The sequence below is a fragment of the Lactuca sativa genome, chromosome 6 (genome assembly GCF_002870075.4).
Source record: "Lactuca sativa cultivar Salinas chromosome 6, Lsat_Salinas_v11, whole genome shotgun sequence".
NCBI lineage: Eukaryota > Viridiplantae > Streptophyta > Magnoliopsida > Asterales > Asteraceae > Lactuca > Lactuca sativa.
Genome location: NC_056628.2, coordinates 78,451,131 through 78,523,219, shown reverse-complemented (window position 1 = coordinate 78,523,219; position 72,089 = coordinate 78,451,131). Strand labels below are relative to the sequence as shown.

At 38.7% G+C, this 72,089-nt stretch overlaps 3 protein-coding genes across 3 annotated transcripts; 2 read left to right on the top strand and 1 right to left on the bottom strand.

Annotated features, from left to right (window-relative positions):
• Window positions 1–30,815: 30,815 nt before the first annotated feature.
• On the top strand, window positions 30,816–33,881 carry LOC111903324 (probable serine/threonine-protein kinase PBL3). The gene is made up of 6 exons (XM_023899096.3): window positions 30,816–30,971; window positions 31,067–31,374; window positions 31,481–31,616; window positions 31,724–31,860; window positions 31,957–32,080; window positions 33,268–33,881. The coding sequence occupies exons 1-6, from the start codon at window positions 30,911–30,913 to the stop codon at window positions 33,630–33,632; spliced, it is 1,131 nt and encodes a 376-aa protein (XP_023754864.1). The 5' UTR covers window positions 30,816–30,910; the 3' UTR covers window positions 33,633–33,881.
• Window positions 33,882–44,492: 10,611 nt separating this feature from the next.
• On the top strand, window positions 44,493–44,951 carry LOC111903358 (uncharacterized). The gene has a single exon (XM_023899136.2). The coding sequence runs from the start codon at window positions 44,493–44,495 to the stop codon at window positions 44,949–44,951; it is 459 nt and encodes a 152-aa protein (XP_023754904.2).
• Window positions 44,952–51,666: 6,715 nt separating this feature from the next.
• Window positions 51,667–53,241, bottom strand: LOC128126816 (probable serine/threonine protein kinase IREH1). The gene is made up of 8 exons (XM_052764947.1): window positions 53,206–53,241; window positions 52,919–53,101; window positions 52,561–52,632; window positions 52,197–52,428; window positions 52,020–52,093; window positions 51,847–51,935; window positions 51,726–51,777; window positions 51,667–51,678 (listed from the first exon to the last, which is right to left on the bottom strand). Exons 1-8 carry the CDS (start codon window positions 53,239–53,241, stop codon window positions 51,667–51,669), a joined length of 750 nt encoding a protein of 249 aa, XP_052620907.1.
• Window positions 53,242–72,089: the final 18,848 nt, after the last annotated feature.

The window sequence follows — 72,089 nt, the reverse complement described above, 5'->3', positions numbered from 1 at the left end:
AGGCTTGGGAGCCTGGTGAGCATATAGGGTTTTCAACCCACAATAAATAAGTTATATTTAATTTCACCAACCAAACACTATCCCGATTACCCATTCCCGTTATCCTCACTTTACGTCCCTAAAACAACTATCTCAAGGGACCTAATCTAGGATTTTCATCGGGACGGACATCACTGCGAAGGGGTTTCCTCAACAATAGATATCCTAAAGGCAACCATGAGGGGGATAGAGTACACCGGTGAACACATCGTTCACAACACCTACAGGTTATGAACCTGCTAGCGTTCCACTGGACTGTCTAGAAAGAGTCCGTGGTCGTTATCCATACTCCGCTGAATAACTAGATCAACAACAACAACAACATCGAGGCCTCTCATCTGTTTATTACACACCAACTATCTACCCATGTTCTACCCAACATATTAGTAGATAAAAAATATACATTTGTATACATAGTTTAAAGAAAACCTGTATAGCATGCTTGAATCAACACATATATCACATAACAGATGAGGCACACACACACATAACACATATCTCATAAAGAAATAAGCAGATCTATAAGATAGAAGAGAGTGAATACTCATTCACACATAACACAACCAAATATATACACATAGCACGTATTTTTTATATAAAATACTTCGTATTATTGTATTAGAAGAAATAACTACACACTCACTTGATCAGAAGATGATCGGACAGCACTACGGCTTATAGAAGTAGTAATCCACAGCAGATCTGGAAGATCTCCTCGAAAATCGAACTTCTCGCGGGCAGAGCTTCGACTCGGGAACCGCGCTTCTCGGGATCTTCGGGATCTCGGGACTTGCCTCGGGGCTAGAGTATGATACCGGGGCTTCGGGGTAGCTTCGGCACGAAAAACGATGCAAAAGACTAGAGAGAAGAGAAGAAATTGAACAACAAATGAGGCTGCCTTCGGATCCTTTATATAGAGGCTGGAGCCTCGGAGTACGCGGGGCGTACAGGCGTACGCAGCGCGTACGCGTCCGAAATCGTCATTGCATGCGTCATCCGAAGTGTCGACACTATCGGAGTTACGCGATAGCGTAACCTCGTACGCGGGGCGTACTCCGGATTACACCGGTGACACGGCTTCGGATAATGCCTCCGATTTATAATTAAATTTAATTATTAAATGATTAATAAACTTCGGAAATTCATAACTTGTTCATACGAACTCCGTTTTCGACGTTCTTTATATCCACGCGAAGGTGAGACCATGCTCTACGACTTTCGTTTAGACTCCGTCGGCTAATTTTGACTTTATTTTTATTAATTATTTTTAATAGGCCGCGACAGAAACTTTCGTTATAAATTCATAACTTCTTCGTTTGACGTCCGTTCTCGCCTAACTTTTTATCGCTTTGATACCAACAACGAGATCTTCGATTCTCATTTAGATTGCTTCGGCTAACAACCGCTCGATCTCAATTCGAGTATTTCGGGCTGCACACCGCTAAGCCGGAACTTCGATAAATCATAACTTCCTCATACGAAGTCAGATTTGGGCGTTCTATATATATTCGGAAACCTCATTTCGACTACTACAACATTAACCAAAGATATTAAGTTTATTTTACACTTAAATTTTGACGCTTATTTTTATTCTTAATTAATCAGACCACATAATTAAGCAATTAAGCACAAAACACATAATACTCAAATAATACATTCTTATTATTTCAAAACGGGTTACAAAGGTTAACCTAGACTATTATATTGCTAAAAACGGCAAGCCCGGAAACACAGGCGTTACAACACGCAAGCCCCTTTATCAACCCCCCAACCTCAGAAAAACCCTAGAAAGTCTCATCCCTTCATTCTTGTGTGATTTTGATCTTGAGAATCCCATCTTGGTGGTTTTAAGCTTGGAAGAAGAAAGAATAAGTTGGCAAAGAAGGACTTGGGTAGCCTGAGCTCATAGATCTAGGATAGCATCATCATTTGGGACTCTTTGGAGGTATAAAGTTCACAACTTTCCTCAAGTATGCTTAGATCTAGTGTAGTGTGGTTTTGAAGTCTTTTTGGTCCCAAGTATAGAACTTTATGGTTCAAATCCGATTTCTTGACTTAGAGTTGCCACTCTCAGTTCTAAATGAGTCCCTAAGGCAAAAAGTTGCCATTTTGAATGTCTTAGTGGGATCATGCATGAGTTAAGATCATATTTATTGGAATGGAATGCTATTTTGGAGTTTGGGCTCATTAGGGCCGTGAAAAGTCACTAAGTCAGTGACTTTATGAATTAAGACTTTGAAAAGGACTTGGATCTGTGATTGTAGTTTCTGGATTGGAGTATTAAACACTTAATGGGAAAGTGACTTAATAGGGGAGTACGCTGAGCGTACATGCTGGTACGCCCAGCGTACACACCATTTAGCTTGTACGCTTAACGTACATAGGAGTACGCCCAACGTACTCATCAGATATGGGATTGGTGTGTTTTAGGCCTCAAGTTGGACCAAGCAGTGGACTTCAGGTCTTTGGGCCTTATTGGGCCATCAGTAGTCATATAATTTGGGCCAAGAATATGTTTGGGCTTAGGGTAAGGCCCATTAGAGGGATTGGGCCCAATTTAGCAGATTAGGCCATTAATGGGCTTGGGAAGCCTACCTGGTGTTGGGCCATTTTAGAGCATGGTTTGGGCCTTAGATATGGACCATGTTGGACTAAGGGGTAATATGTTCATTTTACCCTAAGAAGGATTATTATTTCGGACTAAGTGATATTTTGGTATTGGTAACTTGGGGAGCCGAAGGATCAGCAGTTCGGGGAATTGCCAGATAGCAGCCAGAGGGGTATCGGCAGGACTTCAACAGTGCAAGGTGAGTATCCTCACTGTATGCATGGGTTTAAGGCCACAATGTCATCCCATTATATTTGTGTATAGTAGGAAGACCCAGGGGTTAGCCCTAGGCACTGTATGTTCTATGTCCTGGATCACGATCCGATGTCGAGCGAGGACCGAGGAATGTTAGTATGCTAGGGGTCTTTGTGATTCTTGCATGTGTTGGTACAGTAGGTTCCGGACCAAGGTCCGACGTCGGGGCAAGCCCGAGGAAGATTTATATGTGCATGTTAGATTATACTTGTTGTCTTTGTGATGCTTGCATGTGCCTGGTAGGGAGGTGAGTGTGGGCGGGGGCCCGTATCTCACTAACAACAGGAGTGTGGACGAGTTACATAACTCATCAGTAGCAGACCAGGGGCAGGGCCCAAGATAGGAAAGGCCTTAATACAAGAGTACAATAGAGTATGTTTCTTTATGTGCTAGTATTTTTATATGATTGTATGTGTATAGTGGGCGAGGCCCATAGATAGGCGGGGCTTAAGAGAGACAGATCTATATACCGATCGGGGCTTAGTGCCAGGCGGGGCCTGATGTCGGGCGAGGCGCGATGCTAGAGCGATTCCGATGCCGGGCAAGTCCCGATGCAGCGGGCGGGGGCCCAGTTTGTGGTTACATGGATGGTATGAGGTAGTATGGGGAACTCACTAAGCTTCGTGCTTACAGTTTTCAGTTTTCGTTTCAGGTACTTCCAGTAGCGGAGGGAAGAGCTCGAGATGACGGCATGACACACACCAAGAATTTTAGCCTAAGATGTTCATTCTGATAAAATAAGCATGTTCTGAATTAATACTCTATTTTGATAAAGTAACTTATGTTTATGAAAGAAATGATTTGAAAATTATGGTTTGTTTGATGATTTGAAAATGAAATTTTTGGACCGTATTTTTTGGAATGTTTCAGTATGAGGAAGTTATAATTTTTTGAAGTTTTGATGCGTCACAATACATCATTGTGCGACACAAAAATCAAAATTTAGATCGTTTTATTGTTATCCATAACAATGTAAACGAGAGTTGAAGATCTCGTAAGTATGAATTCGTCGATATAGAGACAGTCATGAACAAAGTTTGAATGAAAGAGTTATGATTTTCGCTCGGACTTTAACATTGTAAGCTCTATAAAATATGAATTTAAAATAAAGTGAGAATTAGTTGATGATGTCTAAAGGAAAGTTGTAGTACTCAGACTTACTTACGCGTGTATATAAAGAACGTCGAAAACGAAGCTTTTATGTGAAAGTTATGGGTTTTAGAAAATTTCAAAAAAAACATGTAAAATGATGATGTGGCAGCACCAGAGTGCACCAATTGGGAGCCCCATAGGCCACATCTCAGAGAGGACGTGATCCATGAATTTAAAACACATGGGACCATAAGACGTGGACACGTGACACCAAAAATCCAATACACATGACACCCCTAAACCTAAGCGATTTTCGATGATATGGCTCCACACAACAAATATCAGCAAGGTCACGATCCACCTATGTATTAACTCGGCGTGCCTCCCTGTATCATTATATATCGATTCAAAATTCTTCATTTTTACTCACACTTCCAACCAAATTTCTCTCAAGCTTTTCCTTGCTTTTTGGTCCGACTTTTTCCTTGTTTTTGGAGTGTCTTAGCTTAGCTCTCGAGTATTAGAAAGCGAAACGAATATAAGCTTTCAGGTTGAGATTCTGCCCAGGACTTTCCGGCTTTTCACTATAAATTTATGTATGTTAAGCCGCACTTACAATGCTTTAAGGGTAACTTATATTTATATTCATAGTTGTTATTATAAATCTATAAATAAGATTTATCGATGATTCCAATCATAATACCGATTGATCTACTTATGGGAATGATGTCTAGGCTAGATTTAGTGAGGTATAAATAGTGTACTCTTTATACCAAACAGACCCTACCTCATATATGATCTTACCTGGTTGTTCCTTATTTTATATATCTAGGTATATTCATTGGGATTGAAGTATGACACCAAGAAATATAATGTAACGTCCCGAATCTTGCAGGTATATCTTGAAGCCCTTCTTCCTTTTATTAGTTATCATTGTTGGTCCCTGGAGTTGGTTGTGATGGGTCACGAGAAGTATAAGGACTAAAGTTGCTTCTTTGGGACTGGAAGTAGTACGCTGATCGTACATAACGGTACGCTAAGCGTACTAGACGCACCCTAGTACGTTGGGCGTACACTCATGTACGCTGGGCGTACTTATGTCCGATGAAAACCCTAATATTTGGGGTTGAGGACTATATAATCACCATTATAGCTCATTCCTTTGCTCATCCTCAGCCTCCATACCTCAGAAAACGTCCTAAACCCTAGAGTGTGTGAAGAAGTGTGAGCTAGTGTGCATTTTGGACCTTGGAAGTGAAGACATTACTTCAAGGAGCTAGAAGAGGAGAGCAAGGCTGTAGATCTGAAGTTGTGTTGTTCCATTAAAGCTCCAAAAGGTAAAAAGATTGAAACTTTGTGCTTGCTTGTTTATAGATCTAGACATTTAACCTTATGGGGGTCTTATGGTCCTAATAATCCCAAGAAGATGCATGTGTTGTTTAGGCAAAATAAGTTGTCCTTTCAGACCTTAGGAGAGGTCCTAAGTGATAAAAATCAGTTCCCAAAGGCTAGATTTGTCCCATGCATGAAGTAAGAAGGTCTTAATGGTTTAAGACCATGAGTTAAGGAATTTCTGGACGTCCAAAGTGATAAAGTCCTAAACTTTATGGCCCCAAGGCGTATTTGGTAGATGGATCTGGGATATGGGCTTAAGTGCTTAAGCCATTAAGCACTTATTAAAATTTTAGTAAAATCCCGCGTACACTAGGTGTAAGTTCTGTACGCCCAGCGTACGGGGTCAGCTATCCCGATGGCAGTCAGCGTAGAACGGCATTACGCCCAGCGTAACCAGGGAGGTACGCCCCGCGTACGCTCTTTGATTGGGCTCTTGTCATTTGGGCTTAGGGTTTGTGGGCTAAATAGACTTGGGCCTTGTTGGACTCTGCAAAAAGCATATTTTGGGCCAGGTTATGTTAGTGGATCATGGAGATAGGCCCAATAAGGAGGTTGGGCCCAATTTGGTAAATTGGGCCAATAAAGGACATTAGTGTATGGACCATCAAGATAAAAACTTGGTGTTGGGCCTTGGCCCAACAAAAAGGAATGGAATTTATGAATAATATGGACACTTAGTCAAGGGAGTAATGTCGGGTAATAACCTAGTATTTATTATGGTGTGCCAGCTCGGGATTTCCCGTGAGGCAGCGGTTAGAAGTTCAACATTTCAGCACTACTAGTCAGGTGAGTTTTACCTCACTATACTCAAGGGTCTAAGGCACCAAGGCCGGCCCTTTGAATTGTTATTGGTTATGTTATGCTAGTATGATCTGTTAGATCAGTATCCAAGAGGGAATGATGATAGTATGTGATATGTGGTATGACCTTGTTAGGTAGATATCCTAGAGAGTAGGATAATATTATATGTTATGTGGTATATCAGTTTGTTGTCTATAGACTGTTATGTGATTATCTGTTACATGTGCACATGTTTGTTTATTGGTTGAGGCTTATCTGCTTTGTGCGAAAGCCAATAAACCTGGGCATTCCACCCGAAAGGTTAAGGGCCTGGAGTATTCCATCTGAGGATGATTAGACTCATAGTATATTGGCATTCCAACCGAAAGGTTAAGGGACTGGGGTATTCCATCCCGAGGATGATTGGAACCATAGTATATTGGCATTCCAACCGGAAGGTTAAGGACCTGGGGTATTCCAACCCGATGGTTGATTGGACACATAGTATGCTGTTTATGGATATATTTGTATTGTGTGAGTACGGGTATTTTGGGGGAACTCATTAAGCTTTCGGGCTTACAATTTCAGTTTATTGTTTCAGGTACATCAGGGGATCGCAGCAAGGCAAAGGCGTGATCGTACAACTCCTCACATTTTGTTTAGATTTCTGGGAAATTCTGATAAAGACTATTTTGAAAACAAAATTGTAATAACCCTCGGATTCAAATGTTTTGAAAAGTTTAAAATTTGGTTTAAATTTGATGGGTGTTACAAGTTGGTATCAGAGCCTTGGTTTGAGCGAATTGGAGGAACATTCGTGTGAATCCAATCTCAAATCAAGGAAAGGTTTTCAAAATAATTTCTAAAATGGTTTCCATAATAAGTAAAGGAGGATGCAGGGTGTACGACCAGCCGGAGCCAGTAAGTGACCCCAAAATACCATACAGTTACTTGATTATGTGATATGTTAGAACATCATGCTAGTGCTAGGCTAGGGTTCTTCAGGAATTGCATGATAGAATTGCTTAATTATATGATGCCTGCTAGCCTAGGCTTCCTCTATATGAGGTTGACATCATTACTGAAGTTTCTTAGTGTGTGCATCACGGCTGTACATAATTGAGATCTTATAGCCTAAGAATGTTTGGTTTGGCCTTATTTCCTGTTCTTGTTTGATGAAGGTCTTAGGGTAGGATCAGGTATTTGAAAGTCTATAGGGTCCAGCGTTATGTATGGCTAGCATACACTAGTGCTGCAGGGTTGGTGGAAGTTTCATGGATGAGTAGGTCGTGTGAGACCGGTAGGTCAGTTGTGAGGCAGTTAGCCTTCCTCTAGGTGTGAGGTTGAGCCAACACCATGTGTATGTATAGTGTTAGGGCGTTGTGATGATATTTGAGGAAAATATAGGTAGGTGTAGAAGGTAGTATTGGGCCCGTACTACTGAAAACAGAGGACCCATACATGCAACAAGGAAGTCGCAACCCCTAGGGTTTTATAGGGAGTTGGTTCCCGGGTATTTATGTGGATTGTATGATATCTCCCTGTTTATATTTCAGTATGGTGGTTACGAGGCATTTCGTGACTAGATCCGGATCGGGATCAAGACAGGGTGACCAGGAGGCCCCAGCAGCACCTGAGATTATCGGCTAGGAGGAGACAGTGATGATGGAGGATTGGATTAAGGAGATCATCCGTGAGGAGGTGGTGGAGATTTTACGGGGTTATATTCCGGAATTGTTTGGGACTATTAAGTCCGCTATAAGGGAGTACTTTGATGACAGATATGTAGCCCTTGTTAAGATGGCTGCCGCTGCAGCTACCACGGATGTAACAGCGGCAGGAGGGGGAGGAGCCAGTCGGGGCTTTGAGTACCAGGACTACGATAACACGAAGCCCCCAAACTTTGATGGTGTTTAGGATCCTATCATAGCTATGAGGTGGCTGTCTGATGTGGAGGGATGTTTCTTCACATGCTTGTGTCCTACTGACCAGAAGGTCAGGTGTGCCCTGAACCTATTGTGACCTTTGATTGGGCGGTATATGTTGCAAGGTCAAAGCCTGTCATCTTGAGATTCCATAGTTCTTGCTCCATCTTTTTGACTTCGCCCCTTGGGCAATGCTCTTTCAACATCATTTCCTTCAATTCATCCCAACTTATCGAGTTAGCCACTGTAAGCGTCAGTGACTTAACGTGGCTGTTCCACCAAGTAAGGGCCCGGCCAGAGAAAGTGTTGTTGGGTTTTGAGCAATCTAACACTTCCTAAGTGTGCATGCAACCCTAATAAACCTTGGATCTATGTTTGTCTAATACATGCAAAATAATAATTTTTCCAAGGTTCATAACCTATCTAACATGGCATGGGGAACTTTTAAACATAAAAGAGTTAGATGAGATTACATACCTTTTGATGAGATTGATTCTTTGGAGTTTGAGAGCCAAGCACCAATAATGTGAATGCCTCAAATGGAATCACAAATCACCACAAACACTTGGAAAACTTTGAGAGAGTATACACACTCTTGTATTTTTCGGCCACACACAAGCACACACACTAGTTCACTAGTTCCCATTTCATGCAATATAAGCATGCTTATATAGTGTGCATGGTTAGGGTGAAACCCTAATAACCCATGACCTTTTCGTTTCCAAGGATCCATGTGTTAAAAGCTCCATGGATCATCCATGGACTTCCATATAAGCCTAGCCCATTAACAAATGAGTATTAGCCCACACCATATAAAACCAATAGCCCACAATCTAATTAGTCTTCCTTTTAATCTCTAATTAATTCATAATTAATTTAAGACTAAGACTAATTAAATAACATGACTTCATATTAATATATTATAACTTATAATATATTAATAAACATATGTGTATAACTCTCATAAAATTATCCATAAATTGTTCGGGTGAAGTGCAACCCAAATGGACCATGCCGGGTCGGGTCAAGTATATACCAAATAAGTTATGGACTTAGACACCTTATCCAATAGACTCCCACTTGGATAAGTCTAATAACTATATTTGCCTATATTACTTCAGGAGCCAACCAGCAATCGTAGCTCTCGAAAACTCTGTTGAACTATGAAGCACCATTTTAAGACAAGTGATCATATAATCCTCTGTTCTCATGATATCAGCCGGACAAACACATGGAACTATGTCTTGCTTATTGTCTGGCAGTTGTTTCTCGATTTCTGATTTGTTTGACAAAGAACTTTACTGAACACATCAGTTTAGTTCTGACCGGGCCCGGTACATGGGTCAACACAAAATCATCGAGGGGCCCAGATATCGCTTCTATTTCTAGAAGGAACAGATAAACTTCGACTCATATGCTTGTTCTACTACTTGTTGAATTGTACACAAAGGCACGTTTTATAACATCAAGTTACTGATGCGTTTACGTGCAATCAATGCACAACCAACTCATAGGTAACAACTCATATCTCTGGGTTTGAAGACTTATACGATATTATCGTCTCACGATCACTCGAGATAAATTCCATGAAGTGATACAAGTGAGCGTGTGTTTAATCCAATACTCATAACTTATGAGTACTCATGAACGTTGCAGCAACCATTGCCATGTCTAAACACCTTTAGCCATCTACAAACCCAATTCATGACAATCTTGATTCATACCTACTTCTGACGTATGACCGATTGTGGAGGTTTGAATAAATTAATTATTCTGGAAGTAAAAACATGCAGAACTGAAACAATAGTAAATAATTGACAATGATAGTAACACTTTACTCATAAATAAATCACAAATTTTATTCATCATCAAACATCGATTACATTTTACAAGTTTCAGGAAAAACTGTCTAATCTGTAAAACTAATATCGTCCCTCAGCCCGATGCGCCTCGCATGCTGAAAATGCTTAACCCTCGTCAGTCCCTTCGTAAGGGGATCTGCAGGATTCTCATCTGACGATACCCTCTTTGCCACGAGGAGTCCTTCTTCAATCTTGTGTCTTATGAAGTGATATTTTCTGTCAATGTGTCGGGATCTACCATGATCTCTTGGTTCCTTGGCTAAGGCAACCGCACTATTGCTGTCACAGAAAATCTCGATAGGCTCCTTAATAGCTGGTACAACTCCAAGGTTTCCGATGAAGTTCTTCAGCCATATCGCCTCCTTCGCTGCTTCACTCGCTGCTATATACTCTGATTCACAAATCGAATCAGCCACCGTCTCCTGCTTGGAACTCTTCCAAGAGATTGCCCCTCCATTTAAGGTAAAGACCCAGCCCGACTGAGAGCGGAGGTTATCCCTATCAGTCTGAAAACTAGCATCACTATACCCTAATACTCTCAAGTCATCACTCCCATCAAGGGTAAGGATCCAATCCTTAGTCCTCCACAGGTACTTGAGAATGTTCTTTACCGCGGTCCAATGAGCCTTGCCAGGGTTCCCCTGATACCTGCTGACCATGCTCAAAGCAAAGGCCACATCAGGGCGGGTACAAGTCATAGCATACATGATCGAGCCAACATCGGAAGCATACGGTAATTGGCTCATCTCAGCTATCTCTGCCTCTGTACTCGGACTCTGAGTCTTACTCAGTTTGGTATTGCTTTGGATCGGTAAATCTCCTTTCTTGGAATTCTACATGTTGAACCTTTTCAACACCTTATCCAAGTAGATACTCTGACTAAGTCTAATTAGTCTTTTATTCCTTTCTCTTAATATCCTTATCCCTAGGATATAGGCAGCCTCCCCTAGGTCCTTCATAGCAAAACACTTCCCAAGCCAGGACTTAACCTCCTGCAAGGTTGGGATGTCATTTCCTATAAGTAGTATGTCATCCACATACAGTACCAAGAAGCTAACTATACTCCCACTAGCTCTGACATACACGCAGGACTCATCTTCACTTCTCGAGAAGCCAAACTCTTTGACCTTCTCGTCGAAACAAAGATTCCAGCTACGAGATGCTTGTTTTAATCCATAAATGGATTTCTCAAGCTTGCATACTCTATTAGGGTAAGGGTACTCTGCACTGACAAAACCCTCTGGCTAATTCATGTACACATCCTCAGCCAACTTTCCATTAAGGAAAGCGGTTTTGACATCCATTTGCCATATTTCATAATCATGAAATGCAGCAATGGCTAGCATAACCCTAATAGACTTAATCTTTGCTACCAGCGAGAAGGTTTCATCATAATCAATACCCTGAGTCTGAGTAAAACCCTTCGCAACCAGTCGAGCCTTATAAGTATGCACCTTTCCTTCCATGTCGGTCTTCTTCTTGAAGATCCATTTGCACCCGACTATTTTACGGCCTGGTACATTGTCAACCAAGTTCCAAACTTGATTGTCATACATGGACTGTATCTCGCTGTCCATAGCCTCCTTCCATTTAGCAGACTCCGGGCCTGCCATGGCTTCCTTAACACTGCTAGGTTCATCCAAATTTACCAGTGTACTATCACTGATAAACGTATCACCTTCCGTAGTAATATGAAAGCCATAATAAAACGAAGGTGTGTTCCTAACCCGTGTGGAACGCCTCGGAGGTACAGAATTGTCAGCTTGCTCAACAGGAGTTTCCTCCTCAGGTTGATTGCTAGTGTCTGAGGTTCTTTCACCAATTGCTTCTTGAATTTCTTCAAGATCAATTTGCCTCCCACTGTCTCCTTGGCTTATAAATTCTCTTTCACGAAAGACCCCTCTTCTTGCTACAAAGACCACATTCTCACTGGGTCTGTAGAAGAGGTAACCGAAGGATTTCTGTGGGTAGCCGATGAAAATACACCTTTCACTTCGGGGTTCGAGCTTATCATGAGTCTCTCGCCTCACGAAAGCTTCACAACCCCAAATCTTGATGTGGTCTAAATTGGGAACCTTCCCAGTCCACATCTCATGAGGTGTTTTGGTAACCTTCTTTGTAGGGACTAGATTAAGGATATGGGCGGCAGTCTCTAAGGCATACCCCCAAAAAGAGATTGGTAGCGAAGCTCGACTCATCATAGAGCGAACCATGTCTAACAAGGTTCGATTACGCCTCTCAGCTACACCATTTAACTGTGGTGTCCTGGGAGGAGTCAATTGTGAGACAATCCCACACTCCTTAAGATAGTCAAGGAACTCGGTACTAAGATACTCACCACCTCGATCGGATCGAAGCATCTTAATGTTCCTGCCCAATTGATTTTCTATTTCCTGTTTGAATTCCTTAAACCTTTCAAAGGTTTCTGACTTATGTTTGATTAAGTAGACATACCCATATCTACTAAAATCATCAATAAAAGTCACATAATACTGATTAGCATCCCTTGTGGCGGTTTTGAATGGCCCACATACATCAGTATGTATTAGGTCCAACAAACCCTCACCCCTTTCACAAGTTCCAGTGAAGGGTGATTTTGTCATCTTTCCAAGTAGACAAGATTCATAACTATCATCCGATTTAAGGTCGAATGACTCCAAGACTCCACTCTTTTGGAGTTGGCCTATGCGTTTCTTGTTTACATGTCCAAGACGACAATGCCACAATGATGCTTTATCTAGGCTAGTAGAAGCATCAATATACAACACATTATTTCCTAAGTTGTCTACAATCGACACAGTTTCATACACACCATCACAAGGTAATGCTTTAAAATAAAACACATTATTAAAGAAAGCATTAATACCACCACATTCATTATCAAACGAAAAGGTAAAACCTTGTTTGTACAAAGCATGAAAAGAAATAATATTCCTCGCCATTTCAGACGAGTACACACATTTATTCAAATCTAATTTCAACCCATTATTAAGCAACAAAGTATAAACTCCAATCTTGGAAACAGGTGAAGCCTTCCTATTCCCCATGATCAAGTTTATCTTCCCGTGCTCCACATCCTCACTTCTTCTTAGGCCCTGCAAATCAGAACATATGTGAATACCACATCCTGTATCAAGCACCCAAGAGTTAGAATATGATGAGTAATTAGACAATATAGTGTAAATACCTGCGTGGGTGGGTTTCACTTTCCCATCCTTTAGATCCTGCAAGTACTTAGGGCAGTTTCACTTCCAGTGCTCCTTGTCCAGGCAATAGTAGCAATCAACATCCTTGGGAATGGCAGAAGGAGTGACAAGACCGCTCTTGGTCTTCAATGAGGAGCCTTCAAGAGACTTTCCCTTGGTACCCTTCAAAGGGTGCTTCCTCTTCTTCCCTTTGCCTTGCCCGATAGCCAGAACAGGGGTAGATGTTGGAGTAGGAGTAGTAGAGGTAACAACCGCCTTGCCCTTAAGACCGGATTCAGCGGTCTTCAAGAGTCCTTGAAGCTTGCTGAGGGTAACTTCCTCCTTGTTCATATGATATGTCATACAAAAATGGTCATAACAAGAAGGTAAGGAGTGTAAAATGATGTCAATTGCCAACTCCTCAGGGAAGTTCACATTCAGCTTTAGCAAACGGTCCACATACCTTTGCATCTTTTGCATGTGGGCCGTGACGGATTCACCGTCCTTCATGCGGGTAGTTATGATGGAGGAGATTATTTCATACCGCTCCTGACGAGCACTCGAATGGTACCTTTCCATCAGGTCTTGGTGCATCTCAAAAGGGTAGAAATCTTCATATGACTTTTGGAGCTCAGCGGTCATCGTGGCCAACATGATGCATGCCACTTTAGTAGCATCTCTCTCATGTGTCCTGAATTCAGCGATCTCCTCAGGAGTAGCAGTAGACTCATCAAGCTCTTTTAACTCCTTATCGAGGACATATTCCTTGTCCTCATAACGAGTAACCATCTTGATGTTCCTAATCCAATCCATGAAGTTGGAACCATCAAAGATGACCCTCCCACAAAGATTCATGAGAGAGAAAGAACCAGTTGGGTTAGAGCCCGAAGCATTGGTGTTGGAAGACATCTGAAAGAAGAAAGCAAGTTTAGATTAGATATATAGAATCCTTAATAAGACACCCAAATGTAATATTAAGGCTAGGATCCAATCACAATATACTATACTTAGAAGAGGGATGCCGTAATCTAAGTAATAATATATTTGAAAGGTAGGTGAATGACGATTCACCAATTTCCACTATGAAAACAAAATGAATTATTAGGTTTAACTGGATTTGAAATTCCTAGATTCTTTTGAGATTCATTGAACTTTTCAATGGCATGTTTCAATCTCGATTGTGCCCTTCAAGTTTTGTGACTGGGATGCCGAGGATCACAAAACAAGGTGTGAATAACCATGCTAATTCACTTGGTACCCTTAATATTATCACCTAATCAATGTGCCGGTTAACCAAACACGCTCCATCGATCTATGACAAACATTAAGTCACCCTTCGTGATCCTTACTAGTCCAAGTTAATGTGCCGGTTAACCACACACGCTCCACTAACGACTTGGTAAGGTACAAAGTGTGAATTCCATGGACTAGCACCATGTTCACATTTTTCCTAAAGTAACTAAGATTGGGAATTAAAAAGAGTTTAGTTACTTTATAATAATCATTATACTTTTAATGAGGATTTAAAGTCATTGTCCTACCCGTTCGGGTAACGACCCTCCACCGATCAAGCAAGCGGTGGGTGAGAGTGGACACCCATTAAGTCGCCATTTTATAGGCAACAAGCTTATACCCACCTTATAGACCGACTTCGTGAATGAGGCCTACTAACGGTAAAACGACTTGTTCTTATACATATATATAATAATTAACCATTAATGTTATAAATAGTATAAGGGTTGAATTTTAACTATTAAAACTCTAAGGGTTGGAATTAAAGTTTATTAAAGTGTGTGAAACTTTACAAATTCCAAAACTTGAGGGCAAGTTTTGTAACTATGCAAAACTTTTCATTTCATAACTTATGAATTAAAGGTTCATAAAAATGAAGACTCTTCATTTTCATGTAACTTATGTGTTTTAAGTGTGTGTTAAATAAAAGTGACCTTTGGAAATCCATAACTTGAGGACAAATTATGGACTCCATTAAAACACATAAATGATCAAGAATTAATTCTAAACAATTCAACAAATAATTCCTATCATTTTCTAAATTCATAAGAACATGAACATGATCATCAAAATTTAAAGAATTATATGAACACATAAAATCATGGAATTTTGATATATGCTATTGTAAATGGATTAGAACAACCATTACACCAACTAAAACAAGTTTTAAAACACCAAAACAGTTTAGGGTAATGTTTCTAGTCCATTTCCAGTAGCAAAAGTCGAAATTCTGCATTCTGATCATTCTACTCGCCGAGTGCACGAACCTACTCGGCGAGTAGGATGAATTTTGCCTTGTACTCGGCGAGTCCCCCCATGGACTCGGCGAGTCCATCAGCCAGACAGCAACAATTTCAACCTTTTTCACTATTTTGCATCAAGTATCAAACAAGCAAGCCTAGGCTCTGATACCACTGTTGGGTTTTGAGCAATCTAACACTTCCTAAGTGTGCATGCAACCCTAATAAACCTTGGATCTATGTTTGTCTAATACATGCAAAATAATAATTTTTCCAAGGTTCATAACCTATCTAACATGGCATGGGGAACTTTTAAACATAAAAGAGTTAGATGAGATTACATACCTTTTGATGAGATTGATTCTTTGGAGTTTGAGAGCCAAGCACCAATAATGTGAATGCCTCAAATGGAATCACAAATCACCACAAACACTTGGAAAACTTTGAGAGAGTATACACACTCTTGTATTTTTCGGCCACACACAAGCATACACACTAGTTCACTAGTTCCCATTTCATGCAACATAAGCATGCTTATATAGTGTGCATGGTTAGGGTGAAACCCTAATAACCCATGACCTTTCCTTTTCCAAGGATCCATGGGTTAAAAGCTCCATGGATCATCCATGGACTTCCATATAAGCCTAGCCCATTAACAAATGAGTATTAGCCCACACCATATAAAACCAATAGCCCACAATCTAATTAGTCTTCCTTTTAATCTCTAAATTAATTCATAATTAATTTAAGACTAAGACTAATTAAATAACATGACTTCATATTAATATATTATAACTTATAATATATTAATAAACATATGTGTATAACTCTCATAAAATTATCCATAAATTGTTTGGGTGAAGTGCAACCCAAATGGACCATGCCGGGTCGGGTCAAGTATATACCAAATAAGTTATGGACTTAGACAACTTATCCAATAAGTGTAGGCTGCAAATTTGACCTTGCTTTCTTCAGGTCATGCACAAATTTTGAAGACCAATTTGATCTTTTCGAACCATTGCATCAATGTGATGACTCGCCTGCTTCCATTGAAAGAATCGGGTTTGCAACTAGTAAAATCCTTGTAGGAACATTCCTTCGTACGCCCTGTACTGTCTCCATGTTTGGAGTTTGTGGCACCAGATCCAACACCACCGGTACCATTTGTACCAATTTGTGACATTGCGGTAGCTGCGGCTGCGGTTATGGTAGCTTGGAACATTGTGGGAGCAAACTGTGGCGGTGGTGGCGGAGGTGGTGGTGGTGCTGCGCTGCTGGAAGGTTTGGACTTTTTCTTTGGCGGCATAATTCTGTCATAAGTTTGTAGAGAGAAACATAAGTAAGTCTACAATAGCAGTGACAATTCGGATGTTTTTGAACTAGATTTTTTTGTATTATGTCCCGACTTAAATGTATTTTGTAAGTAATTCATAATGACAGTCCATATAGATAAATTTATGAATTTAGTAGTAGTGACTCGAATGTAATCTTGTGATTTGTTCCATGCCTGATCCACTCCTAAGATCACCTGATGTATATAAGTTGTGTGTAATTAAGGTTTAATAGGTCGTTGAACTTAATGAGTCTACCCTAGGCCCACAACCAAACAAGGAACAGGACCCAAGGCGGACTCACCATTTGTAAGTCGATCGTCTCTTAATGACACCTAATCTTGAGGTATACATTAAGAATTCTTGGAGTTACCATAAGCAAATCGTTTGTAATACCAAGTTATGAAATATTTGTTAAATTCCCAATGAAATAAAATGTGTGCCAATTTCATTGATATAATCTAGTACATAGAGTTTGGGAAAAATTTGACATGATAATAGGTCTAAATTTCGTTATTGTAAGGAAAATTTTTGGAAGTGGCACGACCCCTTTGAATAGTGTAATCCCTAAATTTTACGGGTCAAATTTATGTATATGTTGGGGTAGTATTCAAGCGCACGCCAGTAGTTTTGAGCCTGTATCGATATGTCAGTAGTGTACACACTACTCGCGGCAGGTGATGTTTCGTGGGCCATAGAATGAAGGCATGAAAGTTTGCATTGACTTAACCTTTGCCCTGGCTTCTGTCATTCGATGTTCTGCTTTTACCACACATTTTCTCCAATGCTGTTTGACGTTCCCCATACCCTCTAATATCGGCTCGAGTTGCGATCACTTTCCTCTAAAAGTTTTGATGTGGTTTATGATCTTGTTCATGGCCTCTATCTAGATGACGAAGGCGAATTGCGGTGATCTTGGTGGTAGCGCCGACCTCCTTTATTCAGCTTACCGATGCTCGTGTTTGTACTCCCTTATGAGTGATGCGGCGTGCTATGACAAGGAGAGCCCTGTCTGCTAATCCTCCCTTGCTGAGGTTGTAAAAGCCTCATCCATGCCATAGGGAGGGTGTTGACCATGTTCCTAACTCCATCTCTGTAAATCTACGGCTCATTAAGGTGTTGGACCATGGAAGTCTCGTCGGGGTCTTCCTCTATTATTTCTTCAGGATCTTCTTCGATGTTCTCTCTGCTTCCAACCCCTATTTTCCTGGTTAGGAAGAATAGGGTCTCCTGGTAGTTGATCTCCCGCCATGTTGTTCGTGCGAGAAAAGGGGTAGAAGAAATGATTAATAGACGTCTAATCCTACGATTACTTATAGGGGTGATCTTCATTAGTCACCTCTATAACCACATAGTGCATACTAGCTATACATAATCTGAGATAAAATAGACCTTCGAATAAATGACTCTACTCTAAATCCACAACCAAACAAGGAACATGAAGTAGAGCAACAGTCATAAATTATGAGTCTATAATATCTTAGCGTATGCACTCAATCATTATAGACCTACTTAACAGGGATCTTTAGTTATCACATAAGTTGGTTATAGTATCACAAAATACTCATATAGTATTTTAATGTTTGTCTTATGTTCTCAATGTTTCTTTGTAGATAGAGTTGGTAAGTTTTTAGACAAGTTGCAACACCACAACCATTCCCGGGCATATGCTAATCACTTCTGAGATAGACATAGTTGATCAAGCTATGTCATTCCCTGACCTGACCATACATCCCCAAGACTACTTGTGCCATTCAACAATCACCACTTTTGTTCTGTTCTAGTATGATACTGACCTTAGTATGCATGCATGTACACTTTTAGTAAATACTTGATATATTTCAAAAATTATAACTCTTGGTCAGAGTATTTTGTCCCATTGTATTTATAGTTGTATATCTTATGTGGTTTGATATACTTAGTTCACTATAAACAATGCACTGATACCAATCTATCACACCCCCAAACCAAGGATGGCGGAAACGTCCGGGGGTGGAGGACTTCATGTATAATATCACAACGAGTATAATAGTGCTCAAAGTAAAAACAACCAACATAAATATAATAGTAAATTACACAAATGGTCCCTATGGTTTGGGGTAATTTGCATGTTTGGTCCCTAACTTATTTTTTTAACTCGGAAGATCACTATTGTTTGTTTTTGTCATGCGCTTGGTCCCTACTATTTGTTTTTGTTACGCGTTTGGTCCATGCCTTACCTAAAAAGACTATTATTTAAATAGAGAAAAATGATGGGGTATGTAAGGTAAGGTAAGAGGGATGAGGTTGATGGTGTGTTTATTTAAATAAATTAAAAAATCAATGATAAAATAGTCTTCTTAGGTAAGACAGGGACCAAACGTGTAACAAAAAAAAAACAGGTGGGACCTTCCGAGTTAAAAAAATAAGTTAGGGACCAAACGCATAATTTACCATAAACCATAGGGACCATTTGTGTAATTTACTCTAAATATAATTGAAAAAGTTACATCATAGTATGAGTTTACATATTTCTAAATGAATTACATTATGTTGACAAAAATGAAATGTTTGATGCCTTAGCGCCCCATCCAAAAGCCACTGATTTTGCTGTGTTACTAATTTCCTGAGAATACAAGTAGTTTTGAAAGAGTGTCAAAAATTAAGTTGGTGCGTTGATAAGAGTTTTATGTGATAAAGATCTCATTTTCCTTGTAAAAGTGAATGAATATGATTCCAGAAAATCAATTATTTTCTTTACAAAATGGGTAATGAAATGATGTAGTCTGTGACTATAGGAAAAGACAATTTAACTAGGCGTATTGTCAAACGCAAAGAACAGGGGCACTATCGTGTGCCTAACGACCAAGAATTGAGAAACTGATCTCGACTCTTTATTGCAAAACAAAAACGAATTCAGAATATCACACCAAAAAACCTGATGCACGTTTTTGACCCAGTACTTATAGCTAAACAATATGAAACCTAATATCACTAGAAAACCTCAACAGATAAAGACTAAATAAAAAAACAAAATAAACTAAACTTGGGCTTTACTCCTACTTGAATACAATGTCGGCCAGGGGTAAATTACGAAAAACACTATCACTATATTGCATCAACGCATCATTCTCCCCTGCTTGAAAAAGAACTCGTCCTCGAGTGATTATCAGGATACAAAGGCAGATCCGGCTGAAAAATGGTGAGGTCAGACACATTAAACGTAGGCGAAATCGACCAGCCATCCGGTAGATCAACAACATAGGCATTATCATTCACTTTCTGAATTATCTTGCAAGGGCCAATTTTCTTCATCTTGAGCTTGTTATACGTACCCACTGGGAACCGTTCTTTTCGTAAATGAACCATAACGAGATCACCCACTTCAAATACTTTCTCACGTCGATGTTTGTCACGTGATTCTTTATACTTAGCATTAGACAACGCTAGCTTTTGTTTAACCTCTTCTTGGACTGCTTCGATTTTTTTAGCCAAATTTTCAGCTGTGAAATTGTGCGCAGGCAACGCAGGTAACTGAATAAGATCTAGTGGATGTTTAGGCTGCCTTTGGTAAACAATCTGAAAAGGCGATTTACCAGTTGACCATGTTATTAAAAGCAAATTCAGCTGGAGCGATAAATTGATCCCATTGTTTAGGGCGATCTCTACAAAGACACTTTATTAAATTTCCTAAGGTTTTATTCACCACTTCAGTCTGCCCATCTGTTTGGGGATGGAAAGAGGTACTAAATTGGAGCGTGGTCTGAAATAACCTCCAAAGAGTGCGCCAAAAATGACTAAGAAACTTGGAGTCACGATCAGATGTGATTGTCAAATGAATGCCATGTAAACGAACTATTTCCCGAAAGAATAATAAGGCAATATTAGATGCATCCTCCGTTTTCTTGCAAGGGATAAAATGGGACATTTTGGAGAAACGATCAACTACCATAAACACATAATCATTTCCACTTGTTGTCTTGGGAAGACCTAAAACAAAATCCATAGAAATATCTTCCCAAGGGCCGTCAAGAATAGGCAATGGAGTATACAAACCAATATTTTGGGATTGGCCTTTGGCTTTCTGACAAATAACACATTTAGCAACAAATCGACCCACATCCCGTCGTAATTGCGGCCAAAAATAATGCTCTTCAACTAACGCAATAGTCTTATCCCTTCCAAAATGGCCTCCTAATCCGCCTCCATGGAATTCTTTGATAAGTTCTTCCCGTAAAGAAGTACTGGGAATACAGAGACGATGATCATAGAACAGATAACCATCAAGCTTAAACATTGGTGGAACTATCTTGTTGCTCCATATCTTCTTAAAATCTTCATCATCAGCGTATAACTCCTTCAAATCTTCGAAACCAAGGATTTATGTTCGTAAGGTTACTAATAACTCAGCTCGACGACTCAACGCATCAGCCACCTTGTTCTGATCACCAGATTTATGTTTTAAAACAAACGAAAAATGCTGCAGATATGAAACCCACTGCCCATGCATGCGATTTAATTTTTGTTGACTATTAAAATACTTAAGTGCTTCGTTTTCTGTTTAAAGAATAAACTCACGATGGAACAGATACTGCTCCCAATGTTGTATGGATTTATAAATCGCATAAAATTCTAACTCATAAGTAGTCCACTTTTGTCGTGCCTCACTAAGTTTCTCACTAAAGAATGCCACGGGTTTCCCGTCTTGGGACAAAACAACACCGATGCCTATAATCGATGCATCACACTCTAAAGTGAAAAGTTTATCAAAATTGGGCAAAACTAGTAAAGGAGCAGAAGTTAATTTTTCTTTGATGAGGGAAAAACTTCGAGTAGCTGCATCTCCCCATTGAAACTGACCTTTTTTCAGACACTGGGTGATAGGAGCCATAATAGAACTAAAATTTCAAACCAATCGCCGATAAAAGGTCGCAAGTCCATGAAAACTACGGACTTCACTAACGGTTGTGGGAACCGGCCACTCGCGTATGACACGTACTTTTTCCTCATCTACTCGAATTCCATCCCCAGTAATGATAAAACCTAAAAATAGTAGCTGATTGGTCAAGAAACTACATTTCTTTAGGTTGAGATAAAGTTTATTACTGTCCAAAACAGTAAGAACCTCCGTGAGGTGTAGAAGATGCTCACTCTCTGTCTTACTATACACGAGAATATCATCAAAATAAACGACCACAAAAGATCCAAGGAAAGGTTTTAACACCTAGTTCATGAGTCGAGAGAAAGTGCTGGGAGCGTTGGACAAACCGAAAGGCATGACCAACCACTCGTATAGACCATCTTTAGTTTTAAATGCTAACTTCCATTCATCACCAGGGCGAATACGGATCTGATGATACCCGCTTCGTAGGTCGAGTTTAGAAAACACCTTGGACCCTTCCAACATGTCTAACATGTCATCTAATCGGGGAATTGGGAATCTATATGCCACTGTTATCTTGTTGATGGCCCTGCTATCAACACACATTCGCCAACTACCATCTTTCTTTGGAACCAACAGAGCGGGGACTGCACAAGGAATCATGCTCTCACGAATGAGACATTTTTTTCAATAAATCTTCAACCTGTTCTTGTAGTATTTGGTTCTCTTTTGGGATCATGCGATAGTGTGCTAGGTTGGGTAACTTAGATCCCGGAATGAAATCAATTTGGTGTTGAATATCGCGCATGGGTGGAAGTGTTGCTGGTAATTCACTGGGAATAAGGGACTTAAACTTCGATAGGATAGGTGTTAATTTGGCAGGAATGTTATTTTCGGCCCCCTCCTGGATAGAACTTGTAGCAACATTAGCATAAATGACAGATTCCCCCTTTATCTCTTCTTCAAAATCTCGATGAGACAACACCACCAGACTATTTTTCTTCACATGGTGATGAGGGTTCGTGGGTTTACTAGATTCTATCAAAGGGACTAAAATCATCTTCACCCCATTAACCTTAAAGGAGTATGTGTTTTCCTTGCCCTTGTGTATCGCATCCTTATCAAATTCCCAAGGTCGCCCAAGCAGAATATGACATGCATCCATGTCCACAACATCAAACCACAATTCATCTTTATATTTTCTAATAGAAAAAGGGATTTTACATTTATCAGTGACGCGGATCTCCCCAATTGATTTGATCCATCCTATTTTGTATGGGTGCGTATGCTTTCTGGCAGGTAGTTTGAGTTGTTGCACAATTGTTCGAGAAACAATATTTTCTGTACCCCCACCATCAATAATAACGTCAAATATCTTCTGATGTACTACACAACGAGTCCGAAACAGGTTATGGCGTTGCGAGGGTTCTTCAGTTACTTTAGGCGCAAGCATAATGCGGCGGATGACACATGATTTAGCAGTGTCATCCTCACAAAAAGTCTCGTCAGTTGCAAAACAAATCTCAACTTCTTCGTTGTCACCCTCCTCACTAACAACTTTATCATTAACTTCTCCTTTTTATCTTGTGGTAAGGTTAACTTTGGCTGTTGTTCCTCTGCAATTGCTAGATCGATGACCCGAGATACCACATTTAAAACACTTCCCTGGTATGGGTCGAGCGTAAGGGTTGGTGGATTTTAGGGTGGTAGTAGCGGTTGCGGTGACGCCTTTACCCTTTTCGGGTGCTTGTGTTTTTGTAACCACTTGGCTGTTTTCTGTTGGTTGTGATGTTGACCCACTGGTGAATTTATTCCGATTAGCAGGGAATGAAAAGGTTTTACTACTCTTTGCCAATTGTGTTTCTGCCCTGATAGCTAGATTATACGCATCATCCAATGTATATACAGGTACTAGGGATATTCTGTATTGAATCGGAGGGCGTAATCTGTTAGTATAGCGCGAGACCTGTTGTGATTCAGTTTCTGTGAGGTCATTCCGAGTGGCTAATCGATGAAATTCGATGGTGTAAACCTCCACTGATCGATCTCCTTGCGTGCAATTTTGAAACATGTTGAATACAATTTGATCATGATTAGGGGGTAAGAACTTGCGCTTTAGTTCATGTTCCATTCGATCCCAAGAAGTAATAGGTAATTTACCTTGTCGTTCTCGCGTGGTTTGCAGGTTCTTCCACCAAGCCTGAGCTCCTCCTTTGAGTTTGTAAGCCACGAGAGTGACCCGTTTATTTCTCGGAATATTATAGAATTGAAAAAAATTCTCCAGCTCATTCATCCAGTCTAGGAAGCCTTCGATGTTCATGGATCCGCTGAAAGAGGGTACATCTTTGGCTCTTTGGTGGTAATTGAAATCATGTGCATCCCTACGTAGACCCAGATGCCCTCTCGCACCTTCATCACCGTCATCCTTTTCTAGATCGAAGTCTTCCCTGTTCCGTTCTTGTTCCTGCATCTGTATGCGATCATAAGCATTGATGATTGGAGGAGGTCGCTGAATGGGTTGTTGGTTGCGAATGAACTGTACGAGTGGTGGTTGGTTATTGCGATTGAGCACTTCTTGGTTTGCTTGCTCCTTCGATTCTGATTGTTGTTGGTTGTACGAAGTGCTAAACTTTCTTTAATTTGCTGCAAGGATTGTTGGAGGGTTTGGAGGGTTTGTTCGATCTTGATGATTCGTCTAGAATCGGTTTCTTCGCCCGCCATGGATGTTGGGCTCTGATACCACCTGATGTAGTCTGTGACTACAGGAAAAGACAATTTAACTAGGCGTATTGTCAAACGCAAAGAACAGGGGCACTATCGTGTTCCTGATGACCAAGAATTGAGAAACTGATCTCGACTTTTTATTGCAAAACAAAAACGAATTCAGAATATCACACCAAAAAACCTGATGCACGTTTTTGAACCAGTAATTATAGCTAAACAATACGAAACCTAATACCACTAGAAAACCTCAACAGATAAAGACTAAATAAAAAAAACAAAATAAACTAAACTTGGGCTTTACTCCTACTTGAATACAATGTCGGCCAGGGGTAAATTAGGAAAAACACTATCACTATATTGCATCAACGCATCATGAAAGCTCCTATGTTATGCAATAATGTACCCTAGAAAGACCCATAGATTCCCTCTATAATCACCCAGTGTATATAAGTTATACAAAATTTTAGTTAAATAAACCATCGAATATAATGGGTCTGCTCTAAATCCACAACCAAACAAGGAACATAAAGTAAGGCGGGCCCACCAATTCTAAGTCAATCGCAACTAAATTCTTATATAACTCTAACATATACACTTAACAATTATAGCCGGAAACTAACAACTTTTAGATGAATTGTAGTTTTAATATCATAAAACCATTTCGTGTAAACCCGGTACTTTGTATTTGTACCCCATTAATGAAAATCCCGATACTTTGTAATGTACCCCTTTTTGTATAAACCTGATACTTTGTATTTGTACCCCATTAATGAAAATCCCGGTACTTTGTAATGTACCCCTTTTTGTATAAACCCGCTACTTTGTATTTGTACCCCGTTAATGAAAATCACGGTACTTTGTAATGTACCCCTTTTTGTATAAACCTGGTACTTTGTATTTGTACCCCGTTAATGAAAATCCCGGTACTTTGTAATGTACCCCTTTTTGTATAAACCTGGTACTTTGTATTTGTACCACCACGTTAATGAAGATCTTTTGTAATGAGTTCGAAATGTAAATGAAACATAAACTATACATATTATAGTTTATCAAAGTGTTTGTATTGTATATGCAACCTAACTATACCTATTATAGTTTAGCTTAATTGTTTGTGATGTATAATAGACTCAACCATACTTATTATAATTTATTATAAATATTTGTAGTGGTAGCACTTCTTTATATATGCTTCATATCTTTAAACTAGGTAAATAATAAGTACAATCAGCAACATGTATTCAAATAAAACTACACACATTGCTCAGCAAGTTACAAGGTGTAAATGTGATTGTTAACTATTTTATAGTTTTTAACTTTTCTGTTCCTGTTATTGGAAAATTTATAGAAAATCACTCGAGGTCTAAATTTAGATTCGTAAACTCTAAGGTCTTAGAAAACGTGTCTATTTTATTCATAATTTTTATCATGATTTTTAGTGACCTTTAACTTGTGTAAAAATGTCCAACTTCACAGACTGGTCTGAAGTGGTTTCTGAAATGACAGGCTATTTTGTAAAAATCACCATAAATTCTAGAAAAATCTTGTGAATATGTGAAAGTAGTCATTTTAAAGGTATAAACCTGAGCTATTTGCATCTAATACAGTTTTTAAAACTAAAAAGTTTAAGATGTTCAAAACAGTCCGTGAATGAACATTAACTTTTCTGTTGAAAGCTGATGTTTGAGTTTAGCTAAGTTGTTGGTGTTTTAACTTGTATTCTCCCCCTAAAACTTGAAGAAAACATGAAAACGTGGGGGGTATGAACTCACATTGAGTGACTTTAGAGTATGGATGATGAAGAAAAGGAGTTTCCAAGTCAAGAACGCTTGGGAGGTGCTTGAAGATTCAAAGATCCTATGAACAAATATGATGATATTTATGTAAGGAATCTGTAATTCGAGTGTAAGGATGTAAGATAATCAAGTGTAGGATGAAGTTACTTACCAAAATTAGAGGAGAGTGATCAAGAACAACCTTCAAATTCGAGTTTAGAGAGAGAAAGTGAGAGAGAGAAATGGGTTTGATTCTTGGTGAAAGTGTGAAGAAATGTGGGAGGAGAAGTAACGATTTCCAGCCTTGATCACCCTCATATGTTGGAGAAAGAGGGTGAAAGGAAAAATAATTGACTAAGTATGGAGGAATAGTGACTGAGTATGGCCCTAGGGTGGGTGTACAGGGTTGCTTGTATCATGACTCAAAGGTAAAGTCAACACTCCACCTCTAAGCCATCCCACTAGATTTTATTCCTAAATAAAGATTTCCCTAAAAATGTGTTTAAATTATGAATATATAGGGTCTTGTATGTCAAAATATGAGTTTGGGTGAAAATCTCACGTCAAAATAATGAAAAACGGGCTTAAAACGGAGTCGTGATCGAAAACCGGGTGAAATGGGCCTTCCTGCGAAGTTGCTTGGATAGGACCGAGGTTCGGCCCCTACTGCCATGGACCAAAGGCGAAATGACCCGAAATAGTCCGAAGGCGAAATAGGCCGAAAGTGGGTTCGGTCCGAAGTGACTTGACTTGAAGGCGAAATGGAGCGAAAGGGAGGCTTCGATTTCGGCCCCTGCAGTTTCGGTGCTATAGCTTCGGTTCCTTAAGGGACCTTCGGGTTCGGTCCTTGGAGCTTCGACTCTAAGAGGGTTCGGTTCTAATAGAGAGGTTTCGGTCCTTTCAAGCTGTTTTTCATATAAACTCCCCGTTTTAAGCGGTTTTTCACCAAGTTAAGTGTTGGGATGCCCCAAATGATTATAAAAAGTTAGAAGAGATTTTGAGAGAGATTTGGGAGAGATTTAGGAGAGATTAATATTGATAAAGAGAGATTGAAAGAGACTTTGTTTATGACCTTTTTGAGTGTTTAGCTTCGCAACTCAAGGTTCGTAAACCCCATTAAGCCATGTTTAAGAGTCTTACACACCCCCGAAGGGTATGCAATAGTGTTTTATCATTTTGTTACCTCACCTATCCCGTTTAGGGTTTAAGAATTTCAATCATACGAACTTTCCAAGTGATAACTTCTTATTAAAATAGCGAGTTGTATAGTAGCTAACATATTACAAACCCTAATATATTAGGGTTAGTTGAGTTGACTGGTTTGACTTACAAACTTTATTTGACTTTGACAAGCCTGAAAATTGGCAGTTATCACAATGAGAAGGGCACGGCTCGACTATACATACGTGCATTGGGATCATGTTTTCCACATAATGTAATTATACTTTGATTTAAATGAAATAAAAATGAAAATTTTTTATGTTAATAATCGGAACGTTACACTTGTATAGTTCGTATCGTACTCAATGATGGTCTTTATAGCTACACAACTACGAACAATGTTGGACCATGTCAAAGCATAATATTTCCCTATACTTAACTCTTTATTATATATCTTTGGTTGAAGCACATAAAGATATTTACCTTTATCTAGCATCACTCATGACTAAAATTCATAAAGTGATTTTGATGCAGGTCATATCCAATACTTATTCTCTAATCAAGTACTTATGAATTTGGTCGTAGTCCTTTGCTATTTTCATTTCTATAATAATCAACCAATCCATTCATATTTGTTTTATTTCATAGATGCTCCCACAAACTATGAATGAATGTGGACATTTAGAATAACCATGTTATTTAAGGATTAAACATGCTAATATAGAACACAATGAATATTTAATGAAAAGACTATATCCAATATATCAAGTCATTACAATATATGTTGCTTATATTGTTCCAATATCCAAAGACTAAATTTCAATAAAATATATTCACTTTAGAACATTAAGGTCATATAGCTCCAGTATGATATTCATGCTTTAGCTAATGAAGGAACTTTGTTAAATAAATTCGAGATACTTGATTTGTATAAACTTTGTGAATACTAGCATTTTTGGTTTTATTTATATCCCATATATAGATAAAACTACGAGAATGTTTTAGATACTTAAATATGAATTAGATAAAAGTACTCACCTAGCGGGATTAGTCACAGTCATAAATGAACTAATTATTTTATGCATCTCCATATGTGGTTTCCTGAACAACAACTTATTATGAATCTGTAGTTATGGAATTCCTATCCACATAACTTTTTCTTCATTCATTATGAGCACACACCCAATTGTGATTAATGATCATCTCAATCTATTTGGAAGTTTAGCTTATATATATAACAGTTTACATATAACTTTCTTTCAAACACTCCGTAAATTAGGAATATTTCTATAGTTCTTTATAAGTAATTTAGAATGTTCCTATCAGGAATTCATTACTTATTCTCAGATTATACTGGTATCTATTCGTCATGCTGCAAGCATACGACATATCTAGCCTTTAAGTATAACATTACATATATTATTAATCCAGTTAAAGCAACATATAGAATATAATTATAATATATAGTTCAACCATTGTACTATGATTTTGAGGCATGCTCATAATCATGTCATGTGGTATCAACAAGATAAAATCTCTTAGAGTCATATTTTTTTTTAACTCTTTAAGATCCTTGACAATTAATGCAATTCTACTTAATCTTTTAAGTTGCCATGATCTATCTTAGTAGATCTTTATTCCAAGAATTAGTATGTCGATTACACATAAAACTAGTAATGTTACTTTTCTCCCACTAGCTTTCTAGAAAACACAAGAATCATCTCGATTTATAAAGAAATCACACTATGTAATTTTTTTTATAAGCAAGAGGATTCTTACTTTGAGATGTTGGCTTTAAATTTGAAAAGATTTTCATTCATGAATGTTTTGACCTTTGAAAACTCACATACTCTTTATAGTCATATTATACCAAGGTGTACTAATCATGCCTATACTTGATTATCATAGATGAGTGAATCTGTATGTGTTATATTAGTTTCTAATCAACTATTTGAATAGGTTTAACAGTTGTTGAAAACTTGTTGGTTTTAAACTATGACAAATTTAGTTTATGGTTCTTTAGCCTTTAAAGTTCCATAATGCTCCCACTTAGAAAAAGAACATTCTCAGTATATGTCTTCTGGAATGACAATTAGTGGGATCGTAGAAACTTCATCATAAACAATCATTTATGATATTATATATATATATCTTAATTACCTTATAAAACATTTTTGGTCAAATGCTGAATTTTAAGTCGTACAAACATACAATGCATTTGTACAATCAATTTATGCATTACAAAAAGAGTAGAGTACATATGGTTAACAGTTGAAAATATCAAATCTCTTATCCTCTATTCTTAGGCTATTTTGACCCGGTTAATTCCTTATCTCCGTATTTCCCCAAATCTCGCAATTTCTGTTCACAAATCTTGGATATATATCGCTGACGTTTCTATTTCTAGGGTTTAATTCATCTTTCAACATTCAACCACCATTGTCACACCCGTCGCTTGGCGCGGGTAAACGGCTAGTTTATATATATATATATATATATATATATATATATATATATATAAGTTTCTTGTCTCAAAACGGCTAGTTTATATATATATATATATATATATATATATATATATATATGTTACTAGTAGATGTTAGGTTGAGTTAAGTTTCTTGTCTCATATAAGCTCCATAACTCTATACCTTTCAAATAAGGATAAAATATTTCATCCCGAGTCTTATGAAGTTATTTAATCTACTTATTTGGTTGGAAATATATTCAACATATATTTATTGTAGTGATCATAAATCCAAAAGCTATAAAGGAAAGAGTTCTTTAAAATATCATGTAGCTGATAGTTTATCCTCTTCAAAAAAAACTTGTAGTACCGATATACAAAAGTGGTTTGGTGATGCTGTCCCACTAGAGAATAAGAATGCTACCTCGAATATCATAAAAAAACCCATGTGGTTAAGTGACACATGACCCACAAGAAGCGTACAAATGATGAGTGAGTGTTCTTAACAAAATAAGTTGTGAACCGATTGCACAACTTTTAGGATGTTCCAAGAAGAAACATTAGGGATCTTCCGAGTTAAAAAAATAAGTTAGAGACCAAGCATGCAAATTACCCCAAACCATAGGGTTCATTCGTATAATTTACTCAAATACTTTTCTTAGCTAAAACTCGGAAACTATGAGCCTGTTCGGCAAAAATTGTTGGTAGTGGATAGCTTGTAGCGTATAACGTTTTGTTAAACGCTACGTAACATAGCATTTGTATTTGGAGCGTTTTATTTAAACTAAACACTAGAAGCTTATAGTGTCAAACGAGACTTTCTATTCAAAACATACCGTTTTGTCAAACGTAAGAAGATAGAAGCTCTCAAACGCTTCTAAACTCTCCGGACTAAACACGCCCTTTATTACCAAGAATCTCAATCTGTTTAATTAAGCTCACACGAAACTCTATATACCTTGATACACAAATATAGTTTTCTACCAAATAAAAAATATTGTAATAAATTATACAGTGAAAAAAAAAACAAAACCCAAAAGTAGATTTAGTCTGGAACGATAATGACATAATAAACAAATATGGTAGAAAATTCTTAGTCAGCACATCACAGCACAATATTCAAACATGTACTCCTTCTGTAGCAACCAAAACCGCCATTATAACCCAATTGCCTTTTTCTTCTTCATGATCCAAAAAGTTTCGAATGGGCATTTGTGTGGGAAAGCCTGCAAATGTTGCTCATGTTTCTTCTTCACAGTTCATGAGTATGCTTTCTTCTTTAATAGATAGTCAAAATTTCTCCTCTTTCTAGTGGTTATGAATCTGGTTTCTGATCTTCATAAATTTTTGGTTGTTGTAGATTATGCAAAGGCTCAAAATGAAAGAAAGCATCGATCAAGAACTATAATCTTCAAGAAAGTTTCAAGGGCATCTGGAGATGAGAATTGTCCAGTACCCATTAACCTCAAGGCCTTCACTTTCAACGATCTTAAGACCGCCACCAAGAATTTCCGGCCGGATAGTATGGTCGGGGAAGGTGGTTTTGGTCGTGTTTTCAAAGGTTGGATTGATGAAACCACCTTAGCTCCGGCGAAACCTGGCTGTGGTCAAGTTATCGCAGTCAAAGTACTCAAGTCAGAAAGCCATCAAGGTCACAGAGAGTGGCTTGTAAGTAATCTTTTCTCTTTTCCTTTTTGGTTTTCATCACTATCAGTATCATCAAATAAGAATAGAACGGACGACATAGTTATGATTATATTCTTGTAACTTGCAGACGGAGGTCGATTACTTGGGCAAGCTTCGTCATAAAAATCTTGTTAAACTCATTGGATACTGCGAGGAATGTGAAAATAGACTTTTGGTTTACGAGTTCATGCCAAAAGGATGTTTGGAAAACCACTTGTTTAGAAGTGAGCTTTTTGTCGATGCTTCCATGGCATGCAAGCTTGCAACCATGCATGATGCGCCTCTTTAATTCTTGGTTTTCACTGAACACGATCATCTTTTTTTCTTGCAGAAGGTGTTGAACCGATCTCCTGGTCCATCAGGATGCGCATAGCCATGGATGTAGCTCAAGGGTTAGCGTTCTTGCATAGTAAAGAACCCAATATCATCTACCGTGATTTGAAGGCTGCTAACATCTTGCTGGATTCGGTATGCCAAGATTATTCAAAGAATCTTATGATCATGATCATGGATTTAAGAAGTATATATAAAGATTGATGATCATGTTATTACTGAAATTTGTAGGAATTTACAGCGAGGCTATCGGATTTTGGGTTGGCGAGGAATGGCCCGGTAGGAGACAACACACATGTTTCAACCAGGGTTGTGGGAACCAGTGGTTATGCTGCTCCAGAATACGTAGCGACAGGTAGATAAATATGGTTTGACTTTTCTGGTCAAATATTCCGCTTTTGAACTTTCAAACATGAAATGGATTTGGCTACGTATTCAACAATTATAAATGTTTCGTCAGTCGTCACACATTTTGCTTTTTAATTCCAATTGTTAACAATATTATTTTTATAAGTTAACGATACGTATTGAACTAAGAGGTGAAAAGTTGTGAATTTGAAGTTAAAAAAAAAAAGTCAAAATTTTAGGATGCGTTTGTTTGTGGAAATATTTTTAGTTTTCTAGGAAATTTTTTCTAGAAAAATGGAATTTTTAAAACGTGTTTGATTCGTTCTGTTTTCAAAAGTTTTTTATAAAAAATGAAAAATTTCAGTTTTCCAAATTGTATATAAATTAGAAATGTGATTTTTACAGTTTTTCAAATTTCTAAGATGGAAAATGAAACTTCATCCGTTCCAACCAAACGCGTTTTCATTGAAAATTGAAAATGAAAACTCAACCATATTTTCTGAAAACATATTCATAGAAAATAAAACAGTTTTCTACAACCAAACACACTTAAATTTTCCACGCCATGCTTAGAAACATTAAGAACTTCAAGATGTGTTTGGTTCGTGGATCGGCGAACTTGGTTATCAGATGACGGAATTATTTTTTATAGTTCATGTTTGACGGATTTCACGTTCTTACATGGGATAAAAAGAATACCATTGTATTGTTTTTTATTCAAAACACTAAAATATTGTGTTTATTTATTTATTTTATTATTATTATTATTATTATTATTATTTGAATTGGTTAGTGGTTAGAAATTACTAATTTCAAGTTATTAGAAATCGTCAACGCCTGAATTAGAACCCGATACATTCAATCTAAGTAACAAAAACTCTGCCAAATAGGCTAGTCCCAAATAAACAAAATTTTGTCCCAAATAAACAAAACTTTACAAATTATTAGATTTCATTTCATTTTCTACAAATTATTAGACTTATTTCATTTTCTACCTTTCAAAAACATGAGAGTTTACAATTTACAAACTTACAATTCTCTCATTTCCTAGGTCCTACATATTCAACTTTATTTTTCTGATTTCATTTCTTCCAAAAAAACAAAACATTTTCCATATCAAACTCCAATATTTTTAATGGTTTGCTCCATGCTAATATAAATATTTTTGACACATTAATTGTTTCATTTGTAAAGGGCACCTGACTCAAAAGAACGATATCTACAGCTTCGGAGTAGTTCTATTGGAATTGCTCTCCGGAAGACGAGCAATTGCTGATGAGAGAGCAGGAGGAGTCGAAGAGACATTGGTTGAATGGGTGAAACCGTTTTTACTTGACAATAGAGGAGTTTTTAGAATTATGGACACACGATTAGGAGGAAGGTATCCGAAGAAGGGTGCACAAGCTGTAGCTGCACTCGCGTTAAAGTGTCTTCGTAATGATCCTAAGAATAGGCCAACGATGGATGAGGTTGTTGCCTCTTTAGAAGAAATTATGAATATGTCCAAAAATATTGCAGAAACCTCATCACCTGTAATAAGCCCGAAAAAATTGTACTAGGAGTAAGCTTAAAAATACAAGCTTGGTACAAAGACATGTGTTAGCAGATGTACAGGTCCTTCGCTTTGATAACTAAGATGAATATATGGTCATAAAATGGTTATTAGATCGATTTTTCATCTAGAATATACACTTTTCGTTATGGCAAAATTTTGAGTATAAATATTCATGATGTTGATCATGTAATAATGTATAAATATTCATTATTGTGCGAGTGTATGCAATTTACAATGTTTGTTCTGTACATAAGCTTGTATTGTTTGATTAATTGTATCTCATATGTAGAGTGTGTTTGGTAAAACGATCTGCTAGCTGAGTAGATAGTTGGTTGTTGATAGCATTTTGTTAAATGCTACGTGAGATAACCTTTAGATTTGGAGGATTTTGTTTAAATTAAATGTTAAAAGCTTATAGTATCAAATGCTAAAAGCTCTCAAATACTCCATGCAAAACTCATCTGTAATATATTATGTTTTTATACTTTCATAATCATTACGTTAATTCATAAGGTGAATCTATTAATTAGGAGGGGATCCGGACAACTAACAACCAATATATTGTATTTTTTTGAAAATAATAAAAAACCCTCAAACTTAACTTATCCTAAAACCTTTAAATAAATGTAAATAAATAAACATTTACATATGATAAATTGATCAAAGATATATTCAGTATAAATCAATTAACAAACATAAATATATAATGCGTGCATAATATGCAGATTAAGTTAAATAAAATCTATTTTTATATAATAAAAAAATCTATAATAGTACATTAACTATTGTATAAATAATTAAAATCTTAATTTTATCCTAGACGAAAGATAGTCATCCACTTAACTTATCTTTCCGTACTTTACATTCTAAAAGAAAGTAACATTGTATTGTTTTTTTTAACAATCTAAGAACATGACACTAAAATGAAGATTGAGACTCACGAGAGTAAGATATAGTATCATTAAGTTGGAGAGCTTGAGACCGATCAAGGATGCAACAATGGAAGGAGGAGGCTATGTTTCTCTTAAGGCGTGTTCGGTAAAACTAACTGGTAGCGGATAACTTGTAGCGGGTAGCTTGTAGCTTGTAGCGTTTTGTTAAATGCTACATGAAGTAGCAATTGGATTTGGAGCGTTTTGTTTAACCTAAAAGCTAGAAGCTTGTAGTGCGAACGGGACTTTCTGTTCAAAATGGAGCATTTTTTCAAACGCTAGAAGCTAGAAGCGGATCTCAAACGCTCCGTGCCGAACACGCCTCTAATTTCGTCCATCCATTATTTTGTTGGGATTTATTAAAAAATCATTTTCTGTGAACACTAAAAACAGAAACGAAAGCATTAAAAACTTGAATAAACGTAAAACCAATTTAACTCACCAATGATCATTTTGAAAACAAAGAAAGATTAATACAACAAATGATGAAAAAAATTACAACCTTTGTAGACCTTGATTCATCAAAGGGAGTCTTTTAAGTTGATGAAGATGGCAAGAGAGATCCAAAGAGGAAATCTTCTATATGTATCCACCCCAAGCAAATATGAAGCACCAAAGATGCTAGTCTTCTCTTGTTTAAGTAATTTTGTGTCTTTGAAATTTAAACAACATTTAGCCTTAAAAGAGAAAAACTTATGGACTTAAAGTCTACACTACACTTTGCAAGAGAGAAGAAGATAGAGAGCAAGCATACTCTCCGCTTTCAAGGGAGAAAGAGGAAGAATTCATCAACCAAGAAATCTAGCCATGCACTCCTTTATATATTGACACTTAGTGAAACATCCCAAAAATACAGTCCAAAAATTTCATTTTTAAATCATTAATAAAACCATAAATATCATCATCATATAAAAATCATAAATCATGTATCTCAAAAATATCATAACAATTGTCAATGTATCAAAATCACATGTCAAAACATCATAATAAATCATCCTAGACTAAAAGTTGTGGTGTGTGTCATGCAGTCATCCCGAGCTCTTCCTTTTACTTTCGGAAGTACCTAAAACCAAAACTAAAAACTGTAAACACGAAGCTTAGTGAGTCTCCCCAAAATACCACACACCATAAACATAATCACATAACAGCATACATGGGCCTAGCCCGCTACCTCGAGTCCCGCCCGACGTCAGACTAATCTGGCATTAGGCCTCGCCTGGCATCGAGCCCCACTCGGTATACAAATTTATTTCTACCAGACCCCGCCTGTCTCTGGGCCCCGCCCACTATACACATACAAATGATATCATATAGTCATGCTAGTACACAAAGAATCATACGCTACACCATATACTCTAGTCTAAGGCCTCGCCTATCATGGGCCCCGCCCCTACTATGCTAATGTGAGATATGGAACCTCGTCCACTCTCGGCTAGTGATGAGATATGGGATCCTTCCCACACTCACCTCTGTACCAAGCATATACAAGTATCACAAATATAACAAGTATAACTAAACATACATCCCTTCCTTGGCCCCGCCCAACATCGGACCGAAATTCAGAAACATATAAACATTCCTCAGGCTTGCCCCGACATCGGACTGAAGCCCGGAACATGTAACACATAACATATTAACATATAAGCTAAACATTCATCAGGCTTGCCCCGACATTGGATCGAAGTCCGAAAACATATAACTTGCATCGAGCTACCCACGACATCGGACCTAAGTCCGACATACGCTAACACACATAAACGGGTCGACATTGGTACCTTAGGCTCGTTCCTAAAGGAGAAAACTCACCTCACAAGCTGACTGTAAAATTCTATGAATAAACCTCTCGCTGCTAGCTAGTAGATTCGCGAACTGTTGATCTCTCGACTCCTCGAGCTACCATTACCAAAATAACAATTAGTCCAAACCAACAATCCTCCTTAGGGTAAAATGATCATTTTACCCCTTATCTAAATTGGTCCAAAAGTAAGGCCCTAAAAACAATAATATGAAAGGCCCAATACTAGGTAGACTTCCCAAGCCCACTAGTGGCCCACTAATGGCCCAATTTGCTAAATTAGGCCCAATCCTTCTTATGGGCCTTGCCCTAAAGCCCAAACATATTCTTAGCCCAAATATCTTACGTTTGATGGCTCAACCTGTGGCCCAAAACATGCCAAGCCCATATATGTTGAGTACGTGGGGGGTACTCCTCTGTACGCTAAGCGTACTAGCTGAATGGTGTGTATGTTGGGCGTACATGCATGTACGCCCAACGTACTTCTCTATTAAGTCACTTTTCCCATTAAGTACTTAATACTCTATTCCAATGGTTATAATCACAGATCCAAGTCCTCTTCAACGTCTTAATCTATAAAGTCACTGATTTTGTGACTTTACATGACCCTAATAAGCCCAAACTCCAAAATGACATCTTATTTTCATAAAAGTGATCTTAACTCATGCATGAACCTAATAAGACATCCAAGATGACAACTTTATGCCTTAGGGACTCATTTAGCACTGGGAGTGCCAACCCTAAGCCTAGGAATCAGATTTGACCATAAAGCTCCATTTAGGGGTGACAACTCTCGACCCAACCGGTAACCCGAGACTGACCCAACCCGAAAATAGACGGGTTTGGGTTGAGATTTGTGACCCGCCAACCCACCAACACGTTTATTTCATGGGTTGGGTTGGGTTATCTGTTTGGGTTCGCGGGTCAACCCGCCTACCCATATATATATATATATATATATATATATATATATATATATATATATATATATATATATATATATATATATAATGATATATTTAGTTATAATTAAATTTGATTTCCATCCGTATTCGTAATATTCCGTATCATTGTATTCCTTTCGTATTCGTATGTGACTAATCTACATTTATGGTTTGTTAATCAGAAAAAGAAAAAATAAATGTCGTTATTTCACGAGTCACAAACGAAGAACACATCCACTTTCTATGAATGTTTTCATTTTTCATTTTTATTTGGATGTTATTGACTTTATGAATTTATGTTGAAAACCTTTTTTTATGTTAGTTACTTTAATCATTTTATGAATTTATGTTGAAAAAACCTCATTTTTTTTAAATGTGTTGTTTATTTATTAAACAAGTTATATGGGTTGGGTTTGATCCATTAACTTGTGAACCCGCGAACCCATATACTTAAACAGGTTATATGGGTTGGGTTGAGGTTTCCAACCCACCAACCTGTGACCCGCCAACCCGTCAACCCATATATTATATGGGTTGGGTTGAGTTTATGTTTTCTGACCCGCCAACCCGTGACCCGCCAACCCGAACCCAACCCAATTGCCAGGCCTAGCTTTATTTAGGGACCAAAAAGGTCTAAAAACCCAACATAATAGATCTAAGCATTCAAGAGGCAATTTCAAGACTTTATACTTCAAGATGATCTGAAATGAGCTTCTCCTTTGAACCACCACCTTGCTTTGCTCTTTACTTGCTTGGAAAATGAATTCACCACACCAAAATGTTCTCTAATAGCCTTTTAAGCTCCAAGAACACTCAAAGAAGGATTAGGGTTTCATGGTGGTTGTCTAAGGCTGGGAGGGAGGTTGATATCTAGGGCATTATGTTCTTTATATAGTGCTTAGCCCTAAAATTAGGGTTTAGGAACTCTAAGGATACGCTAGGCATACTCCTCCAACACCCGCATCCACTTACACCTCTACACTGGGAGTACCCCCAACTTATGTTGGGCATACTTCCACGATGGCTACCTTGCATGCATGGTACCTTCTTGCCACTTTTCTCCATTAGGGACCAATATTGCCAAATACTGCAAAGTACTATAACTTCTTCGTTCTAAGTCCGTTTCCGACGAACTTTATATCCACGAAAAGGTGGCGGGAAGCCCTACGCTCCTAGCTACACCCCAAGCCTAAAACCTTCTGAATAAGAAACCCATAAAAGACCGAATCGTCCTATTACGCCTATACCATTGGCCTTCGAAGCCACAACAAAGTACTTTCAAAACTGGGTGTTACACTTAGATACATACGATGATACTTGCATTAAATGAAATCATGGTACAAATGACATGTATATGAGAGTAATAGAAAGAAGACACTCAACCTCTCTTCATAGAGGACAACCAACACCCTTTTGCTAGTGATGGGAGGGTTGTGTAACTTTTACTCCATCTCATTAATGCGTGTGTTATGTAACATTATATAAATGAACTCTAACTAGTCAAAAATAATGTACATAACTTATAAATCATACCCTATGAGTTATTAGTTTATTTCTCTCTTAAAAATATTATTTTTATAAAATAATGACTTCCCAATTAAATACAAGAGTTGATAGTATTTTTTTAATGATCAAAATTAGAATAAATAACCAATAAGTGACTACTTTCTATAAGGTGTGACCCTATACAGTCATATGTTATTAGATATCATTCTATAATGATTCTTGAGCGTATATATCTTTCAATATGTAACGATTGGTCCAGGTATTATTTATTTCTCAATATTTTACGGTTTTGGGCTGGAACTCGACAAGTTGGGAAGCTCCAACTCGTCCTGTAGGAATTATTTTGGATGCGGGTTTAAGGACTCAACTTGACGAGTTGGGGATCCCCAACTCGACGAGTTGACATTGGAAAGGAAAACCCTAATTTTCAAGGTTTGCACCCTATTTAAAGGCCTTAGGCCTCATTTCCACCCTCCCTCATCGCCCTTTTGTCGAAAGAATCCCTAGTTCGTGCTTGTTCCTACATTTTGAGTATATGAGAGCTTAAAGAGTGTATTTTTGGTGTTTGTTTGAAGAAGGCTTGAAGTATGTAACGCCCGGATCCTTGTATGTGTTTTAAAACAAATTATTCATTTTTGCAAAGGGACTCGACGAGTTGGAGGCCACTCATTGGGTAGAAATGGAATTTCGACATGGGACTTGAAGTCTACTCGACGAGTTAAGATCCTCAACTCGACGAGTAGGGATTCCAGAGTGAAACCCTAATTTTTAGGGTTTGCACCATATTTAAGCACCTTAATCTCCAAAGGGTGTCCTCATCTACAGCCTCCATCACCCCAAACCCTAGCCACAAAACCCTAATCCACATCTGAGTGTTCTTAAGCCATTGTTGTGTGTTCTTGGTGATTTTGAAGCTTGAGAATGAAGGAGAAGCTTGAAGATTCAAGAGGAAGCTAGTAGATCTGGAAGTTTAGTTGCATTTCTGACCCACTTGAGGTATAAAGCTGATACCTTGGCTCTCCATTACTTAGATCTTCATTTAGGGTTGTATTTTGTTACTTTTGGGCCATTTTGAAGTCATTTTTAGGATTTGAGGCTATCATGAGGTTTTGACCTCAGATCTAGGAGCTCATGAGCTCATAAGGCTTAAAGTTGCAAGCTTTATCAAGCATTGGCCCTTCCCCATGCCCTAGATCCCTTATATAGCTTAGTTTTGGTGTTTCCAGCTTCATGACACCATGCATGGACATAAAGTTACCAACTTTACATGGTAACTTAGTCTTAGGGGACCTAATCTATGGTTTGGAAGCATTGAACTCAACTGGAAACGATTGAATGTGTTTAGAATATGGGGGACTCGACGAGTTGTTCATAAAACTCGGCGAGTTGGGTTGTGGTTCCCTAACCTTTTTTGTTACTGGGTAAACTCGTTGAGTCTAGGAGATGACTCAGCGAGTTGGACATGTTTTTGGGTTTGAAGATTGAAGAACCCGACGAGTTCAAGGAGGAACTCGAAGAGTTGTGAGCGAAATGTCCCGACTCTGTATGAGGAGGAAATCGACGAGTAGGATCGAGATTCTAGGGTTTTATGGATCATGGAAGTCGATGAGTTGATGGACCAACTCGGTGAGTTGAATCCACCAGGATGTTGACTTTGACCAGGATATTGACTTTGACTTTGACCATTGACCAGAGTTGACCCTTAAAGGGGTTATGAGTATGAAAGAGTAATTAAAGGAGATTATTATGTGTAGGAGTTTGAGAGGATTTGATTCTAGATCCGAGAACAGTTTGGCTACTACACAACACTCGAGGTGAGTTACCTTCAACTAGAAGTAGGTCTAAGGCACCAATATTGGTCCACTAGTAGTTGATTATAGTAGAGATGATTGTCTTTATGATAATTGTCTAGTATGCCACTATATGTTATGCTATAGGTGCTAGAATGTTATGATATTATGTGATAGTGGTAGGAAGGGGACTAGTCCCCAGATCCGGTTGGGATAAACTGGTAGGGTAGGTTGGGCACCTAGATATGCCTGATAGTATGCTATGCTATGTTATTATGTGGTAGTGATAGGGGTGAAATAGTCCCCGTAGCTGGTTGAAATAAAACGGAGGTTAGGTCGGGCACCCAGATATGCCTGGCAGAGTAGGTCGAGCACCCAAATATGCTTGATAAGGGGTAGGCCAGACACCCCGATATACCTGACAAAGGTAGGTTGGGCACCTAGATATGCCCAGCAGGGTAGGCCAGGCACCCAGATATGTCTGGCAGTATGTTTATCGTATGGTATGTTGTATGATGAGGCAACTCACTAAGCTTTGTGCTTACAGTTTACAATTTTGGTTTCAGGTACTTCCTCTTCGAAGGGAAAGGAGTCGGCTTGACTGCAGCGCATCACACTAGGATTTCCGCACTATGATGTTCTTGGTATTTGTACTCTGACATTATGATGACTTGTTTTGAGACATGTGACATATGGGTTTTTAAGACATAAGACAATTTAATGATGTTTTCAATAATATGTTTTATGAATTTGAATTAAAAATGAAATTTGTGGACCGTATTTTTGGGATGTTAAAAAGTAGGAGGTGCATAGCTGAAGGGAAAGGTTGTAGATCCGGAATCTTCACTGTTGTGGCTACCATATTAAGGCATTAAGCTGATAAGTTGGCCATTTGTTTGCTAGATCTCTTCATGTAGGAGTTTATGATCATTATTAGTTTATTTTGGGACTATTTTTGGATTTGAGCATGTCATAAAGCTATGACTTCAAATCTAGATATCTCAGAGCCTCTTTTGATGTAAAGTTGCCATTTTTATTAAGTCATGGCCCTCCCTCATGCCCTAAATCCCTTAAAAAGCCATGTTGGAGTGTTTTTGCTCCTTAATGCCATGCATGGACGTAAAGTTAGAAACTTTATGTGATTAAACCACCCTAGGACCTCAGATCTACAATATGAAACATTGAAGCAAAGAGTTAGAGGCTTAATGGGTCAAGTCCCTCTTCAAAGGAGCTAGGGTTTGGGTCTAAAGCTTATTAGATGATCCCTGGGGGTAAAGTTGGAAACTTTACCCTCCTAGACGTTCCTATGGTTAGGGATCTGAAGTTTGGAACCTTTAGATTCAAGAAAAAAAGGGTTTAATGCATTAAGTGGGCTGACAGACTAAAGAACTCGAGGGGTTCACAAGGGAACTCGACGAGCTGGCTCTGGGTTTCCCTAATCTTCTGGTCATTGTGCGAGCTCAAAGAGTTGATGTGATAACTCAGCAAGTTGACTGGGATTTTTCCCAATTTTTTGAGAAATGAAGGAAATCGACAAGTCCGCAAGTGCACTCGACGAGTTTGGTCAACATGGACTGTTGACCTTGGCTTTGACTTTGAATTGGACTTTGAATTTGAACAGGTTTGACTTTGAGGGTATCTCTGGTATTTCTGGATTTTAACAAAGTTAGCTACATGGTGATTGTAGGTAGTTGAGTTCATAGCTGTGAGTCGGGATTTGATCGTATCAGTCAGCGTTTTCTTAAGATGTGAGTCTCCTCACCATACCAATGGGTCGAAGGCACCAAGGCCGGCCCATTCTGTGATATGTGGTATACTAATTGATGTAGTGATATGTGGTATGCTAGTTGGTTATATGATATGTGATATGCTAATTGCTTCTGTGTTGTTTGCAGGAAAGACTGTGGGAGGTGTCCATGACACTTGGTTGTAAGACCATGTGGGGGTGCCCATGACATTCTAGGTAAAGACCATGGGAGTGCCCATGACACTTGGTTGTAAGACCATGTGGGGGTGCCAATGGCATTCGATGTAAAATTCATGGGGGTACCCATGACACATAGGTGTAAGACCATGTAGGGGTGCCCATGGCATCCTGGAGTAAGACCCTGGAGGGTCTCGAGGGCATCGTTATATGTTTATATGCATGGATTATGTAATTGATATGGATTATATGATTATGTAGATTATGTGGGGTATGCTCTGGGTAACTCACTAAGTGTTAGCTTACAATTTGTTTGTTGTTTCTAGTACATCAAGATCTAAGGGCAAGGGCCCGGCATGATGGCACGACATGCATTCTCAGACATTTTGTTAGGGGACACTATGATTTTATGAAAATTTTATCTGATGTTATGGGTTTTGAAAACAATTGTGATTTGAATTTTATAATCTATGGAAATGAATTTCTTAATTAAAAATGAAAAATTTTACTGAGATATTGGGTTGTTACATGTTGGTATCAGAGCCTTGATTTGAGGGATTCGGGCATACTTTCGAGTGTGTCAGAACTCAAACTTAGGAAATGAGAAATTTGTTTTCAAAATCAAAACTAAAAACTTCTAAAAATTGATTTCTTGTAAGAAAAAGGGAGTGTGCAATGCGTGTAATCGGCCGAGCTCAAGTAAGTGTTTTCCCCAATATGTTAGCCATGCTATATTTGGAATATGATAATCGTATGGATTTGTTAAGTATATGCTTTAAAAATTGTATATGGTTAGGATCTTATAGCCTTAGAATAATTGATTTGGTCTTATTTCTTGTTCCTTGTTTGGTTGTGGTCTCAGGGTAAAGTCTGCTATTCGACAGTCTATTTGATCCTGTTTTGTGTATAATTTTCATGTATAAGGCAACATGTTATGGTTGATTTGAGTTCTGATTTGATGGGATTGAGTAAATCTTAGGATAGCCTAGGATTTGAGTTATGCGGTAGTCTGTGAGATATGATTTGTTCTAGTAAGAATTAGAGTTATCAAGTAGAGGCTTGGGGAAGGTACAGGTAGGTGTGGAAGGTAGTATTAGGCCTGTACTACTGAAAGGACAGGACATGTACCCGAACCAACGTTAGATCTAGAAGCTCTAAGGAGACCGGTGTGGAAGGATCCCCTTTTGAATATATTGATCATTCTATCTTATGGTATTTCAGTGCAGTACGGTGGTGATACGTCATGGATAGGGGGATCAGGATTTGGATCTGGGTCGGGCTACGCTACAGAGCCCATTGATGAGAGGTTGCACGAGCTTATTGCAGTCGAGGTTTAGAGAGGCATTCTTGATGCTACCCCAATGATTTTCAGGACCGTCAAGGAGGGGATAATGGAGATCATGGAGGAGCGGCTCAGGCATTTCCAAGTCGAGATTGTTGTGCACCAGGTCGGGGCCTGAACTCCCTCATTCTAGGAGTTTAAGGCGTGCGGAGCGCCTGAGTTCACTGGGGTTCAGGACCCCATAGTTATTCGACGTTGGGTGGTAGATATAGAGAATGCCTAACGCACGAGCTCTTACCCCGAGGCGGTAAAGGTGGGGTTTGCTTCATGTATGTTGAGGGACCGAGCCAAGGACTGGTGGGAAGAGGTGACCCACCAGGTGGGATTAGCTGGAGTGGCTGAGATGTTATGGGAGGAGTTTGTTAGGAATTTTGAGTTGTATTTTGCACCATCCATCAAGGTAAAACTGATTGTAAGAGAGTTATAGGAGCTACAGTAGACCACCGAGACGGTAGAGGAGATCACCGCCATGTTTTGGGAGCAAGAACTATTGATCCTATAGTATGCTACAGATGAGGATATGAGGAGGACAAGGTATCATTCCATGTTGAGGGATGATATCCATGATTTTGTGATATTTTTAGGGTGTAAAACCCTGAATAAGATGGTGGAAAAGGCCTAGGAGCGGGAGATGGAGTTGGCGTTTAGCACCAAGCGGAAGCCAGAGTATGTCCAGACAGCTGTAGGTCAGGCTAAAAAGCCTAAGACCTCTGATTCTTCCAATAGAGTCCAGCAGGATTATGGCCAGTGTGCCAAGTGCGGTAAGTTGCACAATGGGGCTTGTTGTGCAGCGGGCTCGAGATGTTACATGTATGGACAGCAGGGCCACATGAACAGGGGTTGCCCCAAGAAGGGTTTGATTTGTTTCCATTGCAACCAGACCGGCCTTAAAAGGGCTGATTGTCCGAAGTTGCAGGGAGGAGAAGGAGAAGTGGCGATGCCTGTGCCCACCATAATGAGAATCACTGATGGCTGCCCTGCCAAGGTGGAAGCTCCTGCGGTGAAGAGTCGCGCATTTCAGCTAGGCACAGAGGAGGCTCGAGCTGCACCAGATGTCGTGACTGGTATGCAATCTATTTTTCATGTTTGATTATATTTTTTATGCTTATATGTATGTATGTGTGTGTGTGTGTGTATATATATATATATATATATATATATATATATATATATATATATATCCTTATACTAATAAAAGAGTAGTTCTTTTGACACGTGTCACCATATTAGGCATTCCAATTAATTTCATGCCACTTGTCAACATATTAATTCTCCATTTCAAATTTCAAATTTTAAATTTCTCACTCTAATTAAATTAAATTAATAACATGAGAATAAAAAATAAAATAAAATTAATACAAATTATAAGGTGATATAATTTTACGTATTTATTTGAATCAACGATTATAATTTTATCTAACTAAAAAATATCTCTTAATTAATAATTTATTTAAACTAATTCATTAATAATTTTAAGTTTTTATTATAAAAGTTTAATTATATTTTATAAAAGTTTAATTATATTTGTAACCGTGGTTCCCACGGGTTTTAAACTAGTATATATATATATATATATATATATATGTGTGTGTGTGTGTGTGTGTGTGTGTGATTGTGCGCACTTGTATAGGGACCTTTCTGGTCAATTGCATGTCAGCTCATGTTCTTTTCGATTTGGAAGCTACCCAATCGTTCGTATCTCTAGCGCTTAGCAAGAAGTTCCTGGATGCTTCGGAGACGTTGGATTCCCCGCTGGAGGTTGAGATTGTGGATGACCGCACCGTGAGTGTTGCGAGGATATATCGGGACTGTGTCCTGAATGTGTTTAGGGAGATATTATGTGTTGATTTGGTTCTGATACCGTTACGAGGGCTGAAGATGATTGTGTGGATGGATTTGTTAGGGACCAATGGGGCCATGATAGACTGCGAGCGCTAGCTGGTGAGAGTTCAAACACTAAGTGGGGGGGGGGGACTGATTATTCATGGGGAGAGGGCTTCACAGAGGCAAATCCTCTTTTCGGCTGCAAGGGCGAGGAGACTTCTTCATCAGGGTTGTTTGGTATTTTTGGCATATATCTCGGATACGAGGATTGAGACCACGACAAATTTGGGCAATGTACCAGTTGTATGTGATTTTCGGGATGTCTTCCCCAAAGAGTTGCCTAGAGTGCATCCGGAGAGGCAAGTGGAGTTTCGTATTGATTTAGTATTGGGTGCCGCTCCGATAGCTAAGGCACCATACCGGTTAGCTCCACCCGAGATGCAAGAGTTGTCTATGCAGCTTCAGGAGCTACTAGATAGAGGGTTTATTCATCCGAGCAGTTCTCTGTGGGGAGCACTGATCTTGTTTGTGAAAAAGAAGGACGGGTCATACAGGATGTTCATTGATTATCGAGAGTTGAACAAGCTAATGGTGAAAAACCGTTATCCGCTTCTGAGGATCCATGATTTGTTTGATCAGCTGCAGGGTGCATCTTGGTTTTCCAAGATTGATCTTCGATCGGGGTATCATCAGATGAGAATTAGGGATGAGGACATACCGACGACAACTTTCAGGACTCGGTACGGTCACTATGAGTTTGTGGTGACGTCATTCGGGCTCACTAATGCCCCAACAGTGTTCATGGACCTCATGAACAGGGTGTGTAGACTAATGTTGGATCGATTTGTGATCGTCTTTATCGATGATATACTGGTCTACTCTAAGACCAAGGAGTAACATGAGCAATATTTGAGGGAGGTATTGGAGACCCTAAGGATGGAAAGGCTTTATGCCAAGTTTTCAACGTGTGATTTTTGGTTTCGAGAAGTAGAATTTTTGGGGCATATCATCAACAAAGAGGGTATTTTGGTTGATCCAGCCAAGATTGAGGCGGTGATGCGATGGGAAATACCGAAGAATGCATATGAGATCTATAGCTTCTTGGGCTTAGCGGGGTACTACCAGAGATTTATTCAGGATTTATCCAAGATTACGATACCTTTGACTCTGTTGACCGAGAAGAATGTGACATTTCGGTGGGGCCCGGATCAGTAGTTGGCTTTCAAGAACTTGAGGCAGAAGCTATGTGAGGCCCCGATTTTAGTGCTACCCAAGGGATTAGATGATTTGGTGGTGTATTGTGATGCATCTATCTCGGGGTTAGGGGCAGTCTTGATGCAGAGGAGGCATGTGATCGTGTACGCCTCGACGCAGTTGAAGCCTCGTGAGGCGATGATTTCTCAATTGTTGGTTATGATCAAGGAGGATCAGGTGGAGGGTTTGAAGATGGAGAACTGGAAGATAGAACATATCTGGGATCGGATTCCCTTGTTTGTTCGGGATGGTCGGGGTCTATTGACACAGTGTGGTCGGGTGTGGGTACCGGTATATGGGGGAGTGAGACAGAAAATATCATAGGAGGCAAATAAATCCAAGTTCTCTATACATCAGGGGGCTACAAAATGTATAGAGATCTGAGGATGGGTTACTAGTAGCCCTGCATGAAGTGGGAGATCGCCTGGTTTGTGGAGCAGTGCTTGAACTGCAGGAAGGTCAAGGCCGAATATCAGCGGCCTCATGGTAAGGTTCATCCGCTACCTATTCCCATGTGGAAATGGGAAGAGATCACCATTTACTTCATCATGAAGTTACCGAGGACGGCGAGGGGTGTGGATGTCATTTAGGTTATTATGGACAGATTGACGAAGAGTGCCCATTTTATTCCGATCTCCGAGAGTATCTCTGATGAGAAATTAATAGATATTTATGTGTGAGAAGTGGTGGTTAGGAACGGGTGCCAGTATTGGTGGACTCTGACCGTGATATCTGATTTACATCTATATTTTGAAGGAAGTTCCACGAGGAACTGGGCACACAGTTACACTTCGACACAACATACCACGCCCAGACAAACGGCCAGAGCAAGTGAACGATCCAGACGCGCGAGGATATGCTGTGGGCATGCGTATTGGATTTCGAAGGGAGTTGGGATACATACCTCCCACTAGCAGAGTTTTCATGTAATAATAGTTATCATGCTAGTATCGATCGACCCCCATTTGAGATGTTGTATGGTCAGAGGTGTAGGAACCCGGTTTATTGGGTTAAAGTTGGGCATCGAGTCATGGGAAGCACCGCGTTGGTGCTTAAGACTACCGGGTTGATCCAGCAAGTTGCGTGACAGGCTGCGAGTCGCGAAAAGCCGTCAAAAGAGCTATGTTGATCGACGTCACTCGGATGTTGAATTCCAGGTGGGATACTTCGTCTTGCTAGAAGTATCACCATGGAAGGGTGTCATTAGGTTTAGGGAGAGGGGAAATTTAGGGCCCCGATTTATTGGTCCGTCCAGGATTCACTACTAGAAAAACAACATTTTACGACGCGCAAATGCATGTCAAGGAAGGCCCTGTTATAACGAGAGACGAAACGCTTTTGCGCGTCGTCTATTTACGACACACATTTACAACGCTCATTTACGACACCAAATGTGTATCAAGGAAGACACTGTCATAAAGGAAGACGACACGCATTTGCGTTTCGTAAAATTACGGCGCGCGTTTAGGACACGAGTTGTGTATCATTAAAACCCCTGTCATAAATGAAGAAGACACGCATTTGCGTGTCATAAACTTCAGCAAACATTTACGATATACATTTATGACGCATCTTTACGATACTCATTTACGCATAATACAAAAAATATGGAAACAAATATATACCAAAACAATCCATTTCATCCGATAACATCGTGTCAAAATATTGTAATACATTGATATTAAGGGGATCTAATTGTACATTGTTATTAAGAGGCTTTCCCTACAGAGGGTTGAAAGTAGTCATCAGAATTTTCAGTTTTAGCACCACTTGAACTCGCTCCCTACCCGCCACCAGCTTCTTTCTTTTCACTAGCAGCAGCTGCACCCCATGCAGAACCTCCACCATCTTCTAGTCATGAAATAAGAAGAATTTAAAACATTACAATATTATAATGAAATAACAAGACACAACATATTGAACCATTCCTTTACTGGCATCATTATCCATGGAACCAAAAAGGATTTGCATAATTGGATTCTAGTTGAAGCTGTACCATGAAATCAATTATCATATTACGGAAAAGTTTAAAGAAAGTAGATTAAGATCTGAACAAACCGATGAGCCTGCTGCAGGAAAAGGTGGTGACCAAGAACTCCTACATATACAAAATACTCAAATCATCATACAAATAAATAAGAGATATATCTAAGTTGTAAACTTATGTTTGTGTTTCTACTTTCTATTCATAAGTTATATATGATAAAAACCTTTCAGTAGTTTGGCCTCCAATATTCCACCCTCCACCACCACCTCCTAGCTCAGATGCCGCTCCTCCATCCATCCATACTTCAAAGGATACAATAGTGTATTAGCCAAAGATGACACAATATTTAAAACAAAGAAAGATACCATAAATATAATTTCCCACCTTGAGAACTCCCAGGCTCACCGAGCAAATCAAATGGCTTTGTAGAATTAAACAAAATGGCAGGATAAAGTTTATGGCATAGCAAATGAAATATAAAGTACAGAGTTTAAACCACTATACCCAGTGGAAACACCAGAACTCTTTCCTTTAACCTCAGCAAGATGCTCAGCTTTAACTGCAGTGCAGACACAATATTATACAAAAAGATTACCTCCTAAATCCCAAAAAATCAAAATATGACTAAAAAAAGATCACCTGAAAGAATCTTGTGCTGGGAATCAAGTTTGATTATGATATCTGAATATCGAATTGCCATGACACAACACATGTATATCCCTTTAGGGGGGTAACACATATTCTCAATGACTGCCCAACAGAGAAACCTTGTTTATCTTCAACTGCATGCACGACACAACAAAATCAGAATATTAAGGACATGATCATTTGTTTGAAAACCCTTCAAAAGGTTTCTTAGGTGATAAAGGGGACTTGGGTGATGATGGGACATCATCAAAACCAGAGCCACCTGATTTACCACCCTGCAATACATAAATTTTTTTAATAATATTGAAGAAATAACAGTTACCATGCTAAATATATATAGTAATCTGTGATCAACTAACCTTTCCTTTATAATAATCCATAGAAGATGCCATATTTTCACAGATCTGTGCCTTAGCACAAAAGTAACAACAATTTTCCTGTAGAGTCTCATCATATACACACACAACCCCTTTGTATATTTTCTTGACAATTCATCATTTATCATGCAAGGTTTACCCAAACCACCACATGCTTCATACATAATATAATACATTTCAAGTCTAACTTTGATGATAACAAACTTGAAACTTTTATAAGAAGAACAAACCTCTAGTGGACCTTCCAGGACCCTCACAATGTCATTCATATATATGATCTTTTTATGTTGATCCAAGGCATTGAATTTTTTTTATCAAAATCAGCCTTCTTTGACAAACGAGCTTCAACTGCCATCCTTCTCTCTCCCGGTTACAATCCCAAAAAACTTGCGGCTGCAAACAAAATTACAAAAAAAAGACGTATAAAGAAATGAAAGAAAGGTAATGAATGAGAACAGATCAGATAGTTAGAGAGGGAGCATACCCATGGAACACAAGATCGGGAACTTCAAAATGATTATCCATGTTTCACATGTTTTTATCGTTACTTACTGTTTGTTTTTTTCTATTTACGCTCACCAAAAAGTCCAGTAAGCCCATTATACATCATTGGATTTTTCTTTATTGGCAAACATAAATTTTATAAGCTCAGCTTCAGTAGGCCTGACATCCTAGAAACGCAATGAATCCAATGGTACTTTTTGTACAGGTAATCATCTTTCAGTCGAAAAATCATCTAAGTCTTCCAAATAAGCCTGCATGTTATCAAGTTTGTTATTTATTGAAACAAGTTCAGTTATTATACGTTGTACCTAGGGTTGTTAACGGTTTGGTTCGAAACCGTGAAACCGGCTAAACCGGGTATCGGTTTGTATTTCTCTTTACGGGCTGGCCTGCGGCTTCAAACTTTCGAAACCGTAGTGAATGATTTGGTTTGCGGTTTCAAAATTTTCAAGCCGCATAAAACTGGACCGAGACCGGAACAAATAGAGACAAATCCTCCTCTTAATCTTTGGTCCCTTTGTTTAGCTATTTTTGAAAGTACTTAACCACCAAAAACCTCCTGCTGCTTGATTTCCAGTACAAAATAAAAAAAATATGTTGAAAATTCATAATTAAAATTAGAAATTCAACAAGGAAATTCGTAAACTGTAAAAATAGACGTGTTAAAGTAAAAAACAACATGAATCCCTACCAATTTGTGATTATCTCTTCAGGTGGAGGAGGTGGTGGTAGGCCTTTAAATCCCAACCAAAAATCAATTTCCTGCTATGACCAAGTTCTCATTTTCGGTGTCTGGTATAAAAGTAGTGTCTCTAAAAGATTAATAAAACATAGAAGAAGGCAAGCGGTGCAGGTATATATAATAGGGTCGTGGCAGAACATGGTAGGAGGATGAGCTGAATATAGGTACCTCTTGTGGTCATACAAACAGAATTAAAGCTATCAATCATCAGTCTTAGAGTCCTCTGCTTTACTTGCTGCATATACCTGCTCTGATTTATTCCATGTGTACCTACTTGTGAAATAACTTGTGTCCAGTGCACTCTCTGATAAAGGCACAAAACATAACTATTTCTATTTTCTACTTTCTTTTAAATGATCAGATCAAACAAAGTTTAATAGTTAATGTATTTCATGCACTTTTTGCCTAGCAAGGGTATCCCAGTTAATATCCCTAAAATATGTATGTTGTTTCACCTACATTTATCAAATTATTCAGCTTCCTGTTCACAATGATTAATGTTGATAAGGAAAAAAGAAGAAAGCAGACCTCGGTTGCTCCCCTAGCTCCTAGTCTCTGGTTAGGATCTTCTGTCAGTAATCTGCACAATGATTGAACTCAGAAAAATGTATTTAAATTTTAAAGATGATAATTAAAAAGTTTCTCTTACTGATGAATGAGATCCTGGGCATCAGGGCTCATTTCATCTGTCACTGCATACCAAGGTATGTACCCGTTGAGAATGTTGTCAAATATCATCTGAAAAACAGTGAAGAAAATGTAAGATTACAACAACTAACAAAGAAGTGAAAGTAGAACCCCAACCCCAACCCCAACCCCAACCTGAGGGTGCTCTGCATTGGAAGGAGGAATGCCAACAATTAGCTCAAATAGTATTACACCAACAGACCACCAATCTGCTGATGTACCCGCAGAAAGATATTTGAATAAAACATTTTAATGCATGAGATTTTATAAGCAATTCATGTCATTATTATATCAAGTTAGTTGTGAACAAACCATTTCCAGTTCCCAGAAGAATCTCGGATGCCAAATAGTATGGAGTTCCAACAGCAGAGCGGTTTTTGCGTCTTTCTTGCTGAGTCTCAGTGGAAGACAGAGATGGAGATGGAGATGAGAGAGATGAGTGAGTCTCATTATCACCCAATAGTGATGTGCCACTCACTGCTGGACCAGATAAATTGTCTATACTGTTAATTAGACCAACCTTTGACAGCCCAAAATCAGTTAACTGCTCACAAAACACAAAACAATTATTACCGAATAGTTATTTGTATGTTTATAACCAAAACCAAAACCCAGAAGCAACTTATAATAGATAGATAGATAGATAGATAAAATACCTTAATATGACCACATGTACAATCAATAAATTATCCGGTTTTATATCACGGTGAACCACACGCAGGGAATGTAAATACTCCAAAGCAAGCACCTGCAGTGCACAATATATCAAAACTCAACAAACTTCCATTCATTCATTTGTCTGTCTATTACTCTATTATAATTTATAGCATCCTACTTTCAAAAATCTATTCTACCCAATTATATTTATAGCAATATCCTTCACAAAATAAAAAATTGGAAGTAATGATACAACTTGCGTTATGGGAGAGGTTTGTTATTTAAAATAATCAAAGGGTGTTAGATTGTAGGGGGCTTAGTGTTATTTTTATTGTTTAGTGTCTACCTTTCGTAACGACCTATTGACTTTTCTTCACCAGAGGAGCAAGACACTTAACATCCAATCCAGACACGTCACAAGCTGCACCATCAACCTGTTGTAGAACAGTATTGGACAATCTCAACTCAAGGTCGTTGTCAAGTTTAAACCCCTCTTTGTTTAATTCGTTTAATAGGTCTGAAGTTGCCATATATCTATAGTCTTTGTCCTTCCCAGTGATCTACAAATTCAACCATGAACACCTCAATACATGCTAAATATGGTATAAATATAACCCAAAGAAAAATCTCCACAAATAAAGGATAGAACTCCATAGCTTCTTACCTTCTCTAGGATACCAGGTATGGATGAATTTTCCATCTTTACACAACTCTATAACAATCTTATATTACCTGTGGAAATACATATACATGAAACAAATAGAAAGTTAGAAGCCACATGGATAATGTTTTTTTGCATGTATCAGACAAATAGAAATTCAGAAGCCACATGGATAACGTTTCTTTCCCTTTAGAATTCACGCACATTCTAGTTTTCAATTATGTTCCTCCCTCATTTCAAACAGAATTACAATTTTTCTATAGGAAAAAGAATCTTTTGAACTACAGATTTGTCAATTTGTCTTGATAATTTTTTGATAAGCCATAAGTAACCCTAAATTTCCAATTTGTCTGTGAACCAATTTGTCAAAATTAAGTACTATTCAGAGAATAAAAGTCCACATGAGGGGGAGAATCACCAAATCAAGGGCAAAATCGACATAACCAAGAAAAAATTCGAACAGTAGAAAAGAGAATTTAACACCATATATGTTTATCTAGTGAATAATGCCGATTTGAGAGAAACGTGGTTTGAAGTTTCATAAAATCTCATGTTTGAAAGCCCTATGTCGACTCTTTTTAGACTATGGTCTCGATTATTGTAGGTAGAATCACATATTTGAGGGTGCAATCGAGCCCACTAAGTTTTAGATGATATTAGCATACCTTCAACACAAGGAAGACGATGTTATTAAGAGGGAGGCTTGTTGTGCGAGATAGATCACAAAGAAGATCTGATGGTCATTAAACCATACCTAGGGCTTGTAAACTTGAGCATCTGTGGCGGTCTCCGTCGAGGTAGTCGAGATAAGGTTATCCCAAGCTCGCCGGCTAAATGAGATAAGTCGAGATCGTTGGTGGATGAGGTGAGCCAAGGTAGCGAACGTTACAGAGAGCTCTCCCATTTTGAAAAGAACCCTAGAATGATCCCTTCGATTTTTTTGATAAAATAAATAGAGCACTCCCATCTTGAAAAGAACCCTAGAATGATTCCTTCGATTGTTTGATAAAATAAATAATCCGAAGGCGTGTTCAAGAATTATAAAGTGACATACTTACATGACACACCTTTTATGATGGGTGTCGTCTGTGTTTTTATTTTTATTTTTTTCTGACACAAATTTTAGGGCACGCAAAAATGCGCGTCCAAAATCCTTCAAAATTTTGGGGTGATGACATTATTTTTACGTCACACACTTTTGCGTATCGTAAATTCGTGCGCGTCATAAATTGCATGTCATTAAAGGCCTTTTTTCTAGTAGTGATTTCTTCCCGGCTGGGCAAGGTGGCATACCGTTTGGACCTGTCGGACAAGCTTCACTAGATTCACAACACCTTCCATGTGTCTCAGCTTCGGAAGTGTGTCGCTGACGAGATTGTGGTTATTTGCTTGGAAAACATTCAGGTGGATGAGAGCCTTAACTACATTGAGAGGCTTGTTGCGGTTTTGGATAAGAAAACTAAGGTTCTTTGTAACAAAGAAGTGAAGATAGTTATGGTGAAATGGTAGCACCGGAAGAGCTCAAAATAAACATGGGAGTCGGAGGATGAGATGCGAGAGCATTACCCGGACCTTTTCACATCAACAGACTTCGAGGACGAAGTCTAGTTCAAGTGAGGGAGATTTGTAACGCTTGGCCATGTATTATTTATTTCTAAATATTTTAGGGTTTTGGGTTGGAACTCGACGAGTTGGGAAGCTCCAACTCGTCGTGTACAAATTATTTTGGATGCCAGTGTAAGGACTCAACTCGACAAGTTGGGGAGCCCCAACTCGACGAGTTGACGCTGGAAAGGAAAACCCTAATTTTCAGGGTTTACACCCTATTTAAAGGCCTTAAGCCTCATTTTCAGCCTCCCCCGTCACCCCTTTGTCCAGAGAATCCCTAGTTAGTGCTTGTTCCTAAATTTTGCGTGTGTGAAAACTTAAAGAGTGCATTTTTGGTGTTTGTTTGAAGAAGGCTTGAAGTAGAAGGTGCATTGCTGAAGGGAGAGGCTATAGATTCATAATCTTCACTGTTATGGCAGCCATATTGAGGTATTTAGCTGATTCCTTGTTCATTTATTTGCTAGATCTCTTCATGTAGGAGTTTATGGTTGTTATTAGTTCATTTTGGGACTATTCTTGGATTTGAGCATGTCATGAAGCTATGACTTCAGATCTGGACATCTCAGAGCCTCTTTTGACGTAAAGTGGCCATTTTTATTAAGTCATGGCCCTTCTTCATGCCCTAAATCCCTTAATAATCCATGTTGGAGTGTTTTAGCCCCTTAATGCCATGAATAGACGTAATGTTAGAAACTTTGTGATTAAACCACCCTAGGACCTCATATCTGCAATATGAAATGTTGAAGCAAAGAATTAGAGGCTTAACGGGTCAAGACCCTCTTCAAAGGAGTTAGGGTTTGGGTCTAAAGCTTATTAGATGATCCTCGGGGGTAAAGTAGGAAACTTTACCCTCTTAGATGTTCCTATGGTTAAGGTTCGGAAATAAGAACTTGACGAGTTCACAAGGGAACTCGACGAGCTGGCTTGGGGTTTCCCCAATCTTCTGGACACTATGCAAACTCAACGAGTTGATGTGATAACTTGGCGAGTTGACTGGGATTTTTCCCAATTTTCTAAGAACTGAAGGAAATCGACGAGTCAGCAAGTGCACTCGACGAGTTGGGTCAACATGGACTGTTGACCTTGGCTTTGACTTTAACTTTGACTTTGACCAGGTTTGACTTTAAGGGTATATTTGGTATTTCATGATTTTTACAAAGTTAGCCACATGGTAATTGTAGGCAGTTGAGTTCGGAGCTATGAGTCGGGATATGATCATATCAGTTTGACATTTCTTGAGAGGTGAGTCTCCTCACCATACCAATGGGTCGAAGGTACCAAGGTCGGCCCATTCTGCGATATGTGGTACACTAGTTGATGTAGTGATATGTGGTATGCTAGTTGGTTATATGCGATGTGGTATGCTAGTTGCCTCTGTGTTGTTTGGAGGAAAGACCATGGGGGTGCCCATGACACTTGGTTATAAGACCTTGTGGGGGTGCCCATGACATTCTAGGTAAAGACCATGGGGGTGCCCATGGCACATAGGTGTAAGACTATGTCGGGGTGCCCAAGACATCCTGGATTAAGACCTTGGAGGGTTTCCAGGGCATCCTTATTTGTTTCTATGCATGGATTATGTAATTGATATGAATTATATGGTTATGTGGATTATGTGGGGTATGCTCTAGGGAACTTACTAAGCATTAGCTTACAGTTTGTTGGTTGTTTCAAGTACTTCAGGATCTAAGGGCAACGGCCTGGTGTGATGGCGCGACATGCGCTCTTTGGCATTTTGTTCGAGGACACTTTGATTTTATGAAAAATTTATCTGATGTTATGGATTTTGAAAACAATTGTGATTGTAATTTTATAATCTATGGAAATGAATTTCTTAATTAAAAATGAAAAATTTTACTGAGATTTTGGGCTGTTACACAATATCTCACCTGTACAAGGATCGTTCTAGATTGATATACACAATGGTGAACGTCTAGCAACTTTTTACTTCCCCTAACAACACATGAAGAAGTATCATTCAACAACATCTAGTTCCTTAAAAGCTTAAAAATTCATTCAATGTATAAGGTAATATATTAGTTATCCCCTTGTCATATACATTATGTTGAACATAAGATATGTGTCGCAATCAATCTCATTTTGTGTTCAACTTTCAGTAAGGCTCCTTAAATGACTAACTATAAACATAAAAGAGGAACAAATCTCAACTTGACTACATACGTCTCTTGTATAGTTTATATAATACTTGATAATTGCCTTTATAACTGTCTGTTCAAAGATTAACATTTAACCATATCAAATTATAGTATTCACTATACTCAAGTCCCAAATATGTATCTCAGGTATTAAGGATACAAAGATAGTACCTTTATCAATTATCACTCATAATAGCGATCTATGAGGTGATCTTGAAACACATCGTGTCCAATACTTATTCTCTGAAAAGTACCAATGAAATTTGGTTGTAACCATTTTCCTAATTTCATCTTATGAAAGTCAACCAACAATTCATACTAGTCTTACTTCACAGTTTTTCCTACAAATATGATCCACTATGGACCTTTAGAATAACTAGATTATTCATAGATTAAGCATGTTAATATAGAACACATCAAGTATAAATGTGAAGATCATATCCCAATATACCAAAAATATACAATACTTGTTATAATGTTCTAATATCCGAATAATAAATCCTAATCAAATCCCCATTTCTAGAATAACGAAGTCCTATAGCTCAATCGTAAACTTTCATTATTTTCTTACGGACATTTAATGTTTAGATTATGGAAGGTCTTTGTGAATGGGTCTGACTAAATTTAATCTATGAATGGTCTATACATAAGGTAGCTACCTTTATATGCAAGTGAGGCTTGTCTAGAATGCCTTCATATGTAACAACGTAAATTTTCAAAACAATTTTTCATTTTTAAATCATACATTCAATCACATGATAATCTCAAAACACAACGTATCACTGTGTCATACAAAACATGTCCCCAAAATCTCAATAACATAAACTCTATGAGTGTGTACGGATCATGCCAGCGCCTTTCCGCGATCCTCGCTAGTACCTGAAACACATAACACAACAACTGTAAGCATAAATGCTTAGTGAGTTCCCCAAAATACCACATACAACACATACGCCACTCGAGGCTACTGTACGACCCTTCGGTCGATGTGTCTCAATGGGACCCTCTAGTCCCGTAGCTCGTTGGACTCTCTGTTCCGGTCATAGCTCGTTGGGCCCTCCGGCCCGGTTTGAATCGTTGGATCCTCCGGTCCGGTATATACAATTTTATATCATACATACAACACATAGCACATAATCGCATATATGGCACACAATCTCATACATAGCACATAAGACCTTCTGGTCAAATCATAATACCACTCTAGGTAACGTATAGTGAGAAGACTCACCTGGAACGAAGAATCATCCTCTAGTCACGCTGCTACTAAACACCGGCCTCTAACTCTGTGTCAAATCCCATTATTGCCACGATTAGAAACTAGGACCAACCTTTCACTTATTAGGTCTAAAGATAGACCAATTACCAGCCTATCGATGCTCTAAATCCATTGGGCCCACCAAGGCCCAATAATAAATGGGTTTCCCCAAGGCACAACCTCACCCTACAAGACAAGCCTAACATGAGGCCCAAGACATCAATTAATTCTCTGCTCATATGCTCAACTACGCAGGCCCAAGGATTCTAGCCCAACACTTAAGGCCCAAACATCAACTATAGTCCAAAAGCCCACAGAGGGGTTACGCATGGCGTACCTCCTTGGTACGCTCAGTGTACACAAACGCCCAAAGAACTAATCAAGGACCTCAACCCAGTACGCGGGGCGTACTGGAATTACGCGGCGCGTAACTTCCGTTTCACTTAATCCATTTTTTGGGTCTTAACCCGTTAAGACCTTAGCCCATCTCTTGGATCTAGGCTCCCTAACAGTCCTTAAACCATAAAGTCAAAAACTTTAAGCCTTTGCATGGATGTAAAGGTCCCTACACTCCCTAACACCTTTCCTCCTTCCTCAAAAGATCTAGATCTCATGCATGGCTCAATAATCTTGTCCAAGATCACATTTTTATGAACATACAACTCATTTTACTCTGAAATATGGCAGATCTAGTCTTATGGAGACCATTTGCTCATAAAGTCTCCATCTTGGGACCAAAAACCCTAAAAATTGGTCCAAGAAGCAAAAATCACAAAAGACAAGGAAAGCTTTGAGCTTTTTACCTCAGAAGGAAGCTCCAACCTCAGAAGAACTCAGATCTACTCTTTTCCACCAACTTCTAGCTTCTACAATGGCCTCCCCTTCTCCTTTACCACCTTGAAATGGCACTTTGAAGCTCAAAACACTCACACACAAGCTTTAGGACGAAGGAAATGCTCTCTTAGGGTTTCTCTCTGTGAAACGGTGGCTAAGGATAACGCCATATCATTCCTTATATAGGGCTCAAGCCTAAAATTAGGGTTTGCATCTGGACCAGTTACGCCCAGGGTACCTTAAGGAGTCTGCGTCCATTTCAAGCGCATGAGTACGAGCAGCGTACTCTCCAGTACGCCCAGCGTACTCATTTGCAACTTTTCCCACTCAGGGACCAATCTTGACAACTTGACAAAAGGGAAGGGTTAAATAGATATACCCAAATTCCCGGATGTTACATCATACACCAAAGCCATTACAGTTCACATAAGAAGGTACTAATCCCAAATTCCCAAATAATCCAACCATTCTTAAGTGAATTCACCAAGTATGAATGCAAAATATATTGATACCAAATGTTACTCGTGAATGCAAGAAATACATTTAGTAAACATATATCATGAAAATAATTTCATATAAGATCATACCAAAAATAGTTATAAGGACATTTAAATGGTCTATCAATTCATTTATTCCAAAAACAAACGTTTATTGTTTTAAAGTCTTCCTTAAGTTCTTATAAGAATATAGGTGAAAATGGGATCTGATTTGGAGCATATATGAAAAAGTTATGGAATTTTTAGTTTCGCAATGCTACTCGAAGACTTATATGGCCCATGCTTTTCATGGCATGAAAAACACAACCATGTGTTGCCTAGTGAGCTTAAAAATCATGTTTTTTGTTCAATTTATGTAATTTACTTTGGTTCCTTGAGCTTAACACATCATTAATCATCCCAAATGACTTTGAATGCAAATATGATGATTATGACATATTTCAAATCCCATTAATAACATCAAAACATGATCACTTAAGAGGATTAAACAATCAAATTAGAAGATCATAGGCATTGCACTTCATTTCTAAAAATAGAAACCTCAAATGATCATGGCGCCTCAATTAGTAACATACTTTCCAATAACCACTAGAGTTCTAAACATGATAAACTTTATTGATTACAGCTAACTTATACATATAAATATAATTAGTGATTTAAACTTGGATAATGTTTATAATTGGAATTTTAACATACTAGAAAACAATTCCATCCAAAACACAAGTCAAATTGCAATACAACCTGCAAGGATGATATTAACTTTAGTTGGTGTTTAAAAACTCTATATTGTGACTCAATTCCATCAAATAAACTATATCTAATATATAAACTAAAGTTCTAATGGATTTAAAACAAAATCATATCTCAATTTAGCATTAAAATTCCGTTAGATCTCATTAGAAGAAATAACATTCCAAGTGACTCAATAAACATCACTCGATACATAACTTGAAATCATTAGCATAAATTAATGATTACGAGTAAAATTTATACCATATAACTCATGGATTCATCAAATTAAGCTCATGTCAATGGCTAGAGGTAGGATTTATCCAAAATCACAATCAAATATTTCAATCAAACAATTATATGGGATGTTGTTGATGAAGTGATATTCCAATCATGAATTAGCAACTAGAAACTCCACCGAATCACATGAAGAAGCATAAAAATGGGATTTTACCTCAAATTTAAACATAACTACAAATTTAGAGAATTCTTTTAAGAGATTATACTTCTTAAATAGTAAAGATGATGATGATTGCACTCACTATTCAATGGAATTCCTCCATGGCTTCAACTCAGCATAATTAATCAATCATTTTATCCCTTGATATCCCTATATTTAGATCAACCTATTTATATGAATTAAAAAGAGACTAACTATTTTCTTTTATATCTATACCCAATTGATAAGAAAGGCCCTCCTAATTTCTTATTTCAAAATTGCTACACTAATTGTCATGATCTTCATATAAACTCTTAAAGTTTATACTTAAACCACTTATAACACACACACACACACACACACACACACACACATATATATATATATATATATATATATATATATATATATATATATATATAACATTTTATTGTCCTAGACAAGTCATATGGTCTACTATTGGTCTACCCTAAGTTTTAAGGAATCTGACAATTTAGTCCATATTTTATTAGTAAATTACTAAAATCATCCCTATGATTTGGTCAAAATTGCATATTTGGTCCCTAACTTTTTTTTGCACTCAGATCGTCCCTATGGTTCGATTTTGTTGCTCTTTTCATTCCTATGGTATCAATCAGTACCGCAAAAGGCTAAAAATCTGACTAAGTCTCGTAAGAAGAAGAACTCACTTCTAAGTCTCAAATATTTGGTAAGTAGTATCGATTGAGTGTGGATGTTGATTTAGTGTTTTAATTTATGTCTTCAAGATTCCAAAGATGTCATCAAACCCCATTAGAAACTCACACACAAACATACATACACTCATTTTTTTTTCATTCCACAAGTCTATTCCAAAGATTTTAGTAACTTTTAATATATGTGCACTTTAGGGTTGTGAAAACGCTTGATTTTATCCCAAATCCTTCTTATCTTCGTTAAATACGACGACACTAGACAATTATACTCGCGTCTTCATTTTTAGTGCATGGTTTAACTCATAGACACATAGATTAGAATAGTTTCCAAACCTCTCTTCAATGTCGTCCATATTTTATTGGCACTCAGTAACATCCTGATGTTGAGGTATTTTCAATTTCGACCCTTTTTATGATTAAATATTGCATTTCGGTCCCTAAGTAAGAGAAAGAGTACAAAAGGGCCCATAGTGCCATTTTGGTAATTTCAGACTTTGGGGAGTACACTGAGTGTACCAGGGCGCACCTTAGCATGCTAGACGTACACCTCGTATGTAGGGCATACATGAGGACCCTGCAACCCTTAAATTTTAGGGTTTGGTTCATATTTAAACCTCATTATATCCTCACATCTCATTCTTATTCAACCCCCTCTATGAAATCGACCCCCAAGCAAACCCTAAGTGATAGAGAGAATTTTGGAGCCCTTGGCATGATTAGAAGTGTCATTGAAGAAGAAGAGAGTGGTGTAGAGAGCTTGGAGTTTGAGAACCACTTTGGACAAGTTTGATATTGACTTTGACCAAGGTTGACCTAGTTTAACTTAAGGGTATTTTAGGTATTTTGGATTGTGAGTGAGAATTGGTCATTTGGCTGGATAGTTGACGGTCGGAGATGATATTCGGAGTCGAGACCTCATCAGCTATTATTCAGACTGTGAGGTGAGTCTCCCTTACTATACTTACGGGTCGAAGGCACCAAGGTCGGGCCATTGGACTGATATCCTGGTTTACCGTATGTTGCTATGCTATAGTGATCTGTTAGATCTGTATCCTATTTTGTAGGGCGTTTGTAACATCCATAAAATCATGTAAACTTTGAACTTTTTAAAACATTTAAAAATCATTAAGTTATTACAATTCGTTTTCAAAATAGTATCATATCAGAGTTCCCAGAAATCATAAACATAAAATCGAGGAAGTGTACGATTATGCCTTCGCCTTCCCGCGGTCATCCGGAGTACTTGAAATAAAATCGATAAATGTAAGCTCGAAGGATTAGTGAGTTACCCCCAACATCATACAGATATAACCATATCATATAACATATAAGCAAACAACATGCATAATGAGCCTTCAGCCTGACTAGACCACCTCACAGGCCTTCAGCCTATCTGGACCGCTCTCCGAGCCTTTAGCACGTCTGGATCGCCTTATAGGGCCTACAGCCTATCCGGACCGCTCGCTGGACCTTCGGCCTAACTGAACCCCTTTGCAGGACCTTCAGTTTATCCGGACCATCCTGGGTTTGTTAGCCTTCAGCACAAAGCAGGACCGCCTCAACCCAACCCCCAATCAACAAACATGTGCACATACATATCATACGCTAGCATATATAACAGTCAAACCGATCTTACCAATCACTAATCATAGCAACATCCTATTACCAGGATCCAGACCTAACCGGTCACTAACATAGCATATCACCATCGTAACTACCAAGATGTAAATCAATAAGCATATCATGCAATAACCTCGGATACAAATCTGATAGGGGCCGTCATTGGTGCCTTAGACCCAGTTGATATAGTGAGGATAACTCACCTCACAAGTGTCGTGCTGAAGTGATAGGCTCAAACTCTCAGATCACCTCCACGAACTCCACCACCTATATTCACCACATAACCATATTCATAAATTTCCAGTTTCCCAAAATACCCCAGAAGTCTAACTGGTCAAGGTCAACCCTCGGTCAAAGTCAAAGTCAACAGTCAAAGTCAATAGTCCATGTTGACCCAACTCGCCAAGTGCAGCTAACAACTCGTCGAGTTCCTTAAGGGTTCAGAAGGTCATAAAACCCTCACTGACTCGTCGAGTTTACCACCAACTCGTCGAGTCTATGCATAATCTGAAGTCGAGGAAACCTTAACTGGCTCGTTGAGTCACTCTACTGACTCGCTGAGCCCATGTAGAAACCTTCCTGGCCGATCTTCATCGGACTTGCTGAGTTGGCCATGCAACTCGTCGAGTCTTTTCATTCCTTCTTATATCAGATGCTTATAAGCCACCCTAAAGCTCTGTTTTGCAGGTTTGAGTTCCTAGAGCATACTTCTTACGTAAAGTTGCAAACTTTACATGCATGCAAGGTGTAAATGGCCAAAATCAAGCGAGAAAAGAGGTTCTAAGCAAGGATAAGGTATTATCTTGCTAAAGGTTAGAACTTTATGAGCATAAGAACCAAGATGTGCCTAGATCTGAAGTTGCTAATTCAGATCATGACCATTCCTCGAAATGAAACACCAAACAAGCTAAATTGGCCCTAATCTTAACATAAGGAGATCTAAGCATGAAAGGGTTAAGTTACAAGCTTTTTACCTCATGGAAGCTCCCAAAACGATGTAGATGGCAGATCCACTTCCTCTTCTTCAACCCAAGCCTCTAAATCTTTGATTTCTCTTAATGAAAGCACAAAAACACCCTTTAGTTCCTCATACACTCAAGAATGGGGTCTAAATCGATTAGGGTTTCCTTTTAGCCATCAACAAGTGATAAGGGGGATGAATGATGGGACTTAAGGTCCTTTAAATAGGGTGCAAAACCCAAAATTAGGGTTTTCTCATTCCAGCTCCAACTCGTCAAGTCTGTCCTCCGACTCGCCGAGTTAGTCACTTAAGTTTTCAGTCCAACCGCGTTCCTACTCGATGAGTCAGGGCATCCAAGTCATCGAGTAGACTTTTCAATATGAAAAAATAAGATTGAAATTAATACTTGAGAGTCGGGGCGTTACATCGTTGTTATGCGGTAGTGATACATAGATCTTCTTATTAATTTACAATATCAAACTATGGCCCTAAAAGTAATACCATACACTCCTTAACTTATTAAATGTTGATTTTTTATGCATGATTCCACACATTTAAACATGAATACACATTCATTAAAGCATCAAAATAACTTAGCAAATTCAGTATTACCATACTCAACACAAAATATTAACTCCTACATAACAATTTCATAAGCGCATCTATATTTTTTCCATTTTTATTTTCTAATACAGAAGCATGCCCTAACAGGAATACAAATTTCAATCTTAATCATGGAACATAACTTATTAGTTTGAAGAAATTTAGAGTTAACATATACCATTTAAGGTTTTATGTACTCCTTATTTCCAAGTTCAATCACACTAAAGTTTTCCATATACTCACAGACGAATTAAACTTCCCTAATGCATAACAAACCTCAACAATTACTCTGTTAAGCTGCTCAAATGTTTACTTCTTTCATAATCTATTGCATAATTTTTTTACATCCTACCTAATCATCACCATCTACGTTAATCAAAAACTCTATCACATACTCTTAATTCACATTTCAATACGCATTCATTCAAAATAGAATTTTTGCTCATATCACAAAACAGCCAATTTTTTTTTCGGAAAAATTAAACCTACTTTCATAACACAAAATGCATTCAGTACCAACTACTTGTTACATAAAAAACTTAGATTTTACTGACAAACTACCAAAACATCCTAATTCCTCACAAAACTCTCAAACAAAAACCATAATTCCGATTATAGATAAATAATAATAATAATAATAATAATAATCTTTAATTTGCTTGATTCAATGTACAAGACTTCTTTTTCAAGATCGATAGCATTGTTAGCCGTATTAGTAAACTTTGATTGAAAACCCGCTTCCATCATTCTTGCACTCCTTCTCAAGCTCTGTGCTCTCGTCTACCTCATCTCGCTTCAAATTTATAACATAAAACGATCAACCTAATATCTTGGAATTTTTTTTGAAGATTCTGTGAAGATCGTTTCACCGAAATAGAAATGATTTAGGTAGATTTTTCCACGATGGTTTATCGGGAGCCGTTTGCAATTTGATACTATTACCTTTTTTATGAATATCGAATGTTATAGAGTGCTCATTAAAGACATAAAAAATAACTTTTGAAGATTACCAATATTGAAAACACCATATAATACATACAAATTAGGAATACTTAATCTTAACCCTTAAATACAACAAATCTAATGGCTAAAATTAGTCCTCATGTTCTCACTTAAAACAGTGTTCTCAATTTAACCTAACCCTACCTATATATATATATATATATATATATATATATATATATATATATATATATATATATATATATATATATATATATATATATATATATAATTCTATTTTTATTGCCCCCATTAGTGAACATCAAATCATTATATAATACAATTAATAAAACATAAAGTTATTATGAATGGTCAGAAAGTATAAAAATTGTGATTACTTTATAAAAATGATATTTAACTAGCATCATTCAACAATCGATTGATGTGGAACACATATTAAAATAAAAATCTAGTAACCATTCAATTGAACCATATCTTTTTTAAACCAACTATATTAAAAATTAGAAAAGAAGTAACATTCTAGAAACATATTTGTCAAGTCGCATCATAGTACAATTTAATCTATAGTTTCGAGATATTATTATACATATAATTTGCTCAAATACCGCCAAATAGAATGTTTATTTATGAGTTATTACATCCCACCAAATCCAATCATAGACAAATACATTAGTCTCTCTTAGCCACTAGACAAAATATTCATATTATAAAAAAATCTTGAAGCAAGTGTCCCCTAAAGTAATTCCGACTTGCCGAACTGGTAGTCGGACCATAAGTTCGATCCAGTGGGGGTATAAAAATCTAGATACGAGACACAAATATGATTGAAAGTCAAAACGGTAATCTTATAAAATTGTTTCATATTTAAATTTATGCCTCTTAAATAGGGGTATTCGTTTGGATGGATCAGTTTGATCCGATTCAATAAAGTAAATCCAAATTGATTTCGGTTTTCAAAACGTGGATCCGAATTGTCCAAATTAAATTCAAATCCACTCTGATCCGATCCAATTACAATTTGGTTGGATCGGTTTTTATAATTCGGTTTTTCAAAAACCGAAACATTTTAAAACGACATATAATTATAATATTACTCAACTTTACACAAGAAGCAAAAACAAATCATTTAGTTGTGATTTGAAATTTATAAACAACTAATAAGAATATATATTATAGTTAAATATTTTATAGATACAAAACTTCCGAGAAGAAAATGAATATTAATGTTTTTTTTATCAGGTAAAACGTTTTGAATCTATTTGAAAAAATAAATTACAAAATTAATAAATAATTATATATATATATATATATATATATATATATATATATATATATATATATATATATATATATATATATATTATAAATGGATAAATAAGAAATGTTTATTCGGTTTTTTTGGACTATTCGGTTCTTATTTTATAAACCAAAACCAATCCGAAATCCAAAATACTAATTCGGTTTTGTTGGAAAACCAATCCAAATATCCGAACCAAATAGTCCAATCCAAATTGTCCAATTGGATAATTCGGTTTTATCCGAATAGTGAACAACCCTACTTTTAAAAGTATAATAATTACCTTAAAAACGAGACAAGTAAAAAAATTTAGAGACAAAAGTTGTAGATTATGCAGGATCGATGATTGCACGATCGATGATTTGTAATTTTGTATAACTTCCTTTTTTAGAGATAAATCTAATCTAATCTAATCTCTAATATAATCTAATAAATGAATAGAGTTAATCTCATTCCGCCAAGTGTCAAGCTATTAAATCAATAATACGCCATGTGTCATTGTTTTGGTTCACCAATTTCAATTTCATTTTACAACTCATATTCATAAATACTCATAAATTCTTATATGGTAACAAAATATATCAAAATATGTCAATATTACCCACCGCACCTATCCCCCGATTAAAAGATATTTACCAAATTTGGTTAAATTTATTATGTTTATATTTTTCTTTTATAATTCCATATTTTTTTAATAATATATGTTTATTTTAACAACTTAATTTTCTGATTTATCTTACCAATTTTAATTTTGTAACCGTGGTTCCCACGGGTTATAAACTAGTATATTTATAAATTACTCATGGTTAATTTTTTATTGAACAACCGGATATCACAAGATTGAAGCTTATAATTCAAACATGACTCAATTCCGGTTGAAACTTCAAATTATATCATACCAAAATGATCACCACTACATTACCATAATGGTAGTTCTTTCTGATGACGTGCCTAGGGCAGCACGACAGAAGCACGAGCCAGACACGCCAGACGGGCCTAGCCCAGCAGGCTTAGTGTCCATTGGGGCTCCCGGGAGTGGAAGGCACAGACGAAAGGCTCGCGCACGCCAACCAGACCCGGCCCAGCAGGCTTAGCGACCGCTGGTATCCTTGGGAGCGGAACGCACAGGCAAAAGGCTCGCGCCCGCCTAGAGACGCTCCCAGCTCCAAGACAAAAGAAACGGTCAGGAGACAGGCAGGAGGATCGCCCCATTACCGTCAGAGCCAATAAGAGCGCCCTAACGGTTAAAGGCGCACTACTCTCCAATCAGCGCCCCTGATCCTGTCTCCTGATAAAGCGATCTTGTCTGGTACGGATCAGGCAAGGGAGCTAGGTAAAAAAGGGTACACTCTCAGACCTACGAGGTAAGTTCTCAGGATCCCTACCGGAGAATATACACATACCCTAAACACCCTCTAACTTGACCGTCGGAGCGTTCTTCCGGGAGCCCCTCCCGGAAAGCGGCTGACGGCCTTTGTTCTTTGTGATCTTGCAGTGATAACTGAATGCCGGAGAACATCAGGTGGATAGAACAAGAGCAAGGTCGCATCATTTGGCGCCATCCATTTGTGAGACGAAGAACACAAACAAAAGGCACAAAAGTAAACGTCAATGGCGTCCAACGGCAGTGAGGGACGACCGGTCAGTCCCATGACGACGTTGGGCGAAACACCACCGCCTACAATGGTCAACAGGGCCATTTTAGGTGAAGAAAGTTCTACAACGGTTATCGGAAATGTTCCACAACCGTCGTTCTCCCAGTAAGGAACGGTAGCGGTGGGGCCATTCCCGTCTACATAACTTCTGATGCCACCATTCCTTGCACCGCCGACACTGCATGCACAACTGCTCCACCCAGCAACATTTCCGTCGAACCACATTTCCAACAACTCGTCGTCGTTTGCAACATCGTCGTCATTCCAGCTGACGAGTGGACAGAGTTCAACAACCGCGATGCTGCCGCTGGCGCAAGCCATGATAAACCACCCAACATCCATCTACCCAATGGCCAGTGCATGGACCGGACCAGCTATACCCGCCAACGGCAGCCTGCAACACCTGGTAACCATCAGCGCTGTTACTCCTATACACCCTTTCTCCGCCAGTCACCCTTTCCAGCTACCCTTCCAACCATACCCTTTTTACGGACCAAGTCCTGGCTACCTTACACCGCCACCGCATGGCATGAACCATCAGTATCAGCAGGGACCGACGATTATCCCAGGCCAAGATGGTTTTTCTCGTAGTGTAACATCCCCGTTTGTCAAAGAGCTGTTGGATTATGAAATACCAAACACAGCAAAGCTCCCGACACTCAAAACATACAATGGAACCACCGACCGGACAGCCACATCGACACATACGAATGGACGATGACATCGTTGAAGCTTAATGAGAAGTTCTGGTTTACATACTTCCCGATGACTCTCGATGGCAACGCCGGTACATGGTTCAAGACGTTACCACCGGGAAGCATTTCAAACTTTGCTCAGATCAAGTACCTTTTCCTCACCAACTTCATGCAGCTACGTAAGTACAAGGGAGATTCTCATTTAATCATAGGCTGTAAGCAGAAAGAGGGGGAAACTGTACGAGAGTATTTCACAACGTTCATAAACGCTACACTGGACGTGCCAGGGCATGATGAAGGGCTCATAGCCGGCGCCTTTACATTGGGACTCCTGCCAGGCTCCTTGTCACAGAAACTCATGGGAAAGAAACCCTTGTCACGGGCCGAATTGAAGGAAAGGGTGGAACGATATTTGAGGCAAGAAGACGGCGAAGCAGCCAAGCAAGCTTACCTAAATGCTATGGCGACCAAACATCACAACCCGACTCACATGGATTTTCGGGGGGGGGGGGGGGAATAGGCACTATGGCCAGGCAAGAAGACCACAGACGCGCTTTCGACCATTCACTAAGGATGATAGACACGGCCACCTCCCAGAAGTGTATGCGGTGTCTGAGAAACAGCAGCCGGCCAAGTCACCAAGAGCCGATACTGTAAGTATCACAAGAGTAAGACACACGATACGGCCAACTCAAAGGAGATCCGGTGGAAGTAGCATGAAGCCTGCATGCCAAGTTCGACGCTGAAAACGCCAAAGGTGCACCCCGCGAAGGCACCCAGCCCAAGGAAATATTCATGATACGCAGTAAGAGAAGCAGGGAAGAGGAACGGGGGAGAGAGGAGACCGCCAAACCTTCGGCACGCACACTCACGTTCTCCATGCAAGACCCCCGACCGGAAGGATGGAGGGGCAACGACCCGTTGGTGATACAAGCCTCCATCAGAGACGTAACCGTACATAGGGTCTATGTCGACACCGGGAGTTCGACGGAAATCATCTATGAGCATTGCTTCCAACTCCTCCCAGACCGCTGGAAGGATAACTTACGACCCACGACGGGGAGGCTGATAGGATTCACAGGTCATAGTCTATGGCCGCTGGGCACAATCCACCTCCCCCTGACCATTACTAGCCATGACAAATAGTGAAAGAAAACCGCCTTGACAGACTTTGTGGTCATCCGACACTCGGCAGAGCACAACATCATCCTGGGAAGAACAGCCCTCTTGAAGCTGGGGGCAGTGCCATCAACTATGCATGGGATCATGAAATTTGACACCCCAATGGGCGCGGCTACGGTGTTGGCCACTCCACCCAAAGAATTGCAATGCTACACAGTCATGAAGCCGGCAGAAAGAACCAAAGAGACAAAGAGACCCAAGCGCAACCCCGGGAAAGGCAAGGAAATAATCAATGAAAGACACCCCGATCAGCCAGTTAGCATTGGATATGATCTCCCAACCCACAAAAGAAGAGCGTTGATCAACTTACTCAAACGATACAAACATGTGTTCGCATGGGCCCCAACAGACATGGTAGGGGTGGAAAGGAAGGTCATCGAGCACAAGCTTGTAACTAAATCAAGCGCGAAGGAGGTTAAGCAAAAAAGGAGAATCCAGGGAGGAGACCGTAATAGGGCAATTAATGCAGAAGTGTCCAAGTTGGTAGAAGCCAGGATAATGCAGGAGGCAATATTCCCGACGTGGATTGCGAACCCAGTTATGGTCCGCAAGCAAGACGGGTTGTGGCATATGTGCATCGATTTTTCCGAGTTAAACAAGGCATGCCCTAAAGATTGTTACCCTCTTCCAGAGATTGACCAGAAGGTGGAGTCGTTACAAGGATTTAAGTTAAAGTGCTTCCTGGATGCATACAAAGGGTATCACCAGATCTTGATGAGCAAAGAATATGAGGAGAAAATAGCCTTCTACATGGATCATGGCACTCTTTGCTACACCAAGATGCCTTTCGGCCTAAAGAATGCAGGGCCCACATATCAGCGCCTGGTCGACTCCATATTTGCTAAGCAGATCGGGAGAAACATTGAGGTATATGTGGACGACATGGTGATAAAGAGCCCACATGAAGACAAAATGTTACAGGATATTGAAGAAACTTTCCAAACCCTGGAGAAAGTGAAGATGAAACTGAATCCAGCCAAATGTACGTTTGGAGTGGAAGAAGGGCAGTACCTGGGGTACTACGTCACCAAGCGAGGTATCCAGCCCAGCCCGTCCAAAGTCGATGAGTTCATTGAGACACCAACGCCGAGCTCCCTCAGGGATGCGCAAGGTCTGAATGGAAAACTCACAGCTCTAAGCAGGTTCATTTCGAAATCTGCTGACAAAGTCATGCCGTTATTTCACACATTGAAGGGTTGCATTGAGAAGAGCAATTTCCAGTGGACGAATGAAGCAGAAAAAGCGCTTCAAAGAATCAAGGAAGCGCTACAAGAATTACCCACGCTGGCTAGTCCGGTCCCTGGAGAGTCGCTGCAAGTATACCTCTCGACATCAGGGGAAGCGATATCTGCAGCATTGACTGTAGAAAGAGAAGGGGAGCAGAGACCGGTATACTTCATTAGCAGAGCGCTGCAAGGATCAGAACTCAACTATCCCACGCTGGAGAGGCTGGTCCTGGCACTCATTTATGCGGCTCGGTGACCAAGGCGATACTTTCAAGCACACCAGATCGAGGTGCTCACGAGTTATCCCATCAAACAGATACGGCTCAAGCCGGAGACGTCGGGCCGGCTAGCAAAGTGGGCGATTGAATTGGGAGAGCACGACATAAACTACCGCCCAAGGACAAGCATCAAGGGACAAGCGTTAGCCGATTTCTTGCTAGAAATTCTGGATGGAGGGGACCCGTCCAAA

Bases quoted from the DNA above. Each gene is read 5' to 3' on its own strand.
- LOC111903324 (XM_023899096.3), top strand. From the start codon at position 30,911: ATGGGCATTTGTGTGGGAAAGCCTGCAAATGTTGCTCATGTTTCTTCT. The intron at 31,375-31,480 runs GTAAGTAATCTT...TGTAACTTGCAG, and splicing joins AAGGTCACAGAGAGTGGCTT to ACGGAGGTCGATTACTTGGG. The intron at 32,081-33,267 runs GTAGATAAATAT...TCATTTGTAAAG, and splicing joins TCCAGAATACGTAGCGACAG to GGCACCTGACTCAAAAGAAC.
- LOC111903358 (XM_023899136.2), top strand. From the start codon at position 44,493: ATGGAGTTGGCGTTTAGCACCAAGCGGAAGCCAGAGTATGTCCAGACA.
- LOC128126816 (XM_052764947.1), bottom strand. From the start codon at position 53,241: ATGGAAAATTCATCCATACCTGGTATCCTAGAGAAG. The intron at 53,102-53,205 runs GTAAGAAGCTAT...TTGAATTTGTAG, and splicing joins TACCTGGTATCCTAGAGAAG to ATCACTGGGAAGGACAAAGA. The intron at 52,094-52,196 runs GTTTGTTCACAA...GTACATCAGCAG, and splicing joins TCTTCTGGGAACTGGAAATG to ATTGGTGGTCTGTTGGTGTA.